At 33.9% G+C, this 72,089-nt stretch overlaps 3 protein-coding genes across 3 annotated transcripts; 2 read left to right on the plus strand and 1 right to left on the minus strand.

Moving 5' to 3' along the window:
• The first annotated feature begins 24,326 nt into the window (after window positions 1–24,326).
• LOC145584836 (coniferyl alcohol acyltransferase-like) lies at window positions 24,327–30,798 on the plus strand. The gene is made up of 3 exons (XM_081641626.1): window positions 24,327–24,767; window positions 29,349–29,799; window positions 30,260–30,798. Exons 1-3 carry the CDS (start codon window positions 24,327–24,329, stop codon window positions 30,778–30,780), a joined length of 1,413 nt encoding a protein of 470 aa, XP_081497752.1. The 3' UTR covers window positions 30,781–30,798.
• Window positions 30,799–32,047: 1,249 nt separating this feature from the next.
• LOC145584838 (defective in cullin neddylation protein AAR3-like) lies at window positions 32,048–42,383 on the plus strand. The gene is made up of 9 exons (XM_081641627.1): window positions 32,048–32,298; window positions 34,286–34,418; window positions 35,589–35,640; window positions 35,760–35,835; window positions 35,936–36,018; window positions 36,388–36,484; window positions 37,814–37,859; window positions 40,940–41,034; window positions 41,244–42,383. The coding sequence occupies exons 1-9, from the start codon at window positions 32,241–32,243 to the stop codon at window positions 41,537–41,539; spliced, it is 936 nt and encodes a 311-aa protein (XP_081497753.1). The 5' UTR covers window positions 32,048–32,240; the 3' UTR covers window positions 41,540–42,383.
• A 1,236-nt stretch (window positions 42,384–43,619) lies between these two features.
• On the minus strand, window positions 43,620–54,132 carry LOC145586207 (granule-bound starch synthase 2, chloroplastic/amyloplastic-like). The gene is made up of 8 exons (XM_081642980.1): window positions 53,598–54,132; window positions 49,968–50,631; window positions 48,493–48,557; window positions 47,973–48,050; window positions 47,773–47,880; window positions 47,058–47,102; window positions 45,864–46,037; window positions 43,620–44,999 (listed from the first exon to the last, which is right to left on the minus strand). Exons 1-8 carry the CDS (start codon window positions 53,943–53,945, stop codon window positions 44,043–44,045), a joined length of 2,439 nt encoding a protein of 812 aa, XP_081499106.1. The 5' UTR covers window positions 53,946–54,132; the 3' UTR covers window positions 43,620–44,042.
• Window positions 54,133–72,089: the final 17,957 nt, after the last annotated feature.

Genomic DNA, 72,089 nt, shown 5'->3' on the forward strand with positions numbered 1-72,089 from the left:
CCACCAAACTTATATGTTTATCAATTCTTCCTTTTCTTTTACTATGGGAGACAATTAGTTTCGATTCACATGTGAATATTTCTTTTCACATGTATCAATGGCACAAGGAGGTAGATATATACTGCCAAATCCTACACTTGTCTATACCTTTAAACCCCTCTCCTCCCCTTTTTCCTTCCCTATATATATATTTGCTAAGTAATTTTGAAGTGTATTGGAATGTGCCATAATATTAAGTTACTTCAAGGATGTCCTGTAGTTTGTATTTGGTGTTTGAGTACATGGAGCATGATTTAGCTGGACTTGCTGCCAGTCAAGATATTAAGTTTACGGAGCCACTAGTTTGTGACAATCCATCTTTGTACATAAGTATGATATTCATCTGGTGTTAAACCTGCTGAGATTGTTGTTTCATTCCAGCTCTTTGTTTAGTAATTAGCAGTATTCATAATTGCAGTTAAAATGTTATATGCACCATCTGATTTCTGGACTAGAGCACTGTCATAATCACGGTGTTCTTCATCGTGATATCAAGGGATCAAATCTTCTGCTTGACAATGGAGGAATACCTAAGATAGCTAATATTGGATTGGCTACCTTTTTTTATCCAAACTAGCATCATCCTATGACCAGTCGTGTTGTCACTCTATGGTACCGAGCCGCAGAACATCTTCTTGGGGCTACTGATTATAGTGTCGGCATCGATTTGTGGAGTGTTGGCTGCATTTTGGCTGAGTTATTGGCTGGGAGGCCTATCATGCCTGGTCGCACTGAGGTAATTATATATATATTTTTTATAATTCAATCTTTTGGAGATTGATGGGTTGTTTTGGGTGATTTTTTTTGTTGATTGGTAAAGTATTAGTGAGTTAATTTGGATGAATTAAATTAATTTTTAGGAAATGCATCGGGTTTGTGGAATTTTGTGAAATTTTTCTCTTCTCCATAAAAGCGTCAATTATCTTTTTAATTCCAGCTTGCTTTCTCCCAATTTTTTAGCTGCTTTGCATTTAACCAGTGCCCAGGTCAGAAAACCCAATTTTGCATCTTAACTCAAAGGTTTTAAAAGGCATTGGGTGCTACATGATATTTCAAGACAGCAATAAGATATATGTTTAGACCCTGGACAAAGAAAACATCCCTTAGCTCATAAATCAGAGATGTTTTCTTTGTTCAGTTGATACTTCTTTATCTTCCATTATGTCAAAAAGCTCAGTAATCCGTATATAGATTTAGCATGTTAGTATTGACTCATTATCACATAAATTAGGATTTGAATAATTGGGAATCCTTTACTTAATTCGTAGGAGGAGAGAGAGATAGAGAGAGTAAGAGGGGGGCTGGGTGAAAAAGGGCTAGGGGGAAAGAGATATATATAAGAGTCGGAAGAGAAAATATATAGAGCAATAAAGAAAAATCATGGCTAATAGAGAGAAAGAAAGAGATATAGTGATAAAGAGAAAGATAGGTCGAAGGAAAAAGAAATAAAGGGAGGTTTGAAAAAAGAGGGAAAACTAATTAAGCTACTAAATGTAAGAAGAAAATAGAAATTAGTTTAATTGTTGGATTTTGGATTGGCAGAATTTTGTTTTGCAAATAGATAGTGCGGCAGAATGTATTATATTTGAGTCTATGCTTTGGTCATTGTTATTATTGGTAAATCAAATATTTGGGTGCTCAAATAATTTAGTCAATTATGGTATATCAGATTTGGAGATGAATGAATCTTTTAAACGTAGTTTACTTATCATTCTAATTTAGATGATTTGTCATATCTGCTGCATTAGATTTCTCTTTATTGTCATTGTTCTTATATTCATCATAATCACTGAGGGAGGTCCATTCGTATTCAGTAAACTGCTGCATCAAGATTTAAACTTCTCTTATGTCTTTGCTGTGTGTAATCTGTATATAGCTTAGCATGTTAGTATTGACTCATTATCACAGCAATTAGGATTTGAATAATTGGGAATCCTTTACTTAATTCGTAGGAGAAGAGAGAGAGAGAGAGGGGGGGGAGGCTGGGTGAAAAAGGGCTTGGGGGGAAGGAGATACATATTATATATATATATATATATATATATATATATATATATATATATATATATATATATATATATATATATAAGAGTCGGAAGAGAATATATATAGAGCAATAAAGAAAAAGCGTGGCCAATAGAGAGAAAGAAAGAGATACAGTGATAAAGAGAAAGATAGGTCGGAGGAAAAAGAAATAAAGGGAAGTTTGAAAAAAGAGGGAAATAGAAAAAAACCGAGAAATATAAAGGGGCAAGGGGGAGAGAGGTAAAGAGAGAGGGAGGGGAGGGGATGGAGAAAAGGAGAGGGTCATACTTAGTCTGAGAGAGAAGGAGAGGGAGGGGGATGATAATTCTAAGGTTGTATGGGTCATACTTAGTCCGAGAGATTTCGACGACAATAAAAGATTAGCAGTAGTTCTGATTTCTGAAGAAAGGAAGGATGTGCATTTTGCATAGAATTCGAGTGAACAGAAGAAATCCTTAGAAGGAATTAAGATCCTCCTTGCAGAAGATAGATCTTCAAAGTGGCTACCATAACGCTGGGAAAAGTAGGAGCTAGGTTGATGGGTGTCAGATATGGATTACAGGCAGTAAACACTCTCAAATCCTCTTTAAATGACAAAGGATGTTGCACAACATCTCCCTAGCTTACCAAAAGGAGCAGCAAGTATAATTTCAACTCTAAGCCGGAACTTCCATCCATTTGACTTAAATCTAATGGACTTTTAGCTAATACCTTACTAACTTTAGTGCTCTTATAGTTATTAACTGGTTCACAAGTTCTAGAATCTAAAGCTTTTTCTTACTTTAGCTGATAGTTTTTTTTTTTAATTTTTAATTTTTTATTTTGAATATTGTTAATGTGTGTAGATGCTTCTTTCCGAAACTTGCTTTCATTTTAGAATTTGGAAAAGCAATGTCTTACTTCTTTATGGAAATGAATAAGGTTAATTAATTTTGGATATCCAGTTGTATATCTTAATTGTTCAGTAACAACTTAGTGGTTGTTGACATATGTATTAAGCCATTTTTAAGGTGAATAATTAGAGTTTCCTAATTTATATTGTGGCTACTTAAAGATTAATTGTGTCTTTGTAATATTTCAGGTTTTTCTACACAGCTGCATTCTTCTACCGACTTAATTGAGCAACTACGAGGTTTTAATGGCAGAAAGTTGGTTATTTATTTAGAGACTGATGGGCCCGGTCAGATTGTATTGAGTAGAAGAAATTTTGTAGATTACAATTTGAAAAATTGAGGAAATTTTGTAAATAACATGTGCCATCAGTAATGTAAATAACTTACATAAATTTTCAATTTTTCAATAAATTTTTATTTTTTAAAAAACATTATTATGTCAGTTATTAAAAATAAATCCTCTTTCTCATTCGTTGAACATTTAGATAAAATTTTTAATATTAAAAGATATTTTTTTTTTTTAAATAATGAAATTTTGAAGAAAAAAATAACATATATAGGCCATCAATCAGTTTTAAGTTTCAACTAACTACTCATGTTATAATTAACAAATAGCCTTAAAGATAATTATTCACTTAGCATCGTCATCAACTGATTTATTAGCTTGCAATAAGTATTAAAAGCATTTTCTGAAGATATTTTGCAGTATGAAATAGTACAGTTTTGTATAGAATATGAATTTCAAAACTATGTCAATCTAAAAGAGGATTCAAGGGGTCTCCAAAAAAAAAAAAAAAAAAAAAAAAAAAAAAAAAGATTCAAGGCAAGAGGGAGAAGGAGATGGATTTATTTAAAATAAGTGCTAAAAGGAGAGATTGGGAGGAGAGTAAGGGCCTGTTCACATTTACTGAATTTAACTGAACTGACCTGAACTGAACTAATTGATTTATTTGAAATAAGTGCTGAAAGGAGAGATTGGGAGGAAATGGATTTATTTGGAATAAACTTATTGATTATCTCGTAGTCAACATGAATTATCATATAAGCACTTTTAACAAAGATATTGTGCTTAATTGAGAGAGGGGGGGAGAGGGGGGGGGGGGGGGAGGGGGAGGGGGTGGGGGTGAGAAGGTCTAGGAGAAAAGAAAGAAGAAATTGATCCCTCTATCTCTCCCACCTTCTCTCTATCTCCATCTTTCTTCCGACCTCCCTCTCTTGCTTGTAACTTTCAAATTTTATTTTATATACTAATCTCAATAAGTATTTGTATTATATACAAAATACTTATCCTTAAATTAGGAGTCTAACCACACTTGTCTATGTTCATTTTAATTTGAGTAAGGGTTGGTATTAAAACATTAAACTGATGCAAGAAACTTCCCTTTTACTAATCCTCCAATCGCCTTGATCGCACCACCCAATTTGTCAATCCTTCCATCGCTTTGATCACACCACCCAGTTTGCCATTCCTCCATTCAAACCTCCAATTGCCTTGATCGCACCACCCATTTTGCCAATCCTCCAATTACCTTGATCGCTCCACCCAGTTTTCCCATCCTCCAATCACCTTGATTGCACCACCCAATTTGCCAATCCTCCAATCGTCCTAATCGCACCACCCAGTTTGCTAATCCTCTAATCTCCTTTATCGCATCACCCGGTTTGCCAATCCTCCAATCACAACACCGAATTTACCAATCCTTTAATCACCCACTCACAGGCTCACACCAATGTAATTTGTACTTTTCAATGATTTTAATCAACATACCCATATATTACATTAATTCCTTAGCATCATAATCTATTCTATCATATTTCAACTTTGATCAACACCAACATCTATACCTAACTTCGTTACAAATAAAACGTAATAAATAATCTGCACATATATCATCGCATAATTACACATTAATCACCAAGGATAGATCACCAAATTGGGGGACCGCGCAACTCTAGTTTTAGTTCAAGCATTAGTTATGCGCAATTTAGGTGATGAAGATCAAGCCTGATGATTACAGAAAGAAAGGAATACTCAAGGATGTTCACCAAAAAAACAAGACTGTATTCAAGAAAATATTAGGGGAAAGCTGTAATGATTTGATTAGTTGATAATAAAGCCATTACAATACTGAAACTAGATTAATAACTTATTTCTTACAATCTTTCTTATATCAAAATGCTAAATATCTCGACAATCATTCCCCTTAACAGCATGCTCATATGCCTTCTACGTGCCATCCGATGCTGCCCACTCTAGCCTTTATGCCTGCATCATTATGTACTATAACTAAAGTGTTTATTAGCAAAATTAAATTACATTAACACATAAACTACGACTAATTACACAGTAATCACAGAGACGAATCACATTGGGGGACCGCGAGCGTAGCGCGCAGGCCAACAACTAGTTCACATTAAATATATGAGATATAAGAAATTTCCTAACATCACACATACTCTAGTTAGATTAAGAAAAAAATGAACTACAATGTTTATTAGTTATTTGTGGTGACTTGAAATCAGATTTAATTTAATGGCGAAGGGATGAAATGCATATATCTTATAAAAGATCTTGAAGTCATTTACATTGGATGTGATTTGGTTCAAAAGCTTTTCAACAACGAGTTATAAGTTCATCCATGATAAGAAACTATGGATATTATGTTTTTTTTGAAAATTTTATTTTGAAGCTTAAAGTTTTTCAAGCAAAGTCCATCCGCATGAACATTTGGGAAGTTTGCCAATTTTCATTTTCTCTCAATTTTATTTCTAACTAAGTATTGGCTCGGACGATGCCCCGTATCATTATAAATTTATAATCATGTGAGTTTGATCGAACTTACATTTAAAAAGGGGTTAATTTTCAACGATATTAATGAGTGAATGAAAAAAAAAACATTTTTTCTTAATTTTGCATCAATAGAATCACATCTTTGTTATTTTGATATCCATACTACTGATATTATATCTCGTACTCTATAACTATAGTTTTATCATTAAATGTACATGTTTCTTGTTGAAAAGGACTTAAACTTTATATTACAACATCATGAGTGCATGATATTATGTAACTTGTAATGAAATTTCAATTGAATAAATAATGCTATAAAAGTATAGGGTGCTTGGTGCACTTAAGCAATAGTTCAGAATATTGAGGCCAATTTTGCCTATATAATACACTAATATAGTTTATATGACAGGTTTTATGAGGCTTGCCATGTCATTACTTATGTGGCGCCAAGTTATGATACGAGAAGGTGACACATGTCAATAACATGTTTTCCCTTTGAGTTTTATATTAATAATATTATAGATTTTAACGTATGCTCATGACAAATGTTGATGTTATTTCTTTGGAAATTATCAAAAGTTTTCTTACATTAAATTGAATTGATTATAATTATTAGATAAATAGCATAAAAGGTGCATGTGTGAAATTATAAGCCTCCAACAAGCTAATTCTTAGCCTAGATGTAACTCAACTTATGAGAGATCAGATATGGGATGTAGAGACTTAATTGTATCATATTCATTGTATCTCCTTCTTTCTTCTTTTTTTTTTTTTTTTTTTTTTTGGATTATCTCCCTAAAAGCTAATAAGAAAATAGAGAAAATTCATCTATCTCATATACTGAACCATCTCAAAAGGGCACGGAGATCTTTTTGCGTGGAAATGGTGGGGTTAATGTTATAATTTTGTCTTAAAAATCTCTCTTTTCAAGCAGAATCAGAAAGTTTTCAATGAAAAACTAAAGAACATTAATGGAGAATTTAAAAAGCTTTAATGGGAAAATCAAATATGGAGAAACTCTTCAATGATGAAGGACACAACCCTTCCCTTTAGGGGCTAACCATACTCTTTTTTTCCCCAATTTGTTAGGGTTTTAGTTTAATTTAACGGCAAAACCGCCAATATATGGTGGCCAAAATAATGGATTCACAAGCAACTACAATGGAGATGGAGGAAAGCATGAAGAAGAAGGAGGATGAAGAAGATGAGGGATGGAGAAGATGAGCATGAAGACGAAGAAGAAGAAGAAGAACAAGGGCAAAAAATATTAAAATATGCATATTTTTTTATTATTATTTATAAAAATGCCATTTTGAGATACAAAAAAAGGTATCTCTATTTGAGATACTGGGGCTGCCTCTGAAAATAATATCAGTTTTACCCCATATCTAGGGGTGCTAAACCTTCGAGCCGAGCCCGAACTGTGGTAGGCTCGGCTCGAGCTCGATTCTCACAATGGGGGCTCGAGCTTGAGCTCGAAGCTCGACGAGCTTCAGAAACTTAGGCTCAACTCGAGCTCGAGACTCCAAACCCAAGCTCGAAGCTCGGCTCGAGCTCGAAGATTTTGAGTTCATTTATGCTCAAGCTTGATTTCTGATCTGGATTTTAAAAAAAAAATTCAACTTTTGGATTGATTTCAACCCTTTACTCCTGCCATAGTTGAGTAGACAACGATGACCAACAATCGAGGATGAACAAGAGACGGTGAGCACTAATCGATGACGGGGAAACGACGATAAGCACTAATCGACGGCGAGTAGATGACGATAAGCACTAATCGACGGTGAGAAAACGATGGTGAGAAACTTATCACTAATAATCGATGGTGAGTAGACAGTGAGCACTAATCATCAGCCATGGAACGATGGAGAAGGTTAAGTCGTGCTTGCTTTAGTGTTGGACAGGAATGGGATGACTGCTGTGCGTGAGTTAGATGTGGAGCAATGGAGCTTTAGTTAGGGTTAAAAAAGTTATTGAGCTGTACCCCACTAACAATTTTTTTTTTTACAGTAGCACACTAACAATCTAAAAGATATACATATATGTATAAAATAAATTGAATATTAAAACTTAAATGAATGTGACAGTTAAAGCAATTCTTAATTTCGTATAAAATTTATTAATAAAAAATAAATAATATTTTTAAAATTGTATTTTTTGTAATATATATTTTAGTCGAGCTTGTTCACGAGCTTTTCAAGCCGAGCTTTGAATTGCTCGGCTCGGCTCGTTAAGGTTTCGAGCCGAGCTCGAACTCGAGTCGAGCCTCGTCGAACCGAGCTTTGACCGAACCGAGCTCGAACAGTTCACGAATAGCTCAGTCTCATTATCACCCCTACCCATATCATTCAGGTTAAATTAACAATGTTTATGTGTTTGTTCATCATCCAAGTTTCTTTACTTTATTCACAGATGAGGAAATTCAAGTTACTCAATTTGAGTAACTAAAATTGTAACTCAAAGGGCATGCTTGTCCAAGTTTGCTGAAAAGTAAGGCAATTTTGGAAACTCGTGTTTTTTAAACTTAGATGATGTGAAACGTTATGCAAAGGATCGTTAGTGTTAACTAGTTCGCCGGTCTTGTTTCTCCACTTTCTTAGATTAATGGCTAGTCATGTTTCTCCAATTTCTTGGATTGATCGCTGGTCGTGGTTGCTTTGTTGGATTCTTAGTGAAATTTTACTCTCTCTCCTGGACAACTAGTTAACCGGCTAAACTCCGTCAAACAGCCGTTAAGCATTAGAATATTATTAAACGCGTTTTTCCAAGGCAAATATGTACTACATTGCTATTTTTTTTTTTTGAAACAAATCAATTTATTAATAAAAAACCGTCAGACATCTACAAATGAAATCTTAATTAACAAATACATATAAAATTCAATCAAATTAGGGTTTCCTTCATCAAAGCTACAATCGTTGAAAAGATCTTGCACTGTGGTATATCTCTCGCACACATCTCTATAATATACAACCTTTTCAGAGAGACGGTCTAACGGTTTGTTTAAGTTGTAAGGGTGATTTTCATCTGATTCACTTGAACAAATTTGAAAACTTGACAACCATTGCGATTCGGACAAATCTTTACCAACGAATTGACGGTAGGGCAAAAAATGATTACCTTTATTGATAAACCCTAACACACAAACAAACCCTAAACATAAACAAACAACTAACCTAACAAAAACTAACGACTCCACCATAGGGAGACGGACGAATATCTACACTACTCGTATAGATTTATTGAAACCTAAAACGCAAAACTAAAGAAAATTAAGGAAAAAAGTTCAGAAATTAGACTATTTCCGACCTAAACGACCAAGAATTTAGAGAAACCTTAGAAGAGATGAGGAGAGAAAAGGACAGGAGAGAAGGAGAGATCTTTTTTTATGGTAATTTGCTAGTAGCTTATTGACACGGCTGATTGTATTAGCTGATTTGACTAGCTGGTTTAACTAGCTGGTTATAATAAGCTGATTGTGTAAAAGTGTTTGGTAAATATAATAGCTGTTATTGTTAATTACCAGTTTTAGTGTATTTAAGAGCTAAAAAAGCTAATTGTTCACTAAGCTAATTTTAAAAAGATCTTATAATGAGCTTTTTCTAAAAGAGATTTTTGAGCCCAAAACGCTCTTTTAATAAGCTATTTACCAAATGCCCAAATTAGCTTTTGAAATTGGTCAAACCTCTAATTGGGCAAAATAAGCTAAAAGCTCTTTAAAAAGCTATTTACCAAAGCTAGTTGAGGGGTACATGTGTAATTTCCTCACCAAACAGTAAATGCAAGTTGCAAACAGTATTGGGCAGCTCACCAAAAATACTGAATAAATGACCACGCTTTTTTAATATATTTACAGAAATGCCACCAAATTAACAAAAATTCGTTTATCTGGTAGATAAACTTGTATTTGCCGCATAAAAAATATGAACATGTTCATTTCAGAAAGTGAACATAACCATTCAAAATATGAACATTAGCGTTGGTTTCCTAATATGATTATGAAACAAAAAATTTCGAACAGAGTATCGAAAAATTAGGACGAAAATTAACGACGAAAGTCAGTGATATTCATAAAAATTTACATTAGGAGAATCCTTTTACTTTTTCATTCTTCTTTGATATCCAGTGTTAATTTTTCAGTTTTTAGTGAAGTAAAATCATGTAAAGAGAGAAAATAAACTTTGTTAGAGAGAGAAAATCTCAGTAGAAATTAATTGTAGAAATTTTGAAATGACTAAACGGTTTTTTTTTTTTTTTTTTTTTAAAAAAAAAAATATACTTAAAAACCAATATGACGGTTGGGAAGTGATGGTTTTGGAGTTTTGGTTGGGTTTGGATAGTGACGGTGTGAATAGGTTTTGCTTTTTGTTAGGTCGCGTTTTATATTGGGCGCATTTTGCAAGTGGGATTCTTTAATGAGTTGGTGTTGCAGCTATCCTACATTCCTACATGCATAAGGATGCATGTAAAACCAATTGCGGTCCCCGATCCTCAAAAATAGGCAATTTCATGTTCCGGTCTATTTCAATGCCGGTTCGATCCGGTCCGGTTGTGGAACGGTGCGCAGCCCTAAATATAAATCATACAATTTTAAAAGCCTAACAAAATACAAGTAGAATAGTACTTTGTATCATTAGTTCAGAAATTACTTGTACTTGGGCCTCTGAGTGTTTGGACTACGACAACTAAACGACTTATTGAAAGGTCCATGTAAAAGAGAGGCAGGGGCGGAGCTAGAGGGGGACATGGGGGGACAGTTGTCCCCTACTTGAAAAAAAAAAAAAAAAAAAAAAAAATTGTTTAAATACAGTATGAAGTGTAAATAGATCATTATATAATAAATTGCTGTAGTGGTTAATACCTTGCATTGTAAATGCAGTAAGTAGCGGGTTCAAATCCCACTGGCTTCAATCAACCCATTTTACTACTTTTTTAAAAAAAAAAAATTTAATGTATTTCCTTCCTTTTTTTTTTTTTTTTTTTTCTGAACAGTTACTCCATATATTCATATCTTTCTTTGAATAATTGTAATTGTTGATATGCATTTATTATGACAAGCTAAGTGCATTCAATTAAATTAATCAATAATTCTAAACCCATAAGCCAAGAAATGTTAATATGATGTTGGTATTTTTTACTAAGTATTGTAAGTAATCCGTATTTTTTTTTAAATTGTAAAACTTTAGCTATTTAAATATTTGTGTGTTACACCATTTTTGTCAGATTAAGTGATATCCATTTGTCCCCTCGGTAGGAAATTTCTGGCTCTGCCACCGGAGAAGGCTGATGTCATCAACATGAAATCCATGAGACTATGAGATGAATCCTAGACTCCATCCAAACAAATTATATGATCGATGGATTGACAAGTTATCTGTTCATCGTTATCAAATTTGAAGCAATTGTTATTAGTAATTCATTTTTACAGCTTTCACCTTTGAACCTTACCATTAGATTTAATATGTATATTATCGATGGAATATAGTGGAATATAGACCTCTAATAAAGAATATTCTGTTTATAATGGTTATAAACTTTTTTTTATAGTAGAATTTTTTTAGACAATCATGCAGTATATGAGGTGTTTTGGAGAATATTATTTAACCATTTTACAATGTTAACTTTGTGAAATTGTATTGGAGATCCGATTGTATTAGTCTTGACATAAAGATATGCGTTTTGCATCTATATCTTCGATTAATATATATGAGAAGGTGAACAAAACTATTTAACTGTAATATCTCATTATCCAATCATTCTAACCTTGTTTAAGAACATCCGCCGCCATTAACTAATGTAGCTCGTAGAATTTCAAGGTTGCAAGACTTACAATATAAAACTCCTAGGTGCAATTCTAAATCTAGAATTATTTGTTTTTCAAGATTATAAACAGTTAAAAATTAGAAATTTTCAACAAGTGACATTCTTTTTTAAAGGTATTGTACTGTACGTAACATTTTTTTTAAAGGTAACGTAGTGTACGGAGTACATAACAATGTACACATGATAACTAATCAACCTGTATCAATTAAATTCACTAATTGGTGATTGGCGAAAGTTGACTAGGTGGTGGTACAAGAGGGAGTGGAGGTGGTTGGATAATTTATTGTGATAGAAAGAAGATAGAAGAAAATGAGTACGGGGTTGAAGATTATTCAAACGTAATGTGGGTGTTTTGAATAAATTTGCGGGTGGTGTTTAACAGCCTCATTGTGTGTATGTTTAGTTTCTGTTAGATTTTGTGTAAAACTCTTCACATTGGAGTAATTCTATTGATCAAATGTATATAGGGTTACAAGAGTGAGTCCTAAACACGTTAAGAGACCTCACGAGATAATTACAGAATATTAACAAACTATATCCTGCTATACAAAATAATATCGAGAATATTTATCATATTCTGTCACATCCCCGCGGTCATAGCGGGAGGAGGATGTACGTCGTACGCTAAGACTGGATCAGAACTCCAAAAATAGTTGTCCAGGTAGGCCTTTCGTGAAGATGTCAGCAAACTGATAATGTGAAGGAACGTGCAAGACCCGTACATGCCCCAACGCTACCTTTTCTTGAACGAAATGAATGTCCATTTTGATGTGCTTGGTGCGTTGGTGCTATACGGGGTTATGGGATAAATAAATGGCACCGACATTATCACAATAAACAACAGTAACTTTTTAAGACACGGTAACTTCAAAAGAAGATTACGAAGCCAACATGCCTTGGCAACAACATTTGCTACGCCACGATATTCTGCCTCTGCACTTGATTTAGAAAGAGTAGGCTGACGCTTAGAAGACCAAGAAATGAGATTGTCACCTAGAAAACAACAATACCATGAGGTCGACCAACGAGTGTCAGGACACCCGCCCTAATCTACATCAGTATAAGTAATCAATTGCGAGGATGATGAAGGATATAAGTGTAACCCGTGATCAATGGAGCCCTAAATGTAACGCAGGATGCGTTTTAATGCATCATAGTGAGCCTCTGTGGGGTCATGCATAAATAAACAAACCTGCTGAACTGCATAAGCTATATCTGGGCGAGTGAAAGTCAGGTACTGAAGTGCTCTTGTAAGATTGCGATATAGTGTTGGATCATGAAATTTAGGCCCTATCTCTGCACTAAGCTTGGATTGGGTATCCACTGGAGTTGCCGCAGGTTTACAGCTGGCCATACCTGCGCACTCTAATATTTCCTGTGCATATTTCTACTGTAACAAAAACAAATATGATAGAGTACAAGTGACAGCGATGCCCAGAAAAAAAATTCAGAGGACCTAAATCAGTCATTGGAAATCCAGTACGTAAGTGAGAGATGATGCGCTCACGTAACAAATCTAAGGATGTAACCAACGCAATATCATCAACATATAATAGAAGGTATGCCATATCATTCTCGTGTCGGAAAATGAATAGAGTTGTCACTCTTAGCAATGACAAACCCCATCTGCAAGAGATTGTTAGCAAACCGCTGATACCAAGCCCTAGGAGCTTGTTTTAGACCATATAGAGCCTTATGGAGTCTGCAAACATAGCCCGAAAATCTCTTGTCAACAAAACCAGGGGGTTTACGCATATACACACAATCTTTCAAATCACCATGTAAAAATGATTTTTTAACATCAAGTTGATGAATAGACCACTTACGAGTCATAGCCAAGCTCAGCACCGTGTGAATAGTAGCCAGTTTCACAACCGGACTAAAGGTTTCATCACAATCCACTCCTTCAACCTGCGAATTTCCATTACAAACAAGACAAGCTTTGTGTCGTTCCAAATCACCATTAGAATTCAATTTATGACGAAAATGCCACATACAATTAACAATGTTCACCCCCGTAGGCCTAGGGACCAATTCCCACATCCTCATTTTAATTAAAGCACTATATTCATCACGCATCGCTGCATTCCAATTTGGTCAGAAAGGGCTTGTCTGTGATTTTTAGGAAGCAAGGATCGGGTTATTGGATGACTCGGGGTGGTAATGGCAAGAATGAATTTTGGGTTCGGTTTAAAGATGCTGTGTTTGGAACGAGTTTGCATTTGTGGAGAATGAGGTGGACGAGTTGGTGTGATGGGGGTGGCCACGAAGAAGTGGAGGTGTGTAGGCAGGGGAGTCCGAGCCAACAGTGTGTGTGGCTGGGCTGTGCGGAGCAGCAGCACTTCCTAAGCCAGCAGATGGCGTGGCTAGGCTGTGAGGAGCAACAGCACACCCCGAGCCAGCAGTGTGTGTGGCTGGGCCGTCGGGCTGCATTGCCTGGCCTAGAGCTAGGCTATGCTGCGCCTGGCTGCCTGGCCTACTGGGATGTGCTGGGCAGCAGGGCCAGGTAGGCTGGTCTGCAGGGAGGCTACGGTGTGAGTTTGTGTGTCGCGGCCTACATGCGGACTAGGCTGTCCGGGAGTTTGGGGTGTGTTTGCGTGATTTCGGGGCATGGAACGCCTAGCGTTGTGATGTAGAATATAGGGTGATGGATCATCGGAAGATAAAAAATCATAATCAGTTTTGCAAAACAAAGAGATGTTGCGATATGGAAGAGTATTCTCATCAAATGTGACATGACGAGAGATGATTATTTTGTTTGTATTGAGATCCAAACACCTATAACCTCGATGATCGGAGGGGTAACCCAAAAACACGTAAGGGGTGGAACGAGGTGCTAGTTTATGAGGCATAGTAGCAGACAAGTTTGGAAAGCAAAGATACCCAAAAACCCGAAGGTAATCATAGGACGGAACTACCCCAAAGAGAGATTGAGCCGGAGTGATTTGATTGAGTGTTTTAATGGGCAAAATATTAAGTAAATATGTTCCGGTTTCAAGAGCATGGTGCCACATAGAAGGTGGAAGGGAAGCATGGAATAAAAGAGTACGCTTAACATTATTAATCTTACGGATCATTCTTTCGGCTTTGCCATTTTGTGAGGATGTGTTTGGACAAGAAAAACGTAAAACCAATCCATTTTTGACACAAAAGAGTTTGAACGGATCATTATCAAATTCACGACCGTGATCGCTTTGAAAGGATTTAATATGACGTTCAAATTGAGTGAGAATATATTTTCGAAAATTAAGAAAGGTTTGAAACACTGAGATTTATAAGCAAGCGGAATAGTCCACACATAATGAGTGAAATCATCTAAAAGCACTAGATAATATTTGTGACCTTTGTCACTACGAATAGGAAAAGTCCACAAATCGGCATGAATAATGTCAAAAGCAGAATGAGTAGTGCTATTAGAATGATAAAAAGGCAAGCGAATATGTTTTTCCAATTGACAACCAACATAAGTACTGGAGTCATGCTCCTTATTACAAACAATCAAATTCCTACTTTTAAGTAAATCTAAGGTGGTGCCCCAGGATGTCCTAGACGGTTGTGCTAGATGGAGACAAGGTTGTGAGAGAAGTGGCTAGACAAGTTGACGAAGCGGGGGTCACAGGATAGAGGTCCCTCGTACTATTGTATCTGGTTATTAGACTCTCCGTTCGAATATCCTTCACAGAAAAACCAGTAGGATCAAACTCTATGGACACAGAATTATCAGATGTAAATTTTCTAACAGAAATTAAATTTTTGATAATTTGTGGAGCTAAATAGACATCACGTAAAGCAAGGGATTTATTAGCAATAGTGGACTGACCATAACCCGTTATTGGAATGCGTTAACCGTTTGCCACTTGAATATAATTATGAGTACTTAAATTAAAAAGGGGTAAGAGATTACTGGCGTGATTGGTCTTGTGGGAAGTAGCTCCGGAGTCCATGTACCAAGATTGGTCATAGTTTGGCCAGCTCATAGTCGTAAAGGCGTTGCCTAGCTCAGTCGGAGTCATTGTAGCACCGTACTCCGAAGTCTAACCCTGAAATTGTTGTTGTTTCTGCGAGGGGCCTATGAAGTGGGCTTGCTGCTGCTGAAAATGATGCGGTTGCTGTGGGAAGGCTGGTCTTGGTGCTGCCCTCTGCTGTGGGTGCAAATAGGGAGCATAGCCCCATTACAGGGCCTGATGGCCCTGGCCACTGCTGTTGCGGAGTAGCCCCCCACATAGGTGCGCCCTGTTGTTTGGGTGGGGGATGCTGCTATAGTTGCAGCTACCCACGGCCACGGCCTTTGCCCCGGCCACGGCTGCACCCTCTTCCCCATCCACCTGTGCCGCCAACCCTATCGGCGGTCTGCTGCTATTGCGGTGGTGGTGCTAGTGGAACCCTAAGTGTTTGATTGGGCCACAAACGACGATGTGGATGCACTCGTATCATTGGCACACCCCGACTCCTCAAGAAGAAGACGAGATCGAGCTGTTTCAAATGATGGCTGAGGGTCTGACTGTTGTATCATGGAAGCAACGGTGTCAAAATCAGTACCTACGAGACCCAAAACCAACCGAATCACCATCTTTTGCTTCGACACCGATTGATCAACGTTGGCCAATTGATCTTTTAAATTCTTCAATTCACGACAATACGAAGAGATGTCTGTAAAATTGGAGAGATGTAAGGCATTGAATTGATTTTCAAGATATACCGCCCTAGTCGTTTTATTATCTTGAAAGATCGCCTTGAGCTTGTCCCAAATTTCTTGAGCTGTGGCTCCCTTGCAAAAAATTGTTTCAAGCAAATCACGAGAGATTGTGCCATGAATCCAGTTCTTAACAGCCGAATCAAGCCTCTTCCGTAAATCATCCAATAAACCTGTTGGGCGTGAAGTTTTTGGGTCAATATGATCTAGAACATTGTATGCATGAGCATGGCATTCAAACAATTCAACCCAATTAGAATATTGAACTTTTTCACGATCAAGAATCAAAGGGATTACGTTTTTTATGTTATTCACTCCAAATGCAGGATGGTAGTCAGAAGAGGTTGGAGTATCAACGTCTTCTTTGGTCATGGTGGCCGACTAGGGTAAGCAACGATGCAGGGAGGTGTGCGACTAGGGTTAGGACAAAAGAAAGAAAAAATAATAATGCGGAAATGAGGTTTGATCAAAACCTATGCTGTGATACCATGTTAGATTTTGTGTAAAACTCCTCAGATTGGAGTGATTCCATTGATCAAATATATATAGGGTTACAAGAGTGAGTCCTAAACACGTTAGGAGACCTCACAAGATAATTACAGAATATTAACAAACTATATCCTGCTATACAAAATAATATTAAGAATATTTATCATATTCTATCAGTTTCCAACATACTTTCCCCCTCTTGTGCAAAAAAAATAAAAAATAAAATAAAATAATTTACCCTTCTTGATTATGCCAACATTTACACATTTTCACTCAATGTCTTTTACTTTATTTATGTTTTTCTAACCCTCGCTCTTATACACAATCTCTCTTATTTATACCCTTTTCTTAAACCCATCCTCACTCGCTCACCTATATTCTTAATAATAATTTTATTTTTGTTTATTTATTTTACAAACTTAATAATAAATTTTAAGGTCAAATAGATATGTAGTTTTGGGTTGAGGCACAGTGTGGCGATGTGATGGCGTTTTACGTTAGTTTCACACATGGACTGTATCTATTTAAGGGGAGTTCTATATATACCTCTTAGAGTTATTCCTACGCGTATTCGATATCATAGTCAGAAACTATTAGGTCATAAAAGCTCTTAGAGTGATCAGAACAATTTGATAATCTAGGAGATAATCATTTTGTTTTATCTGTTAATAATTTTAACTATGTTGATCGTTTTCAATCTATTGATTGGTCTCATACTGCTTAAGTAATATGTTATCGGTTTGTTTTCGTCGAGAACAACAAAACTTTACTCTCATAGTCTCGCCTGCCTTTAGATGTAGCCAACACGTTTTGAAGAACTACGAATGTTAATTCTATTTGTGTTTCTTGTTGAATTTCACATTCTTCTTTATTTTGTTCCTTCTCGCATTCATTGTAATATTCCAGTTGTGTCAAAAAATTATTTCTACATTCTCCCTTTGTGGTTAAATAAATGAAATGTTTCTCTTATGCACATATGCCAATGCAAAACTTTGACTGATAATATCTTTAAATATCAATAAGTAAAAATTATAATAATTGAATATTAATAAAGATATTTTATCAGAGACTACATAATATAATTCGGGTTTTGTGGAAAACTACCTAATATAAAATATGTCGTAAGAAACTACCTAATAAAATAAAAAATGTTGTAAAAGACTATCATTCGCGGGATTTCCACCTTGACTCACTTTTCCTATTTTGACCACCCACGTGTCGGTCACATGACCTTTTTAAAGATTTTTTTTTTTTATTTTTTAATCTATGCACCAACAGCAGTGTAACCTTCCTCGATCACTACCATCCCACCACCACAAACACCCCCAAAACCACTCTTACGCATCCCAAAACCAACACAACCCATTTGAAATCGCCTCCTCCCCATAGAATCCAACACAAGCCCTCATTCCTTTGCAATTCCTCACACAAAAACATCATTAACTCCCATCCTTGCAACACTGTTGCATGCGCCACTGCCGCACCACCATACTCCTTCTCTACTTACCACCAACAATTACATCTGCGCACCTCACAAAAATCGAATTTTATTAGGTAGTTTCTGACAAAAAATCCTATTAATAAACTATACATTAAGACAATTTCAACAAATACTATACACACAAGACTATAAGTATTTTTATATTTAAATCACAAACATATATCAAAGTAATTAGATGAATAGGATAAAAAGTCAAAATGTTTTATTTATACAAGCTAAGAGGTATACGCTATGCGTGTACAAAAAAAAATTCTTATACTGTTGTAGGGAATATTTCAAGCATCCCACACTTGAGCCCCACTGTGATCATACACTTAAGCATGGTGGCGTCTAAAGGGGAGCAAGCTAGAGCAAAAGAGTCACCAACAAGTTTTAAGAACTTGTAAACCGTTCACAGTGTGAAGGTTACACCCCTTCACGATCCGAGAGATCGTTAACTCCATAGTGGTCCTGAACCATGACTGGATATTCGAGGATGAAGGTACAAATCCAACCTAAAAGAGATTGAACCTGCCCTAAATAGGCCTCTACTTTATTCTTCTCATATTCATGTTCGTTTTCTAACTAACATACAATCAATATATTAATTCTAAACATGTTTAATCTATGTTGGTTGATATTAATGCACAAACAAATCTATTATTGGCGATCACTTGAATTAAAATCATATTAGCCTAAACAAAATTATTAATTATCTTATTAAGCGTGATTTCAAGTACAAATTCCCTTTAATCCTGCAAGAGAGGGCATGATTAAGCAATAACAATAATATCAAGCAACATATAACTATTGATACAACAAATAATCATCATCATAATAATCAATCTCATCAAAGCATAATAATATTAGCAAGATATTAGGCATGATACTAACATGATTAATACAAATCCTAGCATATCACTATACAATAAAGATTAAAGCTTTAGCCCTAACATGATACTAGAAAGCAATAAAGACATCCTAACATGATACCATGAATTAATAAAATAATCTAAACATGCTTTCTAAGGAATAGAGCAATGAAATTACTCACTTTGTTGCCTCATACTTCTTTCTATCAAAACAATACACACGTTCGTAACTTTAATAAAAGTATTAAATCAAACAATTAATTCAAATTAGATTTGGGACCAAACCCTCATAACTATCAACCTTTCACGTCTAGGGCGAAGGCAACTTCGAGCTTGGCTAGGTGTGTCTAAGTTTCGTGATTAACGTATGGTGTTTTTGACAAGGCTAAGCTTAGAAAGAGAGAGAAAGAATAAGCTTCTAGCTTAGAGAGAGAAAGAGAAAAGATGATGTATGTTGATGATCGTTGGTGAATTAAAACGGGGAATAACGAACCCTTTTTATAGAGAAAAAACGATAAAAAAGAATCAGAATTTCAATCGGGTAAAACTAATTTGTCGCGATGCGACAACTCTGTCGTTCAACGACAGGCCTGCTGTCGCAGCGCGATGGTGCTGTATGATAAATTTCCGTACGGAGCCCGTTTTCCAATATAATTGGGATGAATAGAGTCTGTACTTATCTTTTAAAAATCAGACAAAAACACTTATTCTATTCCAAATAAAATCCTTTATCTTTTCAAAATCAAATAAAAATATAATTATTAATCCTAATCTCATTAGAACTTAAAATAGGCTTCTAGATTATTCTAGAAGATTAAAGTAGTTCCTAATGACTTTAGGAATAATAATTAATGGACCCTCCACATGATCATCGGGTCGCCCATAAAACTCATTTAAAATCCACTTTAGCATTTTGGCCATAACTTCCTCATTATTCATCAGAATTGGCTTATAATATATCGTTGGAAAGCTCTTTTCAAGCCCCATCCAACTACACAATTGTTGGGACCATATCATGAACCAAACTAAGCTGGACTGGACGTCTTTCATAAGTTGGATACGAAATGAATGCTTTTCGAAAACAAAAAGAACTATTTTTATTAAAAACAGAGGAATTCACGAGACTCTTTCACATTTCACCTCGTTCGATAATCAATGACGTGAAAAGTACTCATCACAGGGTTTGGTTTTTGGGGAGACACAATCAGGTGTATACAACTGTACACGCGTAGCGTGATCCTCTTAGTTTGTGTATGATTAAAGATAGAATATATATATATATATATATATATATATATATATATATATATATATATATATATATAACTAAAAAAGAAAAAAAAAAAAGCAGAATATACATGTTCTTTATTATATTTTTCTAAAAATCAGTTTTTTATTGGTGGTTATTTTTTTCTATGTGGCATAAATAACTATTTGAAGGGTAATAAGGGTCTGTTATGATTTACCGACTGAGCTGAATTGAAATGAATTGTTTATGAGAGAAAGAAATTAGGAACTGAACTGATTGGAGCTGAACTGAACTTAAATTAAGCTGAAGAGTACAGGCCCTAAGTGGTAGTTATTACAGGGAAAATGTTTAATATTTAATTGTGGATAAAAGATATGTAATTTTACATTTTCAAAGGGGTATTTTAGGAAATGTCAAATTTATCAACCAAGATGTCTTTTCTCTTTATATAATACTATTGATAATTAGACAAAATAATAAATTTTGGGGTTAATCAAGTTTTTTGTGAAAGGTTAATGAGCCCATTATAATTAAAAAGCAAATATGGTCTTATAGATTTTGAGTAATTTTGAAGAGATTTGTTGAAAAAAAAAAAAAAACTTGTCAAATGTTAGGATAAACATGCATATGTTAGCCGTTAGCAGTGATATGCGTCTTGAGTTTGTTTTTTTTTTCTTTTTTTTAAATTCTTTTTTAATTTTTTTGTTATATGGTAACTGTCAATTTTGTTGATTGATTCATTAAAGTTAACTGCTTTTTAACGTGGAAAAGTAGTTATGTACTTATGATAGAGTAGTTTTTTTATAAAAATAAAAGAGTAGTTATGATAGAGCAGTTTTTTTTTTATTAAATAAAATTTAACTTTTAATTTTTAATAGGAGAGGCATTTTTTAATATTGAGAAGGACATTTTGAAAAAAAACACAAATTTATCACCCAAGATGCCCTTTCTCTTTATATATTACAATAGATAAACACATAGTCACAAAAGTAGTATCATTTTTCACCAAATAAAAAAACAGAAGGAGTATCATTTCTTGTAAAATTAGTAAAAAAAATAGTTGAAATGTAAGATTTATTAATCCTTTAGTCACTTTAATCTTTAAATTAAAAATTAATTCTTTTTATGAGAGAAAAACATCAATACGTTAAGACTAAAAAGTGACGAGAATTATTTTGACATACATAAATTTTACCGATTTCTTACCCATCATAACTTAAAACTATAATTACTTCGTGATTGCTCTTATAAAAATCAAATTAATAAACACGTAGTATTACTTTGATGAATCAGTTTAAAAAAATATAATTAAGGCTTTAATTTAATTTGTCATCAAAACTTTTAACCTAACGAACCCAACAACTAACCTTTGGGATATAGTAGATAGGAATTATCCAATTTCACTAATAGCTATGTTAGTTCATCAAATCATCTACATCCAATGGGAAAAAACTAATTAAGGAATTAATCAAAACTAGAATCATCTTAATAAAATTTTCTAGGTTGGTTAGTATATGGTAAGACGTTCATACATTCTCAAAGTATCACCAATAATCTTCCTCACTTTTTTGAAATTTTAGGCTTAATCATCCATCTCATTTCATTAAGGCTTTGCTTTGTTTTTATCACCTTAATTTGCTTTATTCAAGACTATATATTAACGATACAGGAAAATGAGCTAGAATTGATAATTAATAAGGTAATAGCTAAAATTAATACGGTAGTAGTTTGTCACGACAAAAAAAGGTAGTTGTTGATTGCATCAAGACATAAGGTAGTTTCCTATTTCCTTTGTGTTTTTTTTTTTAAAAAAAAAGGTAGTTCATTATTTGGATGAAATTCATTCCTTTACTAACATCTTCAAAAAAAAAAAAAAAAAAAAAAAAAAAAAAAATAATAATAATAATAATAATAATAATAATAATAATAATAATAAGTAGAGATGATTCAGAAAGGTAAATATATAAATTAATTTTGATATGGTACTCGAAGTAACATCTATTTGAATTTAAGTCTCTTTTTATTGTCTGCTTTAAACAAGTTATGACCTGTTGGTAATTTGTTTAAATATGGGACACATGTCATCATTTTATTGGTTTGACAATTTAATATATATTTTTTTTTATCTTTTTAATGTATTTAATATTGAAAATTTTTAAATAATATTAATTATTATTACTATAAAAAAAAAAACCGCCCACTATTATTAAAACTCCTTTTAAAAAAAACATTATTATTATTATTATTATTATTATTATTATTATCTATAGTATTGTATAAAGAGAAAGGACTTTTTGGTTGATAAATTTTATTTTTCCTAAAATACCCTTTTTATATTTTAAAAATTACAATTTTACCAAAAATAAGTCCAAATAAAAAAAATAATAATAAAAAAAAAAAAACTATCCTATCATAATTCATAACTACCCCTTTCATTTTTTACTTAAAAAAAAAACTACCATCCTAAAAAAATAATCTATGTTACTCTTTAAAGTGAAGACTCATTTTTGGTTGGGATTTTTCATTTGCCAAAAATTACCCTTTATCTTAGATACAATAAACATGCAGTTATACTGTGAAGACCCATTTTTAACTGGAAAAATAATAATAATAAAAAAAGCTACCATTTAAGAAAAATCCATGTGAGAAAAAAAAAATGATTGATCTTGATAGATTACTTATATGCATACGCACGAATTGCGTCTCTGAGCTTGTTTATTTAAAATGAAAAAACCTTTTTTCACAATAAAAAAAGGAAAAAACCACCCACCACCACAGCCCAGCCAGCCACCTCCTCCCCCACCACCAGTTGCCGCCCAGACTCCCTCCGCTCCCCTTGCGCCAGCCTGCCAATCGACCACCAGCCCCATCCCTTCCCTTGCCTCGATACGACACATCTCCCCTTCCCTTGCCCCGATTCACTCCCCTAACCCGAATGTTGTACCCCTTCCCCTAACCGGAATGTCGAAGCCCCCACCCTGCCTCCACTATAAGCCGCGTGAGACCCAAACTTGAAACCCCAGACCCAAACCCGATATTCCATACCCCAAACTACCCCAAATTCGTTAGCGTTTAGGTTTCGGATTTGGATTTGGGTTAGGAGTTTTGGGCTCTAGTAAATGGGAGGGGGGGAAGGGGTTGTGTGTGGAGAACTGGGGAAGGGAAAGGGATGGAGTGGGGCTATTGGGTCGGCCGGCACAAGTGGTTGGTAGGTGGTTTTGTGGCGGTAGCCGAGGCTGAGGATGGGGTGGCTGGGCCGTTGGGAAGGATAGTGGTGGTGGTGGTTTTTTTTTTTTTTTTTTTTTTTATAATGATAATACTAATGTTTTTAAAAAATAATAATAATAGGACTTAAACAATTATTTTCTATTTAACAAAAAATTAATTAATTATTTAGTTAAGATTTATTTAATTATTTAATTAAGAGTTATATGAGAAACAAGCATGCTTAAAGTCTTTATTAGAATTAAAGTATGTTGTTAAAGGATTTTATAATAAAAATAAAAAATAAAAAAAAAATTAAAAAGTAACCGGTCATATAAGTTGTAGGTAATTTATCTTGTTTAAAGCGGATACCCTACAAAGTTTGTATTATTTAAAAATAATTAAAAGTTTGACTTGTTTTTGGCGAACCGTTCAAAATTTGTATTATTTTTGACAACTTTTCCTATATAAAATTACCAAAACTTTAAATTATAAGAGCTAATTGGCGCGACCTTTTCTAAAAACCTACTCTTTTTTTTTTTTTTTTTTTTGAAACCTTCTAAAACCTACTTCATATTTCTTAAAACACTCTATTCTTAATTTTAAATTATATTTTTAATTGGATAAATCAAAATCAAAGATGTTTATATATAGACCTATAGTTCTGGTAAGAAAATATAAACTCAACCTAATATCATACCTTTCTAAACTACATATCTTCCTTCTTAGCTTTCTCCTTTGCCAATATCTCTTAGCTAACTCTAGCTAATGGGTGTCCATAGAGACTTTAATGTTTCGACAACGGCTAAACACATCGTGGCAGCGGCCGTGCCACTGCAGGATCACCGGCTACCCTTAACAAACCTGGACTACCTTTTACCTCCATTAGATGTAAATGTTTTTTTCTGTTACAAAAATAGTATTACGACCATACGTGACGACGAAGGGCAACAAAATGATACGTTCAAGTTTAAGGTAAGTGTACTAAAGAAAGCCTTAGCTGAAGCACTTGCGTACTTCTATCCCTTTGCAGGTGAAGTTGTTAAGAACTCCGATGGCGAGCCGGAAGTTCTATGCAACAACCGCGGTGTCGAGTTTGTTGAAGCATTTGCGGATGTTGATCTTTGTGAGCTTGATTTGTATCATCCGGACCAAAGTATTGAAGGCAAATTGGTGCCTAGGAAGAAAGATGCCGTGTTCTCGGTTCAGGTCATTGCTTAGCCCCTATCGATTCACATTTTGACTTTTGACAATATTTCTATAATCTGACTAGCTTTTGTGATTTGAAAAAAAAAAAAATAGTAATGTATGATTTTTATTATATAAGATTCTGGCTTCATAGTGTATATTTTAAAATATGAAGTCTATATTTTTTAAATAATTCTACTGATTGAAAATTAGAGATGTTTACAATTGAATTTATGCGTGCAAAAGTTGAGTGAAATTTGCTCGTTATTAGTATTTGGTCCGGGAATTTATAACAAATTATTTACTTTACAACATGTAATTTTCTACCAAATTTTTTTATATACGTACACTAAATGAATGATATCTACAAGTGTATAATTCTTGAAAAATATTTAAAATTTTATTTAATTACATTATTACTTATACAAAACTTATTTTACTCCTTTTTTTTTTCTACTCATTAAATTTCATTTTACGTTTATCATTGCACTATTTTAATCACTCATATCTAAAATATAATTAAATGCGTAAATATAATTAAAATGTGATATTATAAAATTATAAATTAGGGAGAATAATCTAACAAGATCTCAAATCACTATACGTCCCCTTTTGATAGTCACTTATGCTATTTTTTGTGACCTAAAATGTTAGTCACATTTGCTTTTTTCAATTACCATTAATATTATTTTTTTACCAAAATTCTCTCCTATTTGCAAAAATATTTGTGCAAATTTAACTTTCCCATGTAAATTTTACTTTCCCATGTACTTAATTACAATCTCTCTATACTTTTTTGCATATCCAATGTAAATTTACTTTTTCAATGTACTTTTGCTACTTCTTATTTATATTTATTAATTCCCGTGATTTTCTAACAAAAGTGACTATAAAAAAGGAATAGAGGGAGTATCTTTTTTTTTTTTTATATATAAGTACTTTTTTTTGGTGTTACACCCGATTCACCCTTTAAGCTAATCCGGATCCAGGGATCAGTTGTGGGTGGTTAGATTCCACTTCCCTCCCGATTTTTTTATAAGTACATTTTTTTTTATAAGTACATGACTATATATCTTCTGACCTACAATTATAAATCATCGATGAAAGTTTATATAAATCAAAGTGTTACATGTAAAAAAGAAATATCAGAAGTATATATAAGTTGACCTATATATTTACAAATTTACATCAAAACTCTTACACTTTGTTTGGATTGAAGGAAATAGAGGGAAAGGAAGGGAAGAGAAATTGAGGGATAGATAATCTCTCATTTGAATAGCAAATGAGAAAGGAAGAGAATTGGAGGGGAAAGAAATAGAGGGATAGAATAGCAAGAAATTAATCTTTCCAACAATGGAGAGATTTGGAAGGAAAACTCTTCATTCTTCCCTCCCCTTCCAACCCCTTATCCTCCCTCCCCTTCTTTTCCTTCCCCCTAATCGATCCACACACTGTTAAAAAACATGGTACAAATACCTATAAAGATTTCAATACATGATGCAAGAAATTTAAATTAATAGACAATAAATTCAAGTAAAACTTTACTCCGTACAATTTAATCTTAAAAAAACAACTATTGATACACTTACGGCATGAGTTTTCCTCGAGGAACATACTCACGTTTTTAGTACGAGTAACATTTTATTGATTAAAGGTCAATCTCATAGATTAGAAAAATGTCTGAAAAAGTGAAACTGCATAGTTCCCACAACGCATGTAATCAGGGTCGTCTCTGAAAGCCCTATTATAAGTACAAAAGTAAGCCCCTTAAAATTTATTAATAATCATTTTTAAAATATTAAAGAAAAATTATTCAGAATAATCCTACCTTTAAAATGTCCGTTAAAAATTATCCTACTTTTGGGTTATTTTTAAATAATCCCACCTTTAATCTCAATCTTTTTCAAATGGTCTCAATTGATTAGTTATATCAAGTTACTTGACACGTGTTGGCACCTGATTAGTCCAAATAATAATTTTAATTTTTTTTTAAAAAAAGTTAAGAAAAATCAATTAATTTTAAAAACCACTGCACCCACCAGCCAAACCACCAACCTTGTCGCGTTGACCTCCTTGTCCTAAGAATCTAGTCGACGAACTTTCTTGTCCTAGGAATCCGGTCGCCGAACTCCTTTGTCCCAAGAATTCAGTCGCCGAACTCCCTTGTACTGGGGAATCCGGTCGCCGAACTCCCTTGTAATCGGGAATCCAGCCACACAAGAACTCCCTAGTCCCAAGAATCTGGCCACGCGCAAACTCCCTTGTCCCATGAATCAGGTCACATGCAAACTCCCTTGTCCCACGGATCCGGCCATGCTGACCTTTACCGTCCTCCAATTTCAACGTCGCTAACAACCACCCCCATCCCTCGATATGATTCTGGCCTCGCTGACCTCCCCCATCCCCCATCCCCCATCCTCTGATTCCAGCCACGTTGAACTCCGCACCCCGATTCGGCATTAAACCCAATTCGAATTTGGTTTGGTGGGTTTTCGAATGGTCTTCTCTCTTTCTTTTTTCTTTTTTTTTTTTTTTGAGAACCTGGGTTTTCGAATGGTCTTAATTAATGGGTTTTGGGGTTGGGTTGGCTGGGTGGGATTCTAGTCATGAGCGCAATCAACTTTTAAGTGGCGGTGGTTTCAGGTCTGGGTGGAATGGTGGTTCTAGGGTTTGGGTTTGGGTGGTGGTGGCTAGGGATGGCGGTGGCTGAATTGGTGTGGTGGTGGTGGTTTTTATTTTTTTATTTTTAACCAACCAAATAACAACACGTGTAAATTGAACTTAAAAAAAAATACCTACTCAACCCATTCTAAGTAAAATGGGATCATTAAAAAAGATGGAGGGTAAAGGTGGGATTATTTTTAGCGGACGCCCCAAATGTAGGATTATTTTGGGAAATTTTTCCAATGTAAAAAGCATGTGGCGACTTTTTTGTGCAACTTACAAAGCCAAAATGTTAGTAATATTACTCAATTGATATTGATATAAATAAAAAAATAAAATAAAATGAACAATAAATAGATATTTATTTTACCAATTTACTTATAAATTGTCGATAAATTCTCATCTTAACACTAAAACAAGAAATATATTAAATGATTATATGCAAGCTCTTATGTAGCTTTATCCTTAAATTAAATGGCCCACTGATGAATTGATGGCGTTTAGCCATTAAGAAGAGAGATAACTAAGGGAGTTTTATTTGTTTTGGAACTAGAAACAAATGTCTAAAGTCTTAGTATTATGTTTTGGAGAAACAGAAGAATATGCAGGGTTTGGTTTGAAAATAGTAATGACTAACTTTTACAAGGTAATTATTTTTTTTTTTTTTTAATTTTTTTTAACTAACCTAGCCTTTTGGCTCATTCGATGCACGGGTTCTTACTTGGTTATTTCATAAGTAGGTATGCTTTTCAATAGTTAAAACTTTTTATATGAAAAATGAAGTAATTGTTTCATTACTAAAACTTAAAAGAAAAAAAAAAAGTGAGGGTAGAACTCTTGAAGAAGATGAAAGAATTTAGTTTGGTATATATACATGAAGTCATAAAGATCATGGGATATAAAATGACATATTGGTTTAAGTTATACGTAGTATTAAATCTAGGAGTTGAAAAGACATTTTTTTTTATTATTATAATTCATATATTTATGTGATGTGTATTAATTGGTGCAACTTGATTTTATTATGGTGGAAATAAAACGCTTTATTTTCTTACTTGAATTTGCAAGTTATATAATGCATAAAGACTTAAACAAAAAGATTATGAAAATTGACATGTATCATATGGGGGTAATAAATGAGTAGTGACTTGTGATGACATGTGTCATGTGAAAAATTTGTGGTTTGTGTTTCTAAATACTAATTATAGATTATAGATATAGATTATAGATTGTAGATTATAGATTTAATCGGTAACTTTCTTAATTTTGGGCCCCTGATTTTTTGGGCCTTTTTCTAAAGCTCATAGAAAACCATGTAATAGAAGGCCCTGCATGGCTGCATGTAATGGAGTGTTTGCTTTGAAGTTTTTATAAAAATTAAAAAACAATGAATCACCATGAATTTCTTTTCTATTGCTCCCTCCGTCCCATAATATAGTTTCTATTTTCTTATTTTGGAGTGCCAAATTGTTATTCCTATTTTTATTTTTGGATAATACGTAAAGATCATTATATCCTCACTTTTTTTAACTTTATTCATTGTAATTCCTACATTACCTTGAATTTTGCACATGCCTTCTACTTTTTCCACTTTTCTTTCTCTAACTTTTGTCTATAATTGTACTTTTCACTTTTATTAATGTAATTCATCCACTTTCTCCTCCTATTTCTTAAGTATCGTGAAAAAACACAAAAAAAAATTATATTATGAGACGGAGAGAGTAGTTCTTATTCCATATTTGTTAGATTAAATAATCATTTCATTTAACCCAATCCATTCACACATACTTCCTTCATTTATTTTAAATATTTTGTCCCGCTTAAAATCTTGAGATAACGCAAATAAACCTAATACTAAAATCATACAATATTGTTTTTCCTACACATTGACATTTTTTTTTTGACAACCTTGTTGTTTATACTTTATACTTGTATTAGGTGACCGAGTTGAAGTGTGGGGGAACAATAGTGGCTTGTGCATTTGACCACCGAGTTGCAGACGCCTACTCAGCAAACATGTTTTGGGTCACATGGGCCGAAATGGCAACCTTAGAGCCCATTTCAATAACACCTTATTTTCACCGATCTCTTGTTAGCCCAAGAAGCCCACTTAACCACAACTCCACATTTGATGAAATGTATATACCCATTTCATCCCTCTCAAATTCAAATCCAAATCATAATATGGACCCACTTATTACCCGAGTTTATTATGTCTCAAAATACCAACGTGATACCCTTCAATCATTGGCTCAAATTGAATGTTGCAAGAAAATTAGCAAACTTCAAAGTTTTAGTGCTTTTCTTTGGCAAATTATTGCCTCTCATGCTTGTCAACTTGGAATGGATTATGTGAACAAGATTAGTAGGATGGGCATCGTTGTAGATGGTAAGCATGCTCCATGCATAAGTGCATAATAATCTCATTTTTCAACCCCGCATAATATAATGGTAATATCACTTTAAAACATTATTTGAAGTCCTATTATTAAATATTATACTTCCTTTGTTATTTTATAGTTACAACACTTCTCTTTTCACTTGCCGATGGATGATTTCAATCGTTAATATTTTCAATTACCAATATATAAAAATTATAAATATTTGATATTAAAATAGTATAAATCGAGACGAATCTAATAAGATGCTACATGACTATATTTTTACTTAAGAATAAACCATCAAAGTTAGTCAAAAGTGAAACACACGAATAGCGTAAAAGTCAAACTATTGCAACTAAAAAAAATAGAGGAAGTATGATATTTGACTTAAGACATGAAAATATGTGACTATTATTTCTGAATGAAGTATGTTCTAACCTCCTCTAATTTTCTTATTATTTAAAACAGGCAGAAATAGATTAAGCAACGAAGAAAGCAAGGAGAAAGCACAAGCTTTTAATTCATACTTTGGAAACGTGTTATCAGTACCATTTGGTGAGCAAAAATGTGGTGATTTAAAAGACATGCCAATAAGTAAAATGGCAAAATTGGTGCAGGACTTCCTAGCAAAATCAGTAACAAAGGATCACTTCTTGGGCCTCATTGATTGGGTTGAGGCACACCGCCCCAAGCCCGCAATGACGAAGATCTATTGCACCGAGGACGGTGATGGGCCGGCCTTTGTGGTGTCGTCAGGCCTAAGGTTTCCGGTCTCTAAAGTGGACTTTGGATGGGGCAAACCAACTTTCGGATCATACCATTTTCCATGGGGTGGTAGTTGTGGTTATGTGATGCCTATGCCAACTCCATTAGAAAATGGAGATTGGGTTGTGTACATGCACCTTCACAAAGACCAACTTGACTACATTGAAGCTCAAGTTCCCAATGTGTTCAAACCCTTTTCTTTGGAGATGATTAAGTCCAATTAACCATATCAAATAAGTAAAATTAGGCAATATAGATATGTACTTTTTTTAAAAACATCTCACAAGGCTCTTATAGGGGATTACATTGTTGTAAAATGTATTAGGGGATGAAGTTATTAGATTAACCATCCTCAAATTGTGTGTGTGAAATTGGATAAGTATATTTATATGTTGTATAGCATAATCTCATATTGACATTTAGTCTCTCTTAAATATGGACTAATCCTCTTTTTATTATTTATTTTTTTTTTAAGAAGAAAGGTAAATAGTAGTTAGGAAGTCTTTTTTAAGGCTAAAATCTAACTTGTCTAGAAATAAAAGATAATTTACCATCTTAAAATGATTAATATTTTGGCGAACTTAGTTTGCATGTAATGGCATGATGCTTCTTTATAGATGTAGAAAGAATTGACGGTTAGATGATTTGAAAACAACTCTTTAATGTCGTATATCCATTAGCAGATATGAATTTTCTAAGGGCACTTTTCTTTACCCAGTAAAATATTAATGACATTTAATTAAGTTATTACCTTCAATGACAAACACACTTGATACTATGAGCTTTCGATTAGAGCAAATCATTACGAAAGGTCAAATCTTTTGCATTAGAAGATTGGTCAGTCGATCTGAGATTAAAAAAATGACTAAATTTATTATTTCCCACTTATTTAATCTACAAGCCTCAACAATAAGAAAACCCTTAAACATCTCTTCAGTAGCTTCCATTATTATTGTTTGGTGCTAGAAGCCATTATGCATTCCATTAGTCATTGGCAATTTCTGTATGCAATACGATAATCATTTTCGATCTTCAAGTTATTTCATTTCTTTAGCTCTTCTTCTACTCTCCTTTTCCAAACTCTAAGTTATGGCAAGCCTGACAAATAATCCGTTATGATGATTATAAACACAGGTAGGAAGAGCAATAGAATGAATTTCCCTTTTCAGATACAACTGCATAAAGTGATTGCGAAAACAATTTGTGATACGAAGATGACTGTATGTTTGCATTTCAATATTTTTTACTACATGCGCTAACACTAACCCAACCAAATCATTGACGGAATATTAGATTTACATTTATTTAAATTTACATTTACATCTCGACTACGATTGCAAAAACGAACAATTCTTAATTAATCTTACATTCCACTCTTGGACTTGATTGTGCATTAATAAATTTAGAGTGATGATGAATAGATGATCAACACTACCTAAACAACGGTTATATGATCGTCCTCTCACAATGCAAGCAATTCTTTTTTTTTTTTTTTCAAGTCGACTCAACTTTAAGCGTTACTAGCAGTATAAAACTGTAGGAGAGGAGAGAGAAACTCAACTCAACTCAACTCTGAAAACTTTGAGAGCGAAATACAGGTGACGTTGGCGTGCTTTGGTTGCTTAGGGTTTCGATTTTTACTCCGATTTCTTCATGAAATTGAAACCCTAAGTTTAATCTCATCATGGATTACTCTAATTCTGCCCAATTTGATATCTTTCATATCTACCGGCAATTCTGCGGTAATTTCAATTTCAAAAAATCAATTATTTTTTTTTGATTTTCTGGAATTTATGCTGTTCTTTGTCGATTTTCTTGTTGCTGATGATTGGGGTTTTTCTTGATGATTGTTTATGTTTGCCATTATTTTGATGTTGATTTTATTGTGATGATTAATTCTGCTTAATTTGCTGATTGTTGGTTTGATTATTGATTTTTCTTTTTTAAAGAATTTTGGGCTGATTAGCATTTCTTGAATGTTGCTGAATTTGTTTGCTTATCATGGAGGGTGAATTGGTGAATATCTATTTGTTTGGAAAATTGATTGGTTGAGTTAATCTTTTTGTCAAATGGCATTCATTGGTTTTGTATTTTAAGATTCGCGGCAGTTCTGAATCGTTAATCGATCAGAGTGAAGTGTTCAAGAGTGTTAAAATTACATAGGAATTTAGGGAAGTTAAAAGTTTTATTTTTTATATGCTTCTAACGTTCCAAGAACTCATCCGTAGTAGTTATTGATGGATTAGTGAAATCTTTCTGAATCTCTTGGTGCGTTATACTAATTATCAACCAAGAGATTAAGTTATTGATGGATTAGTGGAATCTTCTGTAGTAGTTGTCGATGGATTAGTGAAATCTCTCCGAATCTCTTGGTGCGTTATACTAATTATCAACCAAGAGATTAAGTTATTGATGGATTTATGAAATCTTCTGTAGTAGTTATTGATGGATTAGTGAAATCCTCCAAATCTATTGGTGCGTTATACTAATTATCAACCAAGATATTAAGTTATATTATATGTTACCTTCAAAATTAGTACACAAACCACAATGCTGCCATGAAGCTAGCCCACTTGATTGACCAAAGTATATCGGTGGTTCTTTCTCTAGTGTGTAGTAGAATTTGGCATAAAAACAATTCAATACGGTATTTCTGTTTCGAATGGAAGCTTTGTTTTGTCCTGCGGGAGGGAATATTCTAATTAATGATGTTTACGTGGAACTTTTATTATTACGGTGGGATAGCTGGGGTTTTGGAGATAGAATGTGAACCTCAGTACGGTTTAGTGGAATTTTGGACTGATTAGCGTTTCTTGGATGTTGTTGAATTTGTTTGCTTATCATGGGGTTAATGGAGGGTGAATTAGTGAATATTTGATTGTTTGGGAAATTGATTAGTTGAGTTAATCTTTTTGTTAAAATGGCATTCATTGGTTTTGTCTTTTTAAATTCGCGGCAGTTTCGAATCGTTATTTGATCAGAGTGAATTGCTCAAGAGTGTTAGCATTACTTAGGAATTTAGGAAAGTTAAAAGTATTATCTTTTATATGCTTTTAACGTTCCAAGAACTCTTTAGAACTCTTCCATAATATAATTTATTATATACATGCGGGTGCATCGCATACCCAACTAACTCAAGGTTAGTTTTTGCTCTTCATTTGATGATTAAATGAAAAACAATCATCAGAATGAGAACAAAATACTCATGGGTGTACCGCTGTACGTTGCGCCCGGGTCTATATAACAATCTCTCCTTCCATAATAGATATTGATAAATTAGTGAAATCTTCTGAATCTGTTGGTGAGCTATACTAATTATCAACCATCAACCAAGAGATTAAGTTGATGATATGTTACCTTCAAAATTAGTACACAAACCACAATGCTGCCAAGAAGCTAGCCCACTCGATTGACCATAGTAAATTACTGGTTCCTTTTTCTAGTGTGTTAGAATTTGGCATAAAAACAATTCAATACAGTATTCCTGTTTTGAATGGAAAATTTGTTTTTTTTTTTCCTTGCTGGAGGGGATATTCTAATTAATGATGTTTACGTGGAACTTTTATTATTACGGTGGGACAGCTGGGGTTTTGGAGATAGTATGTGAACCTAAAGTCGTGACAGCCAAATCCATCTTTATAAAATGTGCAATGTTATTTGTTCATAAGGGTTCAAAGGTTATTTATTGCTTCCAGCTTTTATTATTATTAATATTAGCTTGTTTGTCAGATATCAGATCAGGAAACGTATATTCTTGCACTGAAGCGAGCAACATGTTAGATAATGATTTAGAAAAGGCCAAGAATATACGGGAGGCAACGTTCCATCTCTCAAAAATGGTGGAATCAAGCATGATTATGAGGTATATCTTAAAGAGTCTTTAATCAATAATATGGAATAAAGTTGACTGAAAACATCCTTGCCCAAGCATGATTTGAAAAGATTATGAATTCTGTAAATTTAAAATGTGGATGCATTGTATTGCATTTCTCTGTTAATAATATCTTACTCAGTTTTTACAGGTTAATCGTTTTTAAATTAGTCATGAGCCATATTTGTAACTTTTTATTGTTTTAAATTAATTTCTCAAGTAAATATCTGAATATATGCTTTTGCTGGCTTTTACCTTTGAATTAGATGTTAATGTTTGAGTCCTTGTAAAATCATCCCACTACTTTATTTAAAATCTCTTTGGCTGAATTGTAAAGGCCACTAATATGCTGAGTTTAGGAAAGAAATTGACGGTTGTCGAGGACCAGGGTGTACATTTGTTTTTTTTTTTTTTAGGAAACAAAAATATAAAAGAAGTCATGTTCTTTCATCACTGCAAATTGCCTAGTTCAGATGAGATTATGAATCGGTCTATTTTAGTAGAGTCTGAATACCGATTTAAGTAGAATATTACTGATTTGAGTCAAGAAGTTGATTGAAATAGCCTTTTTGCATTGTAGCAGCGATGATCTAAATATACTCTTCTTTATTTTAGGGTTGGAACCACTTTAGAGGCATTGAAGTAATGTTGATCTTGATGTTGTGGATTAGATCATGGATTCGAGGGAATCATCTTAATTTTGTCGCTGGTCCTTTATGGTTGGGTGTTAGATAGTGTTAAGGGCTTGATATATTTTCTTGTTGCCCCTCAGGGAGGGATCATGGATGACACCTTACAGTCGTCCTAATGGATATTCCTAACACAGAAATGATGCTGACATGCCAAATTTGTGTCTACCAAATAATTGGTTGAATATGAATGAATACTTCCACATGTTGAATTCTTGTCCAGCATTGTATCTATTTTCCTAGCGATACCAACAACGAAGGTTACCATGTTTCCAATGTGGGTCATTGGCTCAAGGAATGTATAAAAGTTGAATTTACTAATTGCTCTTTTGCTTCAACTAAGGTGAATTGGCTGCATTTCAATCAATTTGTTTTAAGTTCACTCAATGGTTTTGATTGCTTTTGTAATTCTGTTCACCCTAGTAAGTTATTCAATTATTTCCCTTATCGTGCTATAAACTTCTGCTGGCAGCTGTTCGATTTTGGCTGAATTATACAAGCTCATGTCCCGTTTAAATATAATGGTAAGTTTTAATATTTGCATTAAATACACCCCAAATCTTAAAGAAAAGAGCACTTTATTGTCGTTAGGGGTTGTTTTTATACCTGCATATGGTAATATATGTTTCTCTATTCTTTCTAGGGGGATTTTTCAGAATTTTCTAATTTCTATGATTTTGTATTCTTCATGTGTCGTGAAAGTGGTCAAAAGAACATCAGTAAGTACTTCTCCTGCTCCTTAGTTCCATATCATATTGTATTTCTGATGCCTTAACAGATAGATGTATTCCTCATGGATTTTCTTCTGTTGTCTTTTAGCTGTAAGAAGGGCAATAGATGCATGGAAGTTAGTCCTTTCTGGAAGATTTAGGCTACTTGATCAGTGGTGTGACTTTGTTGAGGTAGGATGATCTTGCTTTGACATATTCGAATTCTAGATGTATAGATCATTCTCATCTTTAAGTCCAGTAGTCATTTTTGAGGTCTGTTATTCTATGTGTCAGATTTACTGTGGTCTTGTGATGTCTAATGGAAGCTTATTCACTGTTGTCTGTGTATATACTTAATTACTTTTGTTGTTAGTTGTTTAATTTGCTTGTCATTGTTGAAGATCTGCCGTGAAAAGAGCATGGATCTATGTAAATCAATGTACATTCTAGTATTTTACCTCCTGCTAAGCTTATTTATCTTTGGTCTTGATTTTCTAATTTCTATTGGCATGAAAGTTGTGGATTTCATTTTATGTACTCATGTTAAATGGGTAATCTCAGAAGAACCAGAAGCACAATCTCTCTGAAGATACCTGGCGTCAAGTTTTGGCTTTCAGCCGGTGTGTACATGAAGATCTGGAAGGGTATGATCCTGAAGGTAGTGGTTTCCGGAATTCCTCATTTAGCTTAGCTTGATTTCATTATGTTCAGTTTTTGAAGCATTATCAGGAAGAATTTAATGGGGTTTTGTCTTTTGATGAGGCTGAGATTGTTAAAGTACTTTGTGTGGTGGACTTTACGTAGTTGTGTATTATCCTACATTGTGCTGCATAGTTATTAACCTTGTTACACATTCTATGTCTTAAATTAGTAATTCTGTTTCTAGTTATTTTTCTACGTTTATTAAAATTTAGATAAGATCCAAAGGGGTTCTTTTACTTGTGTGAGATTGCACTCTTGGAGGCTTGTGAGGCTGTGATGGATTTACTGAAGCTGATACTCAATGGTCATTTGTTCAGCTGATGGCTTCACACTTATTCATACGCAGATTAATGGTTTTGCAATGTAAATTGGTAGCCGATGTTATTTGTTTATGCTAGAAGTTTAATCTTTGAGTTGATATAGCTTCATATTTAGTGTTGAAGTATGATGATTTGTGACATTTAGTGTTATGGAAGTATGAACTACGAATGACTTGTTTAGTAATCAAGCAAATTTAATCACTAAGTTAGACAATACTTCTATATATGAAGAGAAGTTCTTCTCAATTGAGTTAGGATCGATTATGGGAATATTTCCGTAGTTAAATCTTATTTCTTAGATACCTTGTCCCAAATCATATGCCTAATTTTAAATTTATGGATTCACATCCGTTTCTTTTTAGTTGCAACAAATTTATTGATTCACAAATTTAATCCCAAATTTATTGATTCACAACAATATACTACCTCCGTTTCTTTTTAGTTGCAACAAAGGGGTATTATTTGTAAGACAAAAAAAATAATCTTTTGTTGCAATAAAAAAGAAACGGAAGTAGTATTCTAAAACTTAAAAGCAAGGAATACACACTGGTTGACCCAAAAACTATATCAGAGTGAGAGGTTTATTCAATTTAAGCTATGAATGGAGGCTTCTCGAGCTCAGATTCTAGCGCACTGAATGATTCTCTCTATTAATGGTGGGAGAAATAACATATTATTTGGGTAGGAAGATTGCTGGAGGAATTTTACAGGTTTTGTTGAGTGAAATTATTCTCTGAAAGTAGTCAATCAAGGATGCAAAGTCTGTTTCCATTACTTACTCTACATAGAAATTATGACTAGGATTAATTAGAAAACAATCGAGGCTAGAACAGTCTTGTATATTATTAGTTGGCTTTTCGTTTTCTGTTTTGTTTGATAACTCTTGTTCATCAACATTAATAATTCGTATTTTTCAGAAATAAAGTTATATTTCAAAATAACTCTCTCAGCTAATTTATTTTCAGGTGCTTGGCCTACATTGATCGATGACTTTGTTGAGCACATGTACAGGTTTGATATCTATCTCAATATTTACTTTGTGATTCGTAAATGTGTTCTTTCATTCATTTTGTAAGTATGAAACAGTCACTTATATTATGTCAATTATGTGGTATTTGGGGGCGTATTGATACTGGTGAAGTGGTGAAGGAGCTGGAGTTGCTATTGATTCCCACAAAGTTGGCTGGTACTCTGGTAGTACCGTAGTGGGTTTTGGTGTTATCAGTCTTGTAATTATACCATACAGCGCTGAATTATTTTGCCTTGTCTAAGACATTATGTTCCCCACACAATCCCAAACGTACTGTATTCTGTTTTTCATAATATCACTAGATTTATAGAGTTATGATGTGTTTTTATTCAGCTATTACAAACCAGTCGAACCTAGATGACTAGATCGAAAGGAATCCCATTCTAAAGAAAAACTTTCTTTTGCCTATATTAAACTTCAAAGTTGGAATTGACTCAAAGATTAAGAATAATATATAGAATAGAGAAATGAATATGGGTATAGTGAATATAAAAATTAAATTTACGTGCCGAAAAACAGAGAATTCTAGGACAAGATGGTGTAGATTTTACATTTTCCTATTTTGAAATGTAAGTCACGTTACAAGATTTTTCTTTCTTTCTTTTTTTTTTTTTTCCTTACAAAAATATTCTAAGTCATCATACAGTACCACACAATGTAACATTGGTCGGTCAATTTATGAAATCATTGAAGGATGGCAGGCTATTTTTTATTAGGTAGTACATAAATTCTTCACATGGTGTGGCTAGTGGCCCACTTTACATACTTCCTCCGTTTCTATTTAGTCGACGTGTTCAATTTAGGCACACATGTTAAGGAAATGAGAGAAAAGGATGAAGCAAGTGGGGTATACTAATAAATGCAAGGTATAACACTTACCCAAAATGGAAACATGTCAACTAAAAATAAACTTCCTAAAAAGGAATACGTGTCAACTTAAAAAAACGGAGGTAAGTTTAAGGCAGGAAATTAAGTAATAGGGGTCACGATGATGAGCAAATGGGGTTATCTTGATGTATGTGGGTTACTTAAATGGTAAAAAGGGTTACTAAATAGAGTCATTCTTTCATTTTTTAAAACAAAAGAATAGGGATTACTCAAATGAACAAATGGGGTTACTTATTCTTAAATTGCTTGATATTACTCGTATAATAAATTGGGTTACTTTTATGGACAAAATGAGTATACTCTTATGAATAAATGGGGTCAGTCATACATAAATGAAGATTACTCTTATAAACCAATGTGGCCACACGTATAGCTAGCTACATACAAGGCTTACCGCATGGAAAATGTTTATGGGTTGTGCTCCTCCCCTTTTCTTCATTTCTACATTTTGAAGCCTGTTATTACCCTTTATCTCATTACTGTTGGCCACTTTTGCTGCTTGTGACTGTTGTTCGTGCCTCTGAATTTATTGGATTCTGCGAGCATGATCGGATATGGTGACCATGCAGTGGCCCTGCAGTCTTATTATTGTTCTACTTCCCACTTTTGGACGCCATTGTTTTCTTGCAACCTAAACTTGTTAATCGGCAAATTGGATATTTAGTTCTAGACTGAGGATGGGTTTAGGGCATCATTTTTTCAATATGGTATTTATTGGAGTCTGTTTTGCCCGGTTAGGGCTTATCGTAATACCAAATGGTGCTTTGTTACAAATTGCTTTAAATCGTCATTTGATGAGATTAGCAAATAGTGAGGATTCTGCCTTGGGCCCTCATGTAAAGTACTATTCTGCAATCTTGCTTATCTTGATTACTAAACTTTTTGAGTGATTTCCAAACTATTGTTTGTGTATGCTTAATAAAACTAAATTTGTCCCTTACGAATCCCCCCCCCCCTCCCCACCTGACGGTATGTTAGCATACCTTTTAAAAATCATCCAATAATATCCGCTGGTAAAGACAATTTAGAAAAATATGTTATCCCCCACCACCATTCCCTTCCTTTTTTTTATTTATTTTTTTTATTTACCACCTCCGATTTTTATTAGTTGCAACTTTAGAGTATTATTTGCGAGATATAAAATATTCCAAAGTTGCAACTAATAAAAATCGGAGGTAGTATTATTATTTTATCATGAAAGATTTTTTGAAACATGAAAGCTGTTGTGAACCAGATGTATTCTAGATTTTTTTTTTTTTTTTTTTTTTGGAAGATTTGAATTAGGAATGTCGTGTGAAGATATAAGAAAAGGATACTAAAGTGATTATTAGAAGGTGGAGGATGAGAATTTTGAGAAAATTGAGTGTGTATGGGGGGACCACACAACCACCAATACCTGGCTAGCTAATGGCTAGGTATGCACAAAGGAGGTTGCCTAGATTTAGTTTGCCCAGTGTTGATGGATGAGCTGTACCAATGGCCAGAATACCCCTTGTTATATCTTTTCTTGATATAAGTTTATATTTTGATGCAATTAATTACTCTGTATGTTTTTTTAGCTGACATTTGCACTTGAATAGGAATGTTATAGAATTTCAAAGAGGGCAATTTGAATGGAATAGGTTAATTTACAGCAGGAAAGTTTATTTGTTGAGGGTACCGCCAAAAAGTTGCTTAGAGTAGGAGCTTACCCAATCTATGATGATAAATGCTTTCTCAGGCCTTGTTCTTAGTCTTATCACATTGAATTTTTTAAGTTCAGCAAAAATAAGCAAGACTATTAAAGGTAAACTTAGATATATTTTAGAAGTTCAGATCAAAGCTACTAGTGTCATTCCAAACCAAAAATGGTCAAATAAGATCTTCAGGTGAAATAAAGCTTTAATTAGAAGAATATATATATATATATATATATATATATATATATATATATATATATATATATATATATATATATATCAGATCATCATGATCAAATTTATCTACTATGCCATTTTTAGTATATTCTTGGTGTACCATTCTATGGGTTTTCTTTGACTTATCTTTAATACCCATTATAGGGATACTGGTTCATATAGCTCTTTTGACTCTTTTTTGTTGCTTATAATATCATTCAAAACTTTTTTTCCTCCTGTATATTTTTGCTCACCTTTACCCATTAAATGCTGTGTAGAATTACTGGATCCAATAACCGCACCCGTCACAACATCACCTGTGATTGTGATGATCCTGAGGGCAAATCATCCATGTTCGAAGAGCCTCTTCCAGGTATAAATGCATTTGCAATCAGTATAAATTAATAATGAAATAGCCAAGAGCCCTCCCCACCCCCCATCCCCCCCCCCCCCCCCCCCCCCCCCCCCAATTCCTCTATCTCTCTCACTCTCTCATATGATGTATTTTTGGCAGTCACTATTAATTTTTTATATTCCCTTTGTAGCTTAATCTCGATGCATTATTAATTGCTTGTGTTGCAGGATTAAAGCACTTGCCAGGTTTGAAGAGGAAATTCCGGCTGGACTTAATGGAAACTGATTTGGATATCAACTTCCTACCTGCAAAAATGAAAAATGCCAATATAAGCTGCAAGCGAAGGAAGCAGCCGCAGCAGCACCAGAGATGTGGAGACCATCCGACTGCAAATGTTTTAGATGAAGGGTTGCACACTGCTACAGTTAATCCATTGAGTTCGTCAAAATTTCTTCACACAGCTGAAGGCCGACTTTCAAAGGGCTTCTCTGCTCTTTTTTCATCTCCTGTGCAGAATCAGTAGCAGAGGGTATCATATACTTGAAGTACATAGTCATGATAGAGGGATGCCTTCATATTTTTGTCATATTCATATTAACGAAACTAATGGCACTGGTACCGGCTATAGGTTTGTCTATGAGTTTTCTGGGATAGAATTTATTACCTTCACAATAGGCAAAATACTGAAATCTCTTAGTTTGCATTGTGGATAGTTCTATCTTTTCTAAATTTCAATTGGTGAACTTATGCAATTGGTGAAGGCCAGTGATAGCTCCCTGTTACTAGCAAGTCCCTCAGTTCCTCCCCAATGATGAGCAAATCTGCAGAGACTTGGCCTGGTGAAGTAATTGCAATACCCTGCCTGCTGTATGTTTTTATCAGAATTATACATTTATACTACATCTCTTACATATTATTCGCCTCAATGTTATGATGGCATGGAAATTCTTGAGCTCATATTCATCATTGAAGATTCACATGTGGTGTCAATGCAAGCTAGAACATAGAGGTCCCTGAAGCACGAAGACTGCCTGCTTGCTCGCCGGCAATTGGTCTTCTGCACTGCTGACAATACCCTTTGTGTATTTTTCGTTCTTGTTATTAGGTTTGAGTCAAAAAGTTGTTATATTGTTCAGTCTTACAGTTAAGACTGGAGTGATATTGTAGTAAAGTTTTTGGTGGTGATAGTGAGTTTTTAGGGAAAATAGTGTACTATATTCAGTAAATAGTGTACTATATTCAGTATGTTTTTTTTTTCTATTTATTTTATAATCTCATAGGATAAAACTAGGTGAGTATCACCCTTTTGTACTAGTATTATTGCTTGTACATTAATTTTAGAGTTTTGCCCGAGATAGTCCTTGAAATTCACTGCAGGCTGCATCATTTCGTGCATTTATTAGATTTTCAGAAATTGATCATCTATGTTTTGTTCACTTGTCAAGCGTCAATCTGTAGATTACTCTTAATATCACTCTTACAATATATATACTAGTATATTTTCTTCACTATTTGGACATCATAAAACATATACTTGTAGTCTTGTACTAAAGTACTGTTATGCTAGCTACTACTACCAATTTCTAACATGACATAGACTATGATTCTTTATATGCTTATGTTCTTTTGGGTTTATGTTATTTTGTTTACTTTTATATTACTTGGGGTTATATTTTTTGTATTTAATCTTTATGTTCTGCCGGGTAGGAGGGTTATGTGTTAAATTGAGTGTAATTTAAAATGAGTGCCATTTAAAATGAATGCATGATGGTATGATCAAAATAGATGTAATGTAATACGAGTAGAATGGTAGTGGAATTTATTAGTTGATGAAATGTGAGAATGTAAAACCCTAGTGTTTTATCAAATTGGGAGATAGTATGATCAAAATTGGAACAAAAGATAGTATGATCAAAATTGGAACAAAATAATAGAAATTTTTTTTTTCCCCAAAAATATAAGTGTAAGTGTAGCCAACCACGTATAAGAATATGTGAATTAAATTGGAACACAAGACAAGTATATTATTTATACCGTATGAAATTAGATTACAACCATGCTTAGTTGGATTTATGAATTTTTTTTTTTTTTTTTTTAAAAAAAAAAAACCAGTTCAGAATTGACCTTTTTTGTCTAATTTTGATTTACTTGTGTATTAACAACCAAATAAATATATTATCAAAGTTATCAGATACTAAAGAATCCATGCTAATGCACGAAATACATAATTCGCGAAAGAAAACTACACAATGTAAAATGTTAATACTCCGTAGTTATTAGAGTCTTTTGAAAAAACTTTTGGGAAATTAGTGGGATAGGTTTGTTAGTTTCTTAATAGTAAAAAAAAAAAAAATTAGTATAAGAGTTTTTGAGCATTGTGCTGAAACCTTAAATTATAATATAGAAAATCATGTCACTAGTATTAGAATTATCATCTTACCATGGCCCAGATGGGAATCATTAATTCATTAGCAACCAAAAACGGAAAACTGCCGTCTCCCATCTACTCATAGTGCTTCCCATCGCTCCACCACCTCATGGCACTATTCTTTCAGTCACCTTCCACTTCGTCGGAGCCAATTTGATACAAAAGAAAGGAAAAATAACACCAATAGGGGATTAATTGATGTCAAGACTGAAGGTCTTAACATTGATTTATACAAGTATTACAATTTATTTATAGAACAATGGGATCAACTGACAAGGGCAAGCACTAGACTTATTCAACTGTATTTAATTGTTCTGCTATATGATGTTAGTTCTTCAAGAGAGTAGTGAGCACATTACACCGCTGTTAGCCACTCCCATTTGTAATTTTTCAGTCTCTAAAGATCTGAATACTCTCAGAATAAAAGATTGCAACCAAATACGTGGTGTGGAACTTGTATATTAACCAGAAAAATATTTACCTAAAACGCCTTATTCAAGTTCCTCCATGATCAGAAACAACCGCCTTTCACTCTGAAAGAGTGTTGACAGAGCACCTAGACTGAACCAAACGTGTACTCCAATAGTAACCCAACAGTTTACCAGTGGTACTTGGCTGCAACAAGGACTTCCTCATAAATCTCGGCAGCATGGTCCCAACTAAGATCTTGTGTCATCCCTCGTGTTTGGATACCTTCCCAACTGTCTTTATACTGACGGAATGTCAATAAACAGTTGCCTAAAGCATGAATCAGGCGGTGTGCCTCGGCCCGATCAAATGTCCAGCCAAGACCAGAGTTGCTATATGGATCAAAAGGTTGGACAGTATCTTTCAGTCCACCAACAGCATGAACAACAGGAATAGTTCCATACTTCATTGCATATAGCTGATTAAGCCCACAAGGCTCAAACCTCGAAGGCATAAGTAATATATCTGCTCCAGCAGTGATCCTGTGAGCCGTCTTCACAGAAAACCCAACCCATCCTCTTACTTTATCTGGGTATTGGCTTTCAAATTGCTTGAGCATCTGTTCCAGATCCTGCCTCCCTGTGCCTAACATGACTAGCTGCACATCTAGGCCCATCAACCAAGGAATTGATTCTGCTATGATATCAACACCTTTCTGGTTATCTAGCCTTCCAATAAAACCAAGCAATGGAACATCATCTCGAACAGGCAAACCGAGCTCCTTTTGCAGAGCTGCCTTACACTGTGCTTTACCAGGTTTCAGCGTCTCAAGGGAATAGTTAATGTACCCGTCAGATTGTAGATGAACATCCAATTGTGGGTTCCATTCGTTCACATCAATCCCATTCACTATGCCTCTTAATTTCCAATCATTCTCGCTGATAATCCCATCTAAACCCCAACCGCCTTCCTGAGTTTTCAGCTCCCATGCATACCCATGACTTACAGTCACTATGCGATCAGCAGCTTTGAGACCAGCAGCAAAGATATTGAAATGCTCTCCGCCAACTGGATCATACATCTTGAAGTAGTCAATGTAGTGTGGTGGAAGATCCACGCAGGAAAAATCATCTACAGGACCACGACCCTGACAGTAAACAATTGGTTAAGTAACTCAGAAGTCAATAAAAAATCAGATCTTAACTGGTCTAGCATGGAAAGAGTAATGTTTAGCATTGTTTATAAGTGGACCTTGTTCATCATGACACACAAAGTCAGAAGATGATGACATGTCTAGGGTTGGGTTGCAGCACATTTGGGCCAAAAGGAAGGAGCCACTCACATAATGATTTGTACGGAAAACTTCATGTTTCCACAAAAATAAGATGCTGCTCAGCAATCATCGTGAAGAACACAAATATGTTGCATCCAGCTTAGATATGAGAATTGGAGAAACTGATTAAGTTACAATATAGACGCTTCTAAATGCATATATGGATCATGGAATAGTTAAGGAAGCAGAAGGCCTTTCTTTTGTTTTTTTTTTTTTTTTTTTAACTTCTTTTTTTATTTGGATTACTCCTCTTTTCAAGTTTGTCCATGCATGTTTTCAACCATTAATGTCTTTAAAAATCTATAAGTAAAAGAATATTGTTATATATATGATATTTTGATATTGTACAATGATAGAATGAAAGAAGCAGAGTGTGTAAATAGAGTAATAATTAAAGTAATTTATCTAAAAAACAGAGGAAGTATCAAATAAAGATTTTGAAATGCTTCCCAGAATATGCAAAGAAACTTCAGTGAGAGAAGCCATATATTATGCAGCATTATTTTACACTATGTAATAGGCTTTAAATTCTCTGGAATAAACATCACCATGGAAACATTATGACTGGCAACAATGTATTGACAAGCAGATGTATACAATATTACAATTATGGGTGCAGCTATAGTAATCAAACTTCAAAAAATTAGTTAAAATTCAAGCCCATCAATTACAGCATACCTGATGTGCTATGTTGTGGATGACAAGGACTGATCGTGTGTACATCATCAGGCCATTGTCACGATAGTATGCTTTCAAATACACTGGTAGCAGAGCGGTATGCCAATCATTTGCAATAAAAACCAAATTGCCATCACCGTAGCACACACCTCCACAAGGGACATGCCAAGGAACCTGGAAAAATCAAGACTCTGCTCTGCTCATCAGTGTTATATACAATCAAAGGCAATCTCTGTAGATCAATCAGTTCCAGGAGAGGTTATGTATACATTGATGTTACTAGACCTACCAACAAGAAAATCTTCACTTGTAGGCTGTAGCTGCCTTAGGTAATAGTGTGATACTTTAGTGGAAGGCTAAATAGCTATCACGTGTCCATACATTTTTAAGCATAAATAGTGAGTTTCAAGCTCAAATTTGAGCTAGCATAGGATTGGCAGTAAATAATACTCTATTCACCCCTCAATAATCACTAATACACACACAAACTACCTCTATTCTACATGTACCCACTTTTGTTTTAAGCCATTCTATCAAATTCTATCTTTTTTCAATCTTTCCATTCTTGGTAAACATTATATAATATTAATGGATCTTTGCCTTTCCCTTAAATTAAAATTCATATTTAACTAACACTCTCTTTTCTTTGTATAAATAATAAACAAGCATGCTTTCCACAAAAGTTACACTCTTAAAACCAATCACCGCACAAAGATCCAGCACTTACAATAAATCATAATTTCGTGCACACACACACACACATTAAATAAAAATGACTTACAGAAATAAATTCATAGAGCACAAAATTTTTCTCCAGACAACAGACAGAAAAGATAGTGTTGCCATAGTTTAGTTAAATTCCATTCACTTCAGTGTTTGTCAAGCTGAGTTTTGACAAAATATAGTTCAAAGAGAAAAGAGAATATTTGGAAAATAGACAATAAAAACAGCTTAAGTGGAGTAATGGGTGAAACGCTTAGTGAGATCATGGATCATTAGTATTGCTAAGTGAAAATAACTGCAATGTTAAAAGAAAATTTCATATTAAATTACATATATTACTTGCACTTCCAAGTCTCCAACTACTGCTTTATATAAGGTCCAGTTCACAAATATGCATATCCTTCATTACAGCCAAAACAGGAACAGCAGAAAATGAAAAGCATAAAACAAGGCTATTGAATTGAATTATACCTCCACGGCAGCCTTGCAAAATAAAGCCATACGTTTCAAAATGTCCTACAAATACAGTGATATGGATGAAAATCAGGAACGTCATATAACAAAGCAGGAAAATAATATAAATTCAACACAAATATCAGAAATGATTATTCTAGCATTCAAGTAATTGGAAAACAGGGTCTAATTACTCTAATTAACCAGAACACATTAAGTTGCATATGTGAAAGTTCCGCAAAGAATATCCAGTAACTGTCTACTTGAAAACATATCTATGTACTGAAATAAAAGCTGCATGAGATAATTGATTGACTTAGAGACATAATGGAAAAATATCACTTTGGGGAACTATTAGTCGTTTATAAACATTCCTATGTACTGAAATAAAAGCTGCATGAGATAATTGATTGACTTAAAGACATATTGGGAAAATATCACTTTGGGGAACTATATGTCGTTGTTTATAAACTGACTCAAACATGCATGTCCAATTGTTTACTGAAGTAAAACCTTCTTATAGTGTTCATATTCTTTATCTTAAAATATTTTGCATGGTTGTATGGATCAGTAAGCAATTAAACAGCTGTTGTGAAATTGAATTAGAGGGCATTAATGCAGAGGATGAAATAAAATACATAATAGAATCCATCTCTTAAAAACCTTAAAAGTACACACCAAACACTAGAAAGTAAAATTTCATAATTGTCTGAAACAGCATCAATTTCTTTACCTGTCTACTACCCCCATATATATCATTCAGATGACGAAACATTGGGGCTTCAATAAATACAAAGTCCACACCATCAATGTATGTCTGGAAGTAATTTACTTCTATGTCCTGCAAAAACCATACTCAATTGAGTTGAAACAGCATAAGAACTGATTGCCATAGTTTCTGAAGGGCAGGCTAAAGCTTATCCATATTTCTACCTGGCCATCCACCCGATATCTTCTCATCACTCCCGTATGGTGAGTATCAGCATAGTCACCATATCGAGGTGTCACAACCTGAAAAGTAAAATAAAAAACTTTAACTGAAGTAAAAAAAAAAAAAAAACGGATTGAAAAAGAATATCCGAGATATGTAATTTTCTACAAAATTTACACTTCCATAGACGCAGGCATGTTATTATGGAGTATAACTTGTGGAATTTCCAAGTCTGAATGGAGCTTCTTTAAGACCAAAACATGAGAAAAAGTACCCCCGCTTGATAGAATATATGAAAGGTCATAGCTCATAAAATCAATCTATAGAACTGAAAAGAGTCAAGTCTAGAATAGTATACACTCTACAGTAACTTCTGGGATTGAGAATTTAAGGTTAGAGAAAAGAATCTTCTTCATCAACTGAACATAGTCCTAAAACTTCAGCACAAATTCATAGAATTAGAATTAGTTTCAATGAAATATCCAATACATTTTACGAGCCAGAGAAGGAGGATTGTCTCACCATTACTCGATGCCCACGCCTAGCCAAAGCTTTTGGCAAGGACCCAGCAACATCTCCAAGACCACCTATGAGAACTCATTGCAATTACTTTATGCAGCCAAAAAACATGCACACAAGCATGCGAACGTGAAAACAAGAATATTTGTGAAACTGATTACAAAGAAATTCAGCAACACTTATTACTATTTAAAGATATAAACCAAGCATATATTTATACTCCCTCTGTCCCATAATATAGTTACTGTCTTACTTTTTGGGTGCCCCAAAATGTTGTTCCTATTTCACTTTTTTTTTTTCCCCTTTTTTAGACACTACGAAATATCTATAATACCCTTATTATTTTTGTCTTTACTTAATACACTACCCAAAAAACTCTCACATTTCTTATTATTATTTGTGCCCTCACCTACTTTTATGTACACTCTTCATTTATGAATTTATTATTTGTCCAACTCACATGTCTTGTACTTTTCTCATTTTTTCATGTACTTCATGTATAATTTCAGTGAAATTACACAAACGAGAACTATATTATGGAACGGAGGGTGTTATATATATATATATATATATATACATATATTATCCCTCCATCCCATAATATAGTTCTTGTTTTCCTATTTTAGAGAGCCAAAATGTTATTCCTATTTCTATTTTTGGATAATATGTAAAGACCATTATAACCTCACTTTTTTAACTTTATTCATTCTACTTCCTACAATACCCTTGAATTTTGCACATGCCTTGTACTTCTCTCCACTTTGTCTCTCTAAATTTTGTCTATATTTGTACTTTTCACTTTTATTAATGTACATCATCTACTTTCTCCTCCTATTTCTTAAATACTATGAAAAAACACAAACAAGAACTATATTATGGGACGGAGGGAGAGTGTATATATATATATATACATAATTTGTTACTCGGACTCTTCATTTCACCTCACGTACCGGTGTCGGGCCCTCGACACTCGGACATGGGTATGACACCCAGATACTTCATTTTTAGTTCAAATCATGGAACTTTTTCACAAAATAGCCGAGTCGGACGCTTGGACACGTACCCATGTTGGACATGGGTACCCGAGTCCAAGTAACATAGTATATATATATATATATATATATATATATATATATATATATATATATATATATATATATATATATATATATATATTAGTCATGCCCATTCAAAAAACTAAATATAAATAAGTATGGGTTCTCACATATGGACCTATTCTCACCCGATCGCTCTCCTATATTAAATTTCAGATGTTCTAGATGATTCTCAATACTACCAAAAGTTCGGTGCACAATAAAATTAAGTATACTTGGTTGAGGCTACACAAGTTCATGGGCACTCACATACTACATTCCATATAAAATTATAGAGACCTCCATTTGCAATTTATATAGGCTTGTGCCAGATGCAATAATGTACAAGTACTTTTAGTTTAAGTTCTCAAGGGAAATAAAAACCTGTTTTACACCAAGGCGCACATTCTGCAGCAACCAAGATCACATTCATCACATTTGCTCCGGCAAGAGGGGGTGGCTTGGTTTCTTCACCAACAGGATGATACACTTGCTCATTATTTTCTAACTGTTTTTCCTTTTCATCCTTAATGCTAGAAGGAATGTAACTCCTTGACAAAAAATTTGGCTGCATAGAGTTTTCTTCAGATTTCTTTAATGTATTCAAACCATTGGAAGTTCTTTCATGTGATGAGCTTTCAGTGGTTTCCCTTTTACCAAAACGTGAGCTTACAGAGGTTGATTTTTCTGGTGTCCTAGTCAAGACTTCAGTATCCCCTTTACCAAAACTTGAGCTTCCATCAGACTTAGATGGAGATTTTTCTAGTGCCCTAGTCAAGACTTCTTTTCGCACGGAGGAACCCATGTTTAATGGGGATTTTCCCTGTTCTTTTCTATCATCACGCAAATTAACAGGAGTTGGCAGTTGGTCTTTACTAGCCTTGCTCGAAACAGTGCTGCTGTTATTCTCATTATTGGCATGCGTTTGACTTTTACTATCATCATCAACCTTTGGAGAAGAGTTGTCACTATTTTTGGTGAAGGGTTCTCCATCATGGTTGATCATAGTACTTTTGATAGAAGAAACTAGCTTCTTCCTTTCAGCAATCTGCACATTAGAAGGACAATATAGTGATATACTCATCCTATTACGTTAACAAATTTTAGAGGGATGAAGGATATATTAGTTAAACAGTTAAGCACATTAGAAAAAGTAAATATGCATGCCAATCGACAATACCTGAGGCTAAAAATAAGTTCCGTCAATATTTTTGCAGTATTACAGATATACCAATCAAAGAACAGATACACAAACAAACATAAATTTTTAGCTCAAGGCTTCCAGCTTAAGCCATCAATGTCTAGTTTGTAACAGATTTTCGTCTTTTGTTCATGGTTGCATGCAGATTATTCAGGAGTGGTTTGAGTTCCAAGGGTGGATTGAGTTGCTTGAGGAATCATGTTTGACATATCCTGAACTTGTGAGACAGTTCTACACCCATATTGACCCACAGTTACCTAAAAAGTGGTGTTCCAAATAGGTCAAATACAATGATTATTTCCTTTTATTTCAACCTTCATACATGAAATCTTTATTTCAATCAAAACATCTTGTTGAATATTTGACCCGTTAAGGTTAAGATCAAAATAGATATATGTAAATCAGCAATATCTAGAAATACAGCTGTATTAGATAAGAGCAGCTTAGTCCACTAATTGAAATTACAAATTACTAAGCCACAGTGTAATGGAAATAAATGGCCATATTCCCTCATACCAGAAACGCGTTGTCAGTGGAGGACCTACATCGGGGCCAGGGTAGCACGTGCTACCCCTCAAAAAAATAATACGTTGAAACACACTGCAGTACAGATTCTACATAAATACTATTTACTATTAAACATAAACAGCGTTGCTCTGGTGGAGTGGGAAGTACGACACTAGTTGTTGTATGTGTGCAGGTCAGGGGTTCACCTTTAGGCTACAAGTTTAGTTTTTTTTTCTTTCTTTCTTTTTTTTTTTTTTTAAGAAACCTTTTTATATAGTCATTCATTTCCACACTTTAAAAAAGAAAACTAGCTTATTAATTTAGAATACTCCCTTATGCATTATAATTCATGTTTTCTGTTGAAACCCATTGTAAACCCACTTTGTGAGTGTCCCACATTGGAGAATGAGGAGAAATGGTTCCATTTTATAAAGTAGAGAATTACCCCTACTATCACTAATTGGTTTTAGTATGGAATCTCCTTAACCTTATTTATGGACCAAACTCTCCTCCTCCTGGTTTGGATTGGGTTGAATAGGTCCATTTTGTATTCTCTCAAAATTTAACATTTTCATAACACCTTTTACAAATAAAATTTCTTTTCATTTTCATAACATGTTTTCCAATGCTCATACTTAGCCATTAATATATTCAGTTATATATTAGTAACAATATTTATGAAAATTTACATTGAAATGCAGATAAAAATATAACATGTGATAATTTTTATCTTACATACAAACATACAACGGTTATCATATAAAACTTAGACTTATGAATAATAGGGAGTACTTTTTAATTTGATTGTAGTATATTGAAAACTAGAGCATTCATTATTTGCAAACAAAAAAATAAAAAAATAAAAACTAGTTGCAAATAAATGCTTACAACATTATGTGGTTATTATTACTCCATTTGTTACAATATTCAAGTATGACTAGTACATGTGCCAACAAAGAACTTTAATCGATAATATCTTACAATATAACAAGTACAAAATATAAAAGTTGATATTGGGAAACTATACATTGTTATGATTATAACAAGTATTCACATAATTTTGTTTAATTGTATGGATAAAGCACCAATATTAGTCAAAATGATGATTTTTTTCAAAATAAAAAACAAGTCAAAGTAGTATATGTGAATAGTAAAAACTCAAAATCGGGCACTTGGGAGTATAGTAATATACGACAAGACAGGCATTATAAAAAAAATTAACCCAATTTGTTCGGTTGATAGCTGTATGATGCGATAACCTAGCTAAATAATTTATAATGAGTTTCTAGCTATTTAAGTTTTTTCTAGTTATCTAATGCGTAGTGCTACCCCTAGTTAGAAATCCCGAATTCGCCACTGTGCAACATAATCATCATGGCTCAGCTATTACCTTCAAGAACTACATAGGAGAGTCAGAAGGAATGCACTAGCATACAAAATAACTTCAATATTCCAAGAATCTTCTCAACTCAGAATCTGAGCCCAGTCTCCATGTTAAACTAGAAGTACAGGTTGGAATTTTAAGAGATGGGTTTCCGAGTGAGAGTGGTGTTCAACTTCACACAAGAATGGATGGTTGAGAAACAAATTCCAAGGGCAGGAATTCTAACATTAAGGCATTCAAACCAATTGGATAAGTAAACAATTCTGTTTAAGGTGTAGTAGCTAGTAACCTAGATCGCTTTTACTTTAAATTAGATTACATAGAATAGTACTAACTGACTTCACTCTAACACTAGGATTATAGCATAAAACCAGTTACTAAACCAACTAAGCCGCATAACTGCAAACAAAGTTCATTCACCAAATGGTCTTTTCTTATCTCATGGATAACACGATATATTTTTCCAAACCATGTTTTTTTAATTCTCACACCCCTTCAACGGTGTGATAGGAGGCATTCATAGGTCATGACAAATGAGGTTACCATCATTGTACTACCTTTGTTATATATTATGTGCAACTTTTGAATATTATTTGTAAGATATAAAAATTCAAAAGTTGCACATAATATGTAACGGATGCAGTAACCATTATCAATAATCAGTCACACAGAAATCAAGTTCCATTACCGCAAATCCATACGATATCACCTTTACGCTACCTAATCTTAGAATAGCATATGTAAAAACTTCATTATTAGGTTCTCACTCTCTCATCACCATCAAGATAGCACAAGACTAGAACAAAACCGACTTCAATGAAGATTCAATAGCTTTAGTAAACGAGGTATGAAAGTCTAAAACTAGGCACCAAACCGACTTCAATAACAATAGAAATGTGAACAAAGCAAGAATAACTTATACCTGTTGAAGTAGCTCTTTCTGCATAGCTAGAACCTTATTACTCTTCTCAATTGTAGCTTGGACAGCATCATCAGTCTCATTGCTATCTTCCCCTTCAGCCGAATCATTCGAAACCGCCTTTAACCGATTAAAACCCCATGAATCTCCTCTCCTACACCCATTCACTGATTTCATACAGCACAAGGATGACCTCCCATGAGCATAATCACCATTATGATCCAAAAACTTCAGAAAACCACCGCAATCCAAAGGCTTTCGCCGTTGATAAGCCAAAGGGTGAGACCCAATTGAGTTATGGCGCAAACACCTCGTCTCAATGGTAAAAGGAAACGAATTTAGAGACGCCATATAGTGTTCGACGAAATGCGTGAATGAAAAGTTCAGGGTTTTGGGTAAAATCACAGTGACCCAGTTCAGAAAATTGGAAATGGAAGTAAACCCAGAAATTGAAATTTCGATTGGAAGTGGAATTTGATGAAGAAAGGAGGAGAGAGAAAGTGGGTGATATTGGGAACAGTGAATTGCAGAAAGCAAGAACAACGAGTTAACTCAGCAGTCACGAACACGTTGGTTAAGAAAGGAGGACCCACAACATTAGAAGATCATGAAAAACCTGGGAATTTATGAGGTTGTTATGAAATATATAGAAATTAGAAGATTAAGAGAAGAAGGTAATAAGAGAAGTATTACTACTTTTATGTATTACTCTTGGTAATATTTTTTGTGTATCATACAAGTGAAATTACATGGTTATTTATAGTAGTAAAAACCACTATTACATTGTGGGCTATAACCTTAGAGGGTGGCAATTAGGGTTGGCTATTATATTAAATGTAATGAAGAAATTGGAGTGTGGACATTCACACCTTGACTAAATTAATTAACTCTTAACACTCCCCCTTGAATGTCCATACAGAATAGGGTATATGTTGCCTCGTTAAAACCTTGCTAGGTAAAACCCTTTAGGATAAAAGCCATAGCTAAGGGAAAAGAGTACAACAATATATTACTATATGCTTTAGTGTACTGCCTCATTAAAAACCTTGTCAGGAAAAACCCATTGGGATAAAAACCTGATCGAAGGGAAAAAGAGTGCAGTGCATATAATGCTCCCCCTGATTTTAACATAGTTTATGAAGACAACGCATCCCAATCTTGTGGACCAACCGCTCAACACTCTTCGAAGGTAGGGACTTTGTAAACAAGTCTGCAAGATTATCAGATGATTGGATCTGTTGGACATTTATCTTCCCTTCCTTCTGCAAATCGTGTGTAAAGAACAGTTTTGGGGATATATGTTTAGTCCTATCACCTTTAATATATCCTTCAGTTACTTGTGCGATACATGCAGTATTATCTTCGTAAATGATGGTTGGACTTTCAGTTACTTCTTTCATCCCACATTCTTCTTGGATATTGCCGATCATTGACCTTAGCCATACACACTCACGTCCTGCTTCATAAAGGGCAATCAACTCAGCATGATTTGATGATGTCGCAGTTAAGGTTTGCTTTGTTGATTTCCAAGAAATTGCAGTTCCACCATAGGTGAACAGATATCCAGTTTGTGACTTGGCGTTTTGTGGGTCTGATAGATATCCAGCATCTGCATATTCGATGAGGGTGGCATCTTGCCTTGATTGATAAAACAAACCAAGATCTTTTGTTCCTCGTAGATATCGTAGTAAGTGTCTTACTCCTTTCCAGTGTCTCTTCGTTGGTGCGTTGCTAAACCTGGCTAACAAATTCACAGAAAAAGCTATGTCTGGTCTAGTATTGTTAGCTAGATACATTAGAGCCCCAATTGCACTTAGATATGGTACTTCAGGACCAAGGACATCCTCGTTTTCCTCTCGAGGTCTAAATGGATCATATTTCATAGTCAAAGACCGAACAATCATCGGGGTGTTTGTTGGGGTCGCTTTGTCCATGAAAAAACGTTTTAACACTCTTTCGGTGTAGTTAGACTGATGGACGAAAATACCATTATTTAAGTGCTCAATTTGCAATCCAAGGCAAAATTTAGTTTGTCCAAGGTCTTTCATCTCAAATTCTTTCATCAAGTATTTTGCAGTTATTTCAAGTTCATTTGGGGTTCCAATGATATTCAAGTCATCAACATAAACTGCAACAATTGCAAACCCTGATTGTGATCTCTTAATGAAAACACAAGGACTGATTTGATTATTCTTGAACCCTTCTTTCATAAGGTATTCACTAAGACGATTATACCACATCCTCCCAGACTGTTTTAATCCATAAAGTGACCTTTTTAATTTTATGGAAAGTAAATGTCTAGGCTTGTGGTTTACTGGTAATTTTAGTCCATCTGGGACTTTCATATAAATATCTGTATCGAGTGACCCATATAAATATGCGGTCACTACATCCATCAATCGCATCTTTAGTCCTTCTGAGACTGTCAAGCTTACCAGAAATCTTAACGTAGTTGCATCAACTACGGGAGAATATGTCTCCTCATAATCAATCCCTGGAATTTGAGAAAAACCTTGGGCTACAAGTCTTGCCTTGTATCTAACAATTTCATTTTTCTCATTTCGTTTTCTCACAAATACCCACTTGTATCCAACTGGCTTTACACCTTCTGGTGTAAGGGTTATTTTTCCAAACACTTCTCGTTTTTCGAGTGACTTTAACTCTGTCTGCATTGCCTCTTTCCATTTTGGCCAATCATGCCTGCAACGACATTCTTCCATTGTTCTTGGTTCACTATCATTTTCGTCAGATGCCATTTCAATTGCAATGGAATATGCAAATATTTCATTTACGATAACATCATTTCTATTCCAATAATTCCTGGTAGAAACAAAGTTTATTGAAGTTTCATTGTTATCGATGTCATGGTCATCTTGTTCATCCCCTTTCGGATTATCATCTTTTTCTCTATTCTCATCTGTACTTTGTCTTTCTTGACCTTCCGTAAGGGGAATGTTGTTGATCTCATCAGGTCTTTTTAATTTTCTTGGTTTAGAGTCTTTTGAACCAAGTGGTCTTCCACGCTTTCGGCGTGCTAGAGATTCATTTTCAATGATCTTATCACCAGATGGAATTTCAATTCGTGCAGGGGCATTTTCAGCTGGTATATGTGATTTTGTCACTTTCTTTGCATCTATAAATGCATCAGGCAGCTGATTTGCAATGCTTTGTAAATGAACAATTTTCTGAACTTCTTGTTCACACATATTTGTTCGTGGATCAAACATTGACAATTGTGTTGCATTCCAAATGATTTCTATTTCTTTCTTTCGTGGGTCCACTTTCTCTCTCCCTAAGGCTGGGAATACTGTCTCATTGAAATGACAGTCGGCAAATCTGGCCGTAAATAAATCACCGGTCATTGGTTCAAGATATTTAATTATGGAGGGTGATTCAAATCCAACATAAATTCCCAGCCTTCTTTGTGGACCCATCTTTGTTCGTTGGGGTGGAGCAATAGGAACATACACCGCACAACCAAAAAATTTTAGATGTGAGACATTAGGTTCTCGACCAAAAACTAATTGTAGTGGTGAGAACTTATGATAAGCAGTTGGTCTCAATCTAATTAGAGTTGCCGCATGTATTATGGCATGACCCCAAGCAGATGAAGGCAATTTTGATCTCATCAATAATGGCCTTGCAATCAATTGTAGTCTCTTAATTAATGACTCAGCAAGTCCATTTTGTGTATGAACATGAGCTACTGGATGTTCTACAACAATTCCAATCGACATACAATAATCATTAAATGTTTGGGATGTAAATTCCCCAGCATTGTCAAGCCTTATTCTTTTTATTGTATGGTCTGGAAATTGTGCTCTTAGTTTAATAATTTGAGCAAGGAGTTTTGCAAAAGCAACATTTCTACTGGATAAGAGACTTACATGTGACCATCGAGTTGAGGCATCAATTAATACCATAAAATATCGGAATGGTCCACATGCAGGATTAATTGGTCCACAAATGTCTCCTTGAATCCTCTCTAAAAATGTTGGAGATTCAGTAGCAATTTTGTTCATAGATGGCCTTATTATTAATTTGCCAAGTGAACATGCAGAGCATGTTAATTCATCTGATCGAGGGATTTTGACATTCCTAATTGAATGTCCTACTGAATTTGCTATAATCTTGTGCATCATTCCTGTACCAGGATGACCCAAACGATCATGCCATAAATTTAGCAGATTCTTATTATCTAACTTCTGGTTAGATATCGAATTTATTTCAACTGGTCGTATATCTATATGATATAACCCTGAAGAATATGCTGGCAATTTCTCATACACATGTTTCTTGCCATGTTTTTCTGCCGTGAGGCATAAATATTCCTTTTGATCCACTATCATTGTTTCTAAATGAAAACCATTTTGACGCACATCTTTAAAACTTATAAGATTTCTTCGAGATTTACTCGAATATAAAGCGTCATTAATGATTAATTTTGTTCCATTTGGGAGTATTATGCAAGCTTTTCCAGAACCTTCTATTAGCTTGGCTGACCCAGAAATGGTATTAACATTTGCTTGAAACAATCTTAACTTTAAAAAATATTTTCTATCCTTCAGAATAGTGTGTGTTGTTCCACTGTCCAAAAGGCATTGAAATTTGGAACCAACTTCGGGCAGATCCATATCTTCATAAAATAATAAGTATAAGATTAGTTTAAGATAATTAAACTGGACTTACTTTATTAATGATGAAAAATTAAAAGTACATAACTTGAACATGAAAAAAAACATACAAGAAAAGTACATAATGAAAACATAATACATATCATAGTAATTGATGAATTATCTAAACATGATTATTCTCTCCAAAGATAAATTCACCACCAGCTTCACCATTGTCTATGTGGAAATCAGACACATCAAGGCTAATTCCAGGGACATTTTCTTCATTAACATAATTTGTTTCGGCATGTTTTTCTTTCCCTTTAATGGAAGCCTGGTATAGTTCTACCAGATGTTTGGCCGTACGACAAGTACGTCCCCAATGTCCAGTCATGCCACATCTATAACATGTGTCTTTTCCTTTTGTGGTGGCTTGATTTTTGTTTCCTTGTTGATGCCCCCTTTGAGTGTTGTTTCTAGGGGGAAATTGGCCTCTACCACGGCCATAACCACGTCCACGGCCACGTCCACGGAAATTTCCACGACCTCTGCCACGGTTATTATATTTTCCACGTCCACCTCTATGAGCAACATTTGTCTCAGGTGGATTTGAGCTTTCTACAGCATTTGTTTCATTGAATGCTTGAGACCCAGTTGGTCTTAGGTTGTGATTCTTCAACAGAAGATCATTATTCTTTTCAGCAACCAATAATGTAGAAATAAGCTCAGAATATTTTGCAAAGCCTCTTTCACGGTATTGCTGTTGCAATACAATGTTGTTAGCATGGAATGTAGAGAGTGTTTTCTCTATCATTTGCACTTCAGTGACTGGTTGATCACAATATCTCAATATTGATACGATTTTATATAGTGATGAATTATAATCACTGACAGATTTAAAGTCCTGAAATCTCAGGTTTGTCCATTCAAACTGTGCTGAAGGAAGGAGTACCCTTTTGTGGTGGTCATACCTTCCTTTCAGGCTATCCCCTAGTTCTTTGGGATTTTCCACCATTAAATACTCAGTTTTTAAACTGTTATGTAAATGGTGCCTTAAGAGAACTATAGCTTTTGCTTTCTCTTGATCAGTAGGAACTTTAATTTGAGCAGGGGCATCTTTTTCGCTTCCTGGGATGGTAATTTCTTTGATTGTATGTTCCAATCCCTGAGCCTTTAAATTCATTTGGGCATCAACTGTCCATTCAAGATAATTATGTCCGGACAAGTCTAATACGTCAAATTGTCTTTTCATCAAGTCTCCCATTTTAACTACAATCAAATAGGTAATTATTATTAAGCCAATTAAGCAAGTGATAATTAAAGTAATCAAATTGTGATCATAATAATAATCCATTTAAAACATATTTGCTTCTCCCCCTTGGGTTATTATTATGATTTACATAAAGTTAAGCTAAAATTAAACATGATAATTACTTTAGTTAAACAACGACAACAACAAATATAACAATAACAATGATAATAATAACAATAACAATAAATACTACTACTATTACTATATCACCGACAACAACAACAACAATAATAATAATAATATTAATGACATACATTAATGATAAGACAAAAGGAACATTTATTATAACAAAATGCACTTATAATCTACCTAGAAGACAAAAAAAACTTGAAGTACTACGGAGATTACATGCATGAATTCCCTTTGTCGAAAAACCGAGCGCTACTTATGTAAAATGATGAAAATCATCATTGCCATTAATAAAACTACTAGGGCCATAATTAAAACTAAATATAGTTTTAATTTCCTTAAATCTTCTTCAAAGGTAAAGGGGTGTGGTGGTTGTCGGTTGTCGACGGGGAACATGGTGTGTGACCGATGTAAATGGAGGAAGAAGAAGAGGAGATAATTTGGGTAAAGTTTAAGGAGGGGATAAGGTTTGTATGGTGAAATAAGGGGGTGTAATCCGCCTTTTATAGGGGGGTAAATTATCTGTTTCAGCTTTACACTACTGTAAAAATATCATACAATGTTCTAGTAGACTGGTAAAATAATTGTAATCAAACTATTAATATTTACAAACGTAAATAAGTATCACACTGGGATGCAAGCCGTAGTAGTCCGAGAACCCTAATCTATTCATGAGGTCAAGGGTTCGAAAACTGAAAGAAACATAAAAGTGTGTAATCTAAAAATTAAATAAATATAAAGGCTGCATCATTTTTTTCATTTCAGTAATTATGCACAAGTAAGTAAGTATAAACGTGATTTGTGTGACCATGAAATTTACTTTATTAACATGCATACAACAAATATTTCCACATGCAAAAGTAATTATATATTACTTTCTATAACCATGCATGAGAGTTACTAAACTAAATATCATAAATAAGGTATGTATTGATATCCTCATTTTTATCAACATGGCTAATTATGTAGAGTAATTTTGTGGAGAAATATATTATGAGTTTCTGGTATAGAGGATCCCATATGGGCAACTATAGAGCATACTCCTCAAAATATATTTTGTGAAAGAAATTGAATCTTTGTAAAAATTGGATAATCGGTATAAGTATACCTGATTGAAGATGGTGCTGATAACGTGTTATGAAATATATAGAAATTAGAGGATTAAGAGAAGAAGGTAATAAGAGAAGTATTACTACTTTTATATATTACTCTTGGTAATATTTTTTGTGTATCATACAAGTGAAATTACATGGCTATTTATAGTAGTAAAAACCACTATTACATTGTGGGCTATAACCTTAGAGGGTGGCAATTAGGGTTGGCTACTATATTAAATGTAATGAAGAAATTGGAGTGTGGACATTCACACCTTGACTAAATTAATTAACTCTTAACAGAGGTCGAATTTTGCAGGAAGAAAAAAAGTACATTGATTTTTTTATAATTTGTGAAAAAAGAGAAACAGAAAAATTGAAAAAATGTACTGTGTGATTGAGGAAGAAGTGAAGAAGAAAAGATGAATTTTCAACACTCTCACTCTCTCACTCTCTCACTATCACAGTCATTGCGGGTACATTAAAAAGGAATACTAATAAATCTAAGATATAGCCAGCCCAATGATGTTGTGAGGTAGCCCAATATATTTTTTATTTATTTTTTTTTTTTATTTTTTTTTTTGAGAATATGATTGTTTGCAATTCATGTAAAATTACTACTTGAATATTGATGATAATTAAAGATATTATCACTCAATATATTATCTATCAAAATATCTTTAATTTTTAATAAAAAGGTAATGATATATGTAGCCTTAGGGCTTTATATAAGCATTAAATATACTTCCTAAAATGGAATTAAGTTGGGAATTCATGACAAAATCACGCGTAAATCGGTGTAATTGATGTTAATCTTTTCCTATTATTTCCTTGTTTAGTTTAAGGCTATGTATATCATTTTCCATAATAAAATTATAGCGATTGAATATTAATAAATTATTTAATGGAAATTTTGTATAAAAACCACCTTTTAAATCTTGTTTTTTTTTTTTTTTTTTTTTTTGCATATAATCGCCTTTTATTAAAAATGTTGCAAAAGGCCACCAATTTCAAAAATTTTGTTGCAACTTACCACCAATTCAATGGAGAAAAATTGGTGGATTTGGCTAAAAAAGTGGTAAGTTGTAACAAAATTTTTAAAATTGCTGCCTTTTGCAACATTTTTTTAAAAGGTGGTAATTTGCACAAAAAAAAAAATAAAAAATAAAAAATAAAAAAATTTAAAAGGTAATTTTATGCAAAATTTCCTTTATTATCAGCAATTGCAAACTTCTACTACGTTGTCAGGGATATTTAGTATTCAATTTGGATGTTTATATCATTATATGTGTTTCCATCTTTTTGCATTTACATAGCTACTTGACTAAATTAAGTGAAGTACTTTAGGAGCCTAAAGTTAATTACAAGTCGAATGTTTTGATGTATTATAGACTATTTGAAATGAGAGTCCTATTTGTATCGTGCACAATTAGTTTATTTTAAAAAAAAAAAAAACCGAACATTACCATGCTTATATCTTTAAACAGGTGATTAAATGTGTTCTTAAACTGATGAGTAAAATTTGTTTTTTCATTAGAGATTTAACGACTAATGAAGAATGTGAATGAAACAATGGATTTTTGACGAGACATCTGCTTGAATTACTAACGAAATTGGGCTAGACATTGCTAACATAATAACAAGTTGTAGATTCTAAATATATATCTTACTTAAATAGTCTATGAAATAAATTAGATCAATTGAAAAAATTGTAAAGCGATTGGTGATCAACTACCTTTAGTTCACCATTCTACGTTATTTTACTTTTACTCCATTAAATGAGTTTATGTTTAAATTTTGTATTATTCATAATTTAATCAGCTCACCGATATATTATTGTTTCATATCTTTGATATCTTTTGTCATATTTTGTTTGTTGAATAACTATATAATTAATGTATATTTTGTGTTGGACTTATTGTGTGTGGCACATGTCCTAAAACTACTATAATAACACACTACCTCCGTTTTTTATTAGTTGACACGTTTTGACTTTATCACTATTCACACATTTCCCTTTGACCATGTTTTGTGATTTATACGTAATGAAAAATATAATCATAAGGGGTCTTGTTAGATTCGTCACGGTATATATTTTCAAAATATCTACTTTTTATCATTTTTACTTATCGATAATTAATGATATTAACGGTTGAAATCGTGAATGACAAACGTGACTAAAGAAACGTGTCAACTAAAACGCAACGGGGGAAGTATAAGTAAACATGACAAACGGGCCGTTTAGGTTGGGCCATTTCAAGTCAAGTCAAGTCAATTTTGAGTCAGCTTATATTCGAGTCGGGTTCAAGTTGGTTTAGGTCAATTATGGTTTCGGGCGGTCAAAATCGAGTCAACACTTTAGGTTTAGTTTGAGTTGGATCAAATTCGGGTTGAATTCGGATCGGTTCAATTTGAGTTGGTTCAATTTTTCAACTACTTTTCAGGTCAATTTTGGGTCGCTCAAGTTCGGATTGAGTCGGTTCGGATCAGATCAATTCGAGTCGAGTCAAGTTGGGTCGAGTCACCAAACTTTATTTACTTGCAAATTTTTTTTAGAATATTCAATTCCCTCTTATTTCAATAATAAAGTTAATAATAAGTAAGGGGAAAAAAAAGTAAATTTCTTCAGGTTCGAGTCACTTCAAGTCAGGTCACTTTGTGTCAGGTCATTTCGGGTTGGGTTGATCCGGGTCAATCAATTCGGGTTAAAATCGAGTTGGGTCACTTTGGATTTTGGGTCTAGTCACGTTCAGATCAACTCAACTACGACTCGGGCACGGGTCAGGTCAGGCTAGTTCGGGTTCAGGTCATTTTTGCGTCAATTTCGGATTACGGATCGAGTCATTTGAGTCAGGTCAAAATTGTCAGATCTACATATAATGAGCATTTCTTACGAAAAATATTCATATAAGGACTTTAGTAACAAAACAAGAAAAGGTACAATGCATATATTTATGCAAAATATGTCTTATGGATGTAATAATTGATAAAAAAAAATAGAAAATTTTGCAAAAAATTACCTTTTAAATCTTGTTTTTTGCATATAACCACCTTTTTAAAAAAATGTTGCAAAAAACCACCAATTTTAAAAATTTTGTTGCAACTTACCACCAATTCAATGTAAAACAATTGATAAATTTGACTAAAAAAGTGGTAATTCGCAACAAAAATTTTAAAATTAGTGGTCTTTTGTAGTATTTTTTTAAAAGGTCACCATATGCAAAAATAAAAAACCAAGATTTAAAAGGTAGTTTTTTGCAAATTCCTAAAAAATAATACTAATACAAATATATATACAATCACATAAGGACTTTATTTAATCAAATATAAAAGCCTATACACTGAAATTTTCCATTTTATTATGTACTCATTATATACTTTCCTACTGGGAAAATGTGTTGAGCTCCCTCTAGGATTTGGAGGATTTTTTGGTTCCCTCTAGGGTTTTCCTTTGGGAGTGTTTTTCTAACCTCCCACTGCTAGATTTTTTCTGCTTTTTTGAAGGTTTTCCTTCACTTTTTTCCTTTCTCTCTTTCTCTTTCATCTCTTTTTTTCTGATCTCAATTGTAAATTTTTGTAAGGGCTTCCACCGGTGTTTTTACCGATGATAAGCCCTAAAAAACTTTTTAATTGCTTTCAATAAATGGATCCCATCTTTATGATGGTGTTTATTCAATTAGGGTTATTTTCTTTGTTTGTTCGTGTGCTAAAGTTTGAAGATTTAGGGTTTCATCGTCTTCGAAAGTATCTAGAAGGCCATATGAGTTTTTTCACCCAAATTACTACTCATCCGTGGATCTCAAGCCAAATTAGTGCTAACTCACAGATTGTATTGCTTCGGATGAAGTTTTTTATTAAGGCGATCGTTGATCGAATCTGCTATGTAACTAGTTCTAAGGTGATTTGTACTTGTGTTGGAATTTTAGATTTCCTAGGAATTGTGTTTTAAGTGCTGTAGTGACTTAACTAGTACTGTAAGTGTTATACGGAGTATAATTTAGGGCTGGCAAATGGATCAGGTCGGGTCGGGTTCGTGTTCGGGTCAACTGATTTCGGGTCAGCTACCCCCCAACCCGAACTTGATCCATTTAACTTTTCGGGTTGAAAACCCTAACCTGAACCTGATATTTTTGGGTTCGAGTTAACCCAAAATTGATCTTATTTGACCTGATATTTTGTTAGGATTTAAATCAAGTTGCTTTAACTTGAAACTGACTTGACTTTTTTTCTTCAAGTAATAATCTAATATTAGGTTCAGTGATTCAAATACTACTAACAAGACCATATAAAATTGGTAACGTGTATAAATTATATCAAAAAACAACAACAATAGAAGTTAATAACAAAATTTTTAAGAGTATTTTCTTGCAATTTAACATGAACAATGTACAACAGAAATAAAAAAACAAAACGATACAATAACGTTAAAAAAAAAAAAATTCAAAATCAGCAGACTACATTAAAAATTGAAAAACTGATGAAGGTTCTTGAAAGCTAGCAACTTGAAGCTTGATGTTTGTGAAGGAGAGGAAGACATGAAGGAGGAACACTTGCAACTTGCAAAGGATTTTAGGAATTGATTTCTTAAGAGTTGGAGAGAAAAAATGAAATATGAGAGAGAAAGTGAAAGGGAATTCTAATGGCTGATAAGAGGAGTGAGAGTTTACAAGAATTTAGGGTTTTGGTTTTTATATGGCTATATATGAGCTTGGGATGATTTTATTAGCTTTCTTTCAGGTTTTCTTTTTTTTTTTTTTTTTTAATAAATTACTTACCAAGGTTCGGGTTATCATGACCCAATAGTTTTTTCGGGTTAAGTGGGTCATTTTCGAGTTGAAATTTTCAACCTTAATCTAACCCATTTATTTTTCAAGTCGGGTTCGTGTCAACCCATTTAATTTTCGGGTCAAAAATCTCAACCCTAACCCGCTATTTTCGTGTCGGGTTCTCAGATCGGGTCAGTTTTTGCCAGTCTTAATATAATTATTCAACAAATACATATATATATTACTCCTTTCGTTTCTTTATTTTCTATTGAAAATTAATATTAATACCCTGTCAAAGTATACATATAATGAAAAGCGTATTTATGTGACATATAATTTCAATCTTAGTTATATTTGTCTTGATGAGTAGTTTCAAAAAATTATTTTCATATTCAAAGATATTTGTGCTTAATGTGTATATACTCCGTATCAAATAATTATGCGACAAATAAAGATAATTAATTATATATAGAAGCCGAATTAATCACATGTACATTGCATGTTGAGTTGAACAATTTTGTGTACATCAAGAAAATTATGCAAGCTGGCTACAAGGGTACATTATTTTTGAAGGTCTACTTAATTTATTTTCAAGGTCTACTTATTTTATGTTTCAAAAAAAAAAAAGGTCTACTTAATTTATTTTCATGGTGTTAGTTGAGACGAACACTACAAGAGGGGAGTGAATTGTATGTGAATTCCTAGTGACTACTTTTGCGGAAAATAAAATAGAATATAAAAAGAACTTGCAATGCACACAGGATTTTATGAGGAAACCTTTCAGGGTCCAACTGGAAGTAAAACCTTGACCCTCTAAGGGATTTCAAACACCAAAACACTTCACTATAATAGGGCAAAAACTCCTGTTACAACCTATTATAATAAGACCTAAACTCACAAGTTCCACAATGAACTTGCTACACAGTAGAACCCTATTCTACCCAATCTAAATCCCTGACTTAGATTCACTCCGTACTCCCTGAGTACTCTCTCACTCAGCTTCAACCTAGAAGCCTACAATACAGTATGCAATAAGCAATTCACTCACGCAAAAACCAAAATAATACAAACACTTGACTTCTAATGTATGATAGGAAAGCTAGACATGGAATCCGAAACTAATATGACAAACCTTAGACTTAGAAAACTTACACAATTAAGCTCTCTTCAGATTCTTCAAGCATAAACTCACAAGTTGTGCAAATTATAAATCCTACTTTATATACAAGAGACACTCGTATGCAAAGTAGAGTTTTAAAAAGATAGAAATATTAAAACTGCCACAAATCATAAAACACAGTTTTGTGTAAATCTTTTGTGAAGAAAATCTTTTTAGAAAACTTAGCAAAGATAGACTTACGAAAAGAATAATATCTTTTTAAAACGGATTTTACAAAATAAAATCTTTAGAAATCTCTTCATAAATCAAAACTTATCTTTTATAATTTTCCTTTTTATAAGCTTGCCAAGTTTTACCACGCTTCTAATAAATTCAATGCATAAACTAACCTAACGTATTTACAATAATCCTTAAAAAATATAGGAAAAATAAAAAATAATAATCCCACATTTGCTATTTTTGCTCAAAACAATCCCGCCTTTTCGAAATTTAGAAACAATCTCACTTTTAACCCCCATATTCTCAAAACAGGCCTTTACCGGATAATCAAGTTGATAACCTATTGATGAAGGTTAAATGCCACGTGTCTTCTTTGTATTGGTCCTTTTTAATTTTTTTTTTAATAATTATAAATAAATAAAAAAACAAAAAAGTTAGCCTCTACCCTCTTCCCTTTCCTGTTCCCCTTCCCTCTTCAAGATCCATTACTCCATTAGAATCACCAACCCTCACCCTCTACTGGAGCACCCATTTGCCGGATTTAGTACCCACTGTCATTTCCCTTTTCCTTCCCTACCTTGCATCTTCCCCGATTCCCTCCCCTTCTCCCTTCCCCTACTTCTACGGCTCTACCCTCTTGTCAAAGTTAGTACCCACTATCGGACCACGTGGGTTGTGCGGGGGCTGGCGTTTCAGGTTAGCTGTCAGCTGGGTTCTGGGGCTGCCGCACCACATGGGTGGTTTCGGTCCTTTTGGGTTGTTGGGAGGGGGGCGGCTGGACTAGGTGATGGGTTGGGGGTATGCTGGACATACGGGATTAAGGTTATGGGTTAGGTCAGGCCGTCAGGTGATAGTATCATGGTGTGGTGGTGTTGGTGAGGTGGTGGTTATATATGAGGTTGTGGCTATGGAGGAAGTGGTGGCTATGGAGTTTTCCAAGTGTTCAAGGTAGGAGATGAAGGAAGAGAGAGATTGAAGAAAAAGAAAAAAAATTTACCTGTTGAACAAGTTGGAGGTAAAAAGGATCACTTTGAGCAGATGGGGGTCAAAGGTAGGATTATTTCCAGATTTCGAGAATGTGAGATTATTTTGAGCAGAAATGACAAAGGTGGGATTATTAGTTTTCATTTTTCCAAAAATATAAACTTAACATAACTTAGATTATTTCGCTAATCACTGTAAGTTAAGGATACTTGGGCTTCACACCGTCCAGGATTAAGATCCTGTTGTCTTCACTTCTCCAGCTCCTAGCTGGAATTTCGCAAACCAAGTTCTCGTGGAACTTGCTATCTTCAACGCAGACTAAGTTTAACTTCTCAATTTGTTGTCTTCATGTTCCCGTTAGGGAACTCAACTCTTCTTCTATCTTCTTTAACTTTCCTTGGAGTCTCTTTGAGTCTTCATAGGCAGTGGAAAATCCAGGAATTTAGGTATGGGGGTACGGAATTAGGTTTGCTAATTTTTTTTTTTTTTTTTTTGAGAAACTAGAATTTCAATTAGTTATAATTCCACACTCTTATTAATCATTGCATGTAGAGAGTGAGGGATATCTCAAGTGGTTAGAGCTCCCCTCCCGGTTTCAGATGATCTTGGGATTGATTCTCATCACTTGCCCTTGTGGCTCTCTAAACACCAAAAAAAAAAAAAAAAAAAAAATAATCATTGCATGTATTTAATCTCCCCTAAATGGTGTACACAATTGAACAAAAACATATAATTACCAATGATATAAATTAAAGGTGACAATTATATTAAGTTTTAGATTAGCTCAATTATAAGTTAACGACTATAGATTTTTTTTTTTTTTTTACTGTAATATATAATTTAATTTAGTATAACTAATGATATACACTTACTTTAATACATGGTCACAATTTGAAAATACAAGAGTACATCGCTTTTAGGATACGTAATACAATAAATTTTACAACTAATAATACCTATTATGAAGTAGTTTTTTTTTTTTTATTTTTTTTTAAAGAAATATGAAGTATATTCTATATAAGTGTTATTGGAAATAAATTACAAAGTAAAAAGAAAATTCTGAGAACCACTGGCAAATAGGATCCCATAGACAAATTTCAAAAAAAAAAAAAAAATGATTTCAAGTGGAATAAAAAAAAAAAAAACACTTAAGAGACCTGTTATTTACAACAATCGGTCTCTTTCATTTTGAATTGTATAGCAGCAGACACGCGCTAGTAAATGCCGGCATTTCAACATAGCAGAACCTAAGAGACCGCCTATTTGTAAAATCGGGTCTCTTTTATCGTCATTTTTTTAATGGGGGTACAATTGTACCTCTGTGTACCCCCTGGATCCGCCACTATTCATAGGCAGATTACTCTTCCACTTCCAAAGTCAACTTCATATGTTCTAATTACAACACTTAGAGAAATCTCATTAGTTGAAGTTTGCTATTTGTGTTCATCATTATCAAATTAAAACTCTTAAGGTTCAACAATTTCCCCCCTTTTTAATAATGACAAACTTAGCAAACTTCTAATGAAAGTTAAATCACATAGAAGGACGTATTTTTGTATTTTTGATTTATTAACAAGAAAGTAAAAACACAACGAAATAAAAAACTTAAAAGCAAAAATAACTGAAACAAAAACAAAATAGAGTTAAGCTACTTTAAACATAACATTAAAGAAATTTCTGATAGTTTCTCAACTGGAACCCAAAACAACTTCAGCCTTAAAGTTTTCTTCTTCTTTTCCCCTTTTTGGCATTATCGAAAAGTCCTGCACTTTAAGTTATTAAGCATCTAATCTCAGACCTACAAGCAATTCATCGAGTGTGGGAAAGTAAAGGCAACGCTGTAACACCCTAGAATTTCCTTTCTTTTAAATACCTGTTTTGCCCTGTTTAAAACTCAAAATAGGAAAATCTAAGACATTACCGCCACCGTGAAAACGGCTAAGGCAACTATCAAAGACATACAGCAGAAGAATCTCCTTGTAAATATTTAAAAACGACTCAACTTAAAAAGTCAACCAACGAAAGTAAAGTCAAACCAAAGTAAAACAAAGTCAACCTACAACTTGGAACCATTGTAGGCCCTTAACAAAACCGAACCAAATTCAAAACCTTCGCGTTAGTCTCACAAGCAATAATATCATAAAATAATTAAAGCGAATAACATATCATAAACTTATGGAAACTAGCATAATTCGCTCTTCACTCATGCCCATCATGAATATGCTTCATCACCTGAAAAGTTTCTCTCTACTTGTTTCCACTACTCTCCATTAAAATGGGTCATCATATGGCCAAGGTAAAGACAAGGCCAACAAACACAAACACACAATCAGCAAAGCTAAGTACATAAGTGTAGTTAAACACACTAACATGCTTTTACCTATCAACACACAACTTACCTTGTTGCACCTGTTTACAAGCACATAACACACCACAAAATTTCTCAACTAAGTAACTAAATAATTTATTTAGTATTGATTACGCATCGAATGGGTTTCCCCCTAACCTGCCCCAATAAAGAGGTACTAACATGGGAGCTAACCGTGCTAGTATAAAAGAACCACTCGTAAGTGGCGGAATTCCTGCGCATAATAATAAAAAGGAAAATACAGCGTCCTGTACCCCCAGTAGAAGTTATGGTCAAATATAAAGTCGCATAACTCCCCCCAAATGTTCATACTCAAGGTATATACGTTCTAAGAGTTTTGGTGCATAATCTCTTTCACTTTACGTTATTATCATTAAACTTGGCGATGACTCTCAAACCATAACGATATCAATCATTATAATTGTTCAAACAATTAAAAATTTCAATTTAATTCTTGAATAATTAGTGACCACATAATCTTTAAATGTTGAACCCTTTTTAAATCTACCTCGGTGTCAAAGACACCTTAAACGCATAATGCGCCACAAATCCTATCCCTCGGTGTTAAAAACACCTTAAGTGCACTCAGGCACCAACATACACTTTATTCCTCATGTACATAGATACTTACATAGCTCCTTTCCCATGCTTATAGCATCAATAAAAAATATATGAATCATAATAAAATTTCCTTTTAATATTCCAAACCAAATTAAACATTTAGTTTAATTAAACATGCTTTCTATCATGCTATAAGTAAAAGTGTGGTTCATATTCAACATGCCAAACCATTATTTCCAATCATTAATCCATCACAAATAAATCATGTTTCATAATTCAATCACCAATATCAACCAAATCACAATTTCCAATCATAATCTAGCATGATATGATTAATCACATCTAGCATGCTACTACATTATCAAAAATATGCTAAGTGTGCGAACGTACCTTGAATACGATCTTAAATCCGCCACGACTAATAGAAATCACTCACTTCAAAGTCTCCTACAAACCAAAATCATAATATGGCAATAAAATCCACTTTACACAAATTTCCAGCAATATATACTCTTATTAAACCACTCATAATTTAAATAAAACAAGCTGAAAATTTATTTAAAACCTCATACTTTAATCTCAATTAATGGGTAATTAAAATTCTTTTCAAGAAACCTGATTTTTAGCATACTACCAAAAACTTGCTGTAATTATGTTTTAAAACCCTTAAATTAAAGGTTTAAACCACCCTAAATCATAATCCTTTAATAATCAATTAGAATTAAAGTCTGAAAATTAATTTGCACCATACTTAATAACAATCATCATAAAATTAACACAAAACCCATAATTTATAATTAGATCTAGGCTTTTAAAAAAATAAAAACAAAAATATTTAATTTTTTTTTCCTTTTTTTGAAAAGAAGGTGGCCGGCACCACAGCTGGCTGCTGCCAGCTTGCTGGTGGAGCCGCCGCTGTTGCCGGCTGGTGTTGGTGGTGGCCGGCGGCCCACCGGTGGTGGTGGTGGCCGGCGGCCCACCGGTGGTGGTGGTGGCCGGCGGTGGTGAACCGAAAAGGGGAAGGGGAAAAAGAAAGAAAAAAAAGAAAGAAAAATAAAGGAGAAGGGAGAGAAAATTTACCTTGGGTATTCTCCACTCTGGGCAAAGTTTAATTTGCCCAAGTGTTGAATATTTATACCTTTTTCTCTAGAAACCCTTCTTACCTAAACTTTCCCTTTTTACACTTTCCTAATCCCTTTCCTAATTAAACTTTACTAAAATAAAACTTTCCTAAATTAAATCCCTTCTTAATAAAATAATTTATTAAATAAAACTTTCCTTTTATAAAATATTTCCAAACTTGTTTAAAATCAATAATTAAAATATCAT

This window comes from Chenopodium album, chromosome 16 (genome assembly GCF_948465745.1).
Source record: "Chenopodium album chromosome 16, dcCheAlbu1.1, whole genome shotgun sequence".
Taxonomy (NCBI): Eukaryota; Viridiplantae; Streptophyta; class Magnoliopsida; order Caryophyllales; family Amaranthaceae; genus Chenopodium; species Chenopodium album.

Excerpts from the sequence above, each read along its gene's own strand:
- LOC145584836 (XM_081641626.1), top strand. The coding sequence starts at position 24,327 with ATGGGTGTCCATAGAGACTTTAATGTTTCGACAACGGCTAAACACATC. Across the intron at positions 24,768-29,348 it reads ATGCCGTGTTCTCGGTTCAG|GTGACCGAGTTGAAGTGTGG; the intron begins GTCATTGCTTAG and ends TACTTGTATTAG. Across the intron at positions 29,800-30,259 it reads GATGGGCATCGTTGTAGATG|GCAGAAATAGATTAAGCAAC; the intron begins GTAAGCATGCTC and ends TATTTAAAACAG.
- LOC145584838 (XM_081641627.1), top strand. The coding sequence starts at position 32,241 with ATGGATTACTCTAATTCTGCCCAATTTGATATCTTTCATATCTACCGG. Across the intron at positions 34,419-35,588 it reads GAATCAAGCATGATTATGAG|CTGTTCGATTTTGGCTGAAT; the intron begins GTATATCTTAAA and ends TTCTGCTGGCAG. Across the intron at positions 37,860-40,939 it reads TTTGTTGAGCACATGTACAG|AATTACTGGATCCAATAACC; the intron begins GTTTGATATCTA and ends AATGCTGTGTAG.
- LOC145586207 (XM_081642980.1), bottom strand. The coding sequence starts at position 53,945 with ATGGCGTCTCTAAATTCGTTTCCTTTTACCATTGAGACGAGGTGTTTG. Across the intron at positions 47,103-47,772 it reads TATATGGGGGTAGTAGACAG|GACATTTTGAAACGTATGGC; the intron begins GTAAAGAAATTG and ends CTGTATTTGTAG. Across the intron at positions 45,000-45,863 it reads TCCACAACATAGCACATCAG|GGTCGTGGTCCTGTAGATGA; the intron begins GTATGCTGTAAT and ends GTTTACTGTCAG.